Source organism: Peromyscus californicus, unplaced genomic scaffold (assembly GCF_007827085.1).
Source record: "Peromyscus californicus insignis strain IS unplaced genomic scaffold, ASM782708v3 Scaffold_20__1_contigs__length_68692818, whole genome shotgun sequence".
Classification (NCBI taxonomy): Eukaryota; Metazoa; Chordata; class Mammalia; order Rodentia; family Cricetidae; genus Peromyscus; species Peromyscus californicus.
The window spans coordinates 50,372,323-50,426,330 of NW_026294503.1; the positions used below are offsets into that span (position 1 = coordinate 50,372,323).

General features: G+C 50.8%; 1 long non-coding RNA gene across 1 annotated transcript; it reads left to right on the forward strand.

Moving 5' to 3' along the window:
* Positions 1–21,360: 21,360 nt before the first annotated feature.
* Positions 21,361–28,465, forward strand: LOC128116903 (uncharacterized). Its single transcript, XR_008220621.1, has 2 exons — positions 21,361–21,394; positions 26,741–28,465. It is a non-coding gene; the product is annotated as an uncharacterized LOC128116903 (long non-coding RNA).
* Positions 28,466–54,008: the final 25,543 nt, after the last annotated feature.

Consider the following 54,008-nt stretch of genomic DNA (forward strand, 5'->3'; position numbering starts at 1 on the left):
TTTGCTTTGTATGTGAATATATGTGTGTAGGTGTGTGCAGAGGTCATATCTCCTGAAGCTGGAGTTCGAGTTAGCCCGTGAGTTGCCAGACAGACATAGGTGTTGGGAAGCAGACTTGGGTTCCCCGGAGGAGCGTCTAACCTCTGACCCATCTCTCCATCCCCGGCTTTTTTTTTTTTTTTTTTTTTTTTTTTTTTGGTTTTTCGAGACAGGGTTTCTCTGTGTAGCTTTGCGCCTCTCCTGGATCTCGCACTGTAGCCCAGGCTGGCCTCGAACTCACAGAGATCCGCCTGCCTCTGCCTCCCGAGTGCTGGGATTAAAGGCGTGCGCCACCACCGCCCGGCCATCCCCGGCTTTTTACACGGGTTCTGGGGATCTGTGTAGGTCCTCGTACTTGTGTGGCAAACACTTAGTTGACTGAACCATTTATTCAACTCCTCAAGTTGTTTCTTACTGGCTTGAGAGATGAGAAAAATAATCAATATAAAGGGTAATTCTCCTGCTTCAGGGACTGACCTAGTAACACATCCTCGAGTTGGTTTCCCTTGAACTCTCGTCCCTGACCGAAAGCCCAAAGGCCAATCTCTGTCTCAAGCTCTGCTTTCAAAGAAAGGTGTCTAAGGTGTGTGCCATCCTAGAAAGAAATGACAGGATATGACCCGGTGAATTTAGAAAACTGTCATCAGTGTTGTGAAGGAATTGTCTGGGCTCTGCCTCTGTGCTCTCCAGTGGGATAGCGATCAGTCAGCCACATAGGCAGACGTAAGTGTGCTGGTGATTTCCATTAATGTGAAATGAGGGTGGAGGGATGGCTCAGCAGGAAAGCCCTCCAAGCCTGATGACCTGAGATCGATCCCCGGAACCCGTGCCAACAGCTGGATGTCGTGGCACACATCTGTAATCCCAGCATTCCTGCGGTAAGCTGGGAAGCAGAGTCAGAGAGCAAACTGGAAGCTCCGGATGGAGCCAACCAGCCTGGAGTGTAGCAGAGCAGTGGAAAGATAAGACTCTGCCTGGGTCAACTCCCGAACATGGTCTTCTGACTTCTACACATGCACTGTGACCCACGAGTACACACATACACCATCACCATTCTCAATCCCTGATCCCTCCCTCTCTCTCTCACACACACAAATAAATTTTAGTTAAAAATTAAATGGAATGAGATGAAAAGGCCAGGCAGTGGTGGCGCACACTTTTAATCCCAGCACTCGGGAGGCAGAGCCAGGCAGATTTCTATGAATTTGAGGCCAACCTGGTCTACAGAGCAAGATCCAGGACAGGCACCAAAACTACACAGAGAAACCCTGTCTCGAAAAACAAAACAAAAAACAAACAAACAAAAAGATTAAAAAAATTAATTTCCCTGGTCACACATTTCATGGGCTAATAATGGCTACTTTGAGGGCAGCAAAAAGAGCATTTGGGTCATCACAGAACACTCTTTTGGACAAGTCGCTCTAGACTGTTTAGAACACTACCTGTTGCTTCATGCTAGATTGCAAGTGCTAGAACCATTCTCTGTCCAGTCTGACTCTCTGTCCCCTGCAAGGGGCACAGATGCCAGACAGGAAGTACAGATGATAGGAAGAAGAAAGAGACTCGGGAGACTGGCATCTGACTGAGTGTTAGGTGGCTGCTGGCATTTCCTGAGTACCTACTGCATACCTGGTGCCATCCCAGCCCCTCACCCTGTGTTGCCTACTAATTCCTCACTACCCTATGGCTGTTATCTGAGTCTACAGAGGAGTATACCCAAGCTGGGTCAGGGTGGGGGTGAGGCAGCATCCCAGGGCTAAGCACAGCCCTCTAGCTACAGCACTGGTTTCTTAGTCTTTCCTAACAAGGGCAGAAGATTACCTTGAGCACGGCTGTGTGTCCATGCTTCCTGCCCTCTCTCCTGGGTAGGAGAGACTCCAAGGCCTTGCTGCTATTGCCCCTGGGGCAGCTGAGCCAGAGACCCAGGCCTATGGTGCAGCTGCTAAGGGAAGTGTCATGCCACTGACTCCACACAGGCTCTGCCCATGACGTCAACATCGCCACAGCCCAAGTGTCCTGTGAACTGGCCCAGGTGACATAACACCGCTCCTTTGCATGAGATCTGCAGGGTTCCCTCCCCCCTCCCCCCAGGTGCTCACAAGGAGCCAGGATGGAAAGATTGAGTCTCCCGGAGCAGAAGTGTGGGATGGCTTTTCCATTGCTAATTGCTGAGGAATCCGGTGAAGTAGTGGAAAGACCTAGAAGGCGGGAGGCTAGGTTCTCGTGCTGGCCTGTCCTGGCTTCAAACCAACCCACCAGGGCAGTGGCTGCCACTTCTATCTGCTAAAAACCGGAGGTTCCAATGCCGAGGGTCCATCCAGTTCTGCCTTACGAAAACTCAAGGGTGGTGAGACTAAGGCATATTGGGGCAGCTGTCAGTGTGGCAGTGTGGTCTTGGTCCTTTAGTGGCTGACTTAATAATGATTGTCTTTGCTGGCTACAAATTTCATGCCAGCACTTGTGTGGCAGAAGCATGCAGATCTCTGAGTTTAGGGCCAGTCTGGTCTACATAGAGATTCTCAGGCCAGCTGGAGCCAGACAGTGAGACCCTCTGTGGCAGTTTGAATGAGGGTAATCCCAATAGGCACGTATGTTTGAATACTTGTCCCTAATTGGTGAAACTCTTTGGGAAGGATTAGAAGGTGTGGCCTTGTTGGAGGAGGTGTCACTGGGGGTGGGCTTAAGGTTTCAAAAGCCCCTTGCTGTTCCCAGGGTGCTCTATGCCTGCCGATCGATCGTGATTCTGAGATGTGAGCTCTCGGCTGTGCCTGCTGCCAATACCCTCCCTCACCCGTCATCATGGACTCTAGCCCTCAGAAGCCATAAGCCCCAAATAAACTCTTCTATAAGTTACCTTGGTCATGCTGTTTCATCACAGTCATAGAAAAGTAGCCATATATACCCTGGAGAGAGAGAGAGAGAGAGAGAGAGAGAGAGAGAGAGAGAGAGAGAGAGAGAGAGAGACACTAACTAATAGGGTTCTCAGACTGTCTACACAACCCCCTACTCAATACGGGGGGGAAAACTGAGGCCTGTTTAAGAACAGCTGCTAATCTCTTGCTCTTATCCTGGGCCCTGACCATGGCAGAGCAGAGCAAAGGCTCCCCAGCATTCGTAAAGGGACACCAAGACCTCTTTACTCCAAGAGGAGCCTGGTAGCCCAGGGAACCTGCTCTCATACCATGTCTCTGCAAGATAGGTAGGCAGGGCTCACAGACCCTTACCAGACAAGGACACGTAAGTCTCTGAAGGACAAGTGACAGGTCACAGGATGAGCTGAGCTGAGGCTCAGTCTCAAATCAGTGGAACATGCTGGAATCTCTTGACCAGGAATGTGTGCATGAGCATCAGGCGAGGCTTTCTCCAGTTAGTCATGTGACTAGAACAGTCTGCCTGGAAACTGTTGTAGTGCTTATAGGGGACTCTGACACAGCCTCCCAGTGCAGCTCTACTGAAGTCTGTTCTCCTTGCAGCCACCTTAAGGGCTAGGGGGTTACCAAACTGTCACTTCTGTGATGGGGGCCCCACCTCCCATCCCACTCCATGTAGGGCACAGCCCAACGGAACTTTAACCTGGCCTTCAAAACTAAGATTGTGAGTGCAAAGAGGAGGCCCTAAGGAGAAAATACAGACAGAACCCAAGCAAGAGCTCTCTGCCTGAGATGGGTAGCAGTCTTTACTTTTCACATTTATTAAGTGTGTGCCCACATGTGTTCATGGTGTGTGAAGGTCAGAAAACAACTTTCAGGAGTTCACCCTGTGGGTCCCGGGGACCGAACTCAAGTCCCCAGGTTTGGAGGCCAATGCCTTAAACAGCTGAGCCATCTCTCTGGTCTCAATCTTTATCTTCTTATTGATCATTGGAGAATTTAAAATATCATTCTTATTAAAGGAAAACGGGCAGAGCAGGAGCGGGACCTGGTCTCAAACTTTGGGATTTGCTCATGATCCCGCGCAATACGCGCAGGGGAATAAGGCGCGGAGGGCTGAGCGGCCAACTGGTTGGAGAGTGGGCTTCAGTCCCGGCCCTGTGCCCACGCAGCCGGCCACGCATACGCGGGCACAGCGCGGGTCGGCATCGACATTCCCCGCAGCACTGCCCGATCCGTTCCCAGCCCGCGGCGCCGCGCGGGGACAGCGGCGCATTGTTCCCCGGGACACCCCGGGAGGCGCAGCGCCCTCGGGGCTTGGCGCGGCCCCGCCGCGATTTGCATGCGCTCCAGTCACAAAGGTTCAAGGTCAGGAGCGCGGGGCGGCCAAGCCCCGCCTGGCCCAGGCGCTATTCTTCGCCCCGGCGGCGGGAACCCCTCGCCCGGCCGCCCCAGCGCGTGAATGGCCGAGCGCCGCCGCCGTCTGAGGCGCTTTGTGTCTCGGCCCGGCCAGCTGGGCCCGCGCGGGACGTGCCAGCTCGGCCGGCGGCGCCCCCGCGCCAGCGCCCCTCGCCCATGCTAATCAGCCTGGCAGCGCGTCTGGGCGGGCGGCCCGCCGCTGGGAGCCCCTTGCGTCTCCTGCCAGGCCCCCTCCCCCAGGATCCCCCTGCTGCCAGGAGCCCCCGCACCCTAGCTGCCAGATGCCCTCCACCGCACTCCTCCTCCACGCCTTGTGCCAGGAGACCTCTGGGCTGCCAGGAGTGCCCCGGCCCCGTGGGAAAGGCAGGCCCACGACGGGGGGAGCGGCTGGCCAGGAAGCAGAGGGGGCCTGACGTCACTCCCATGGGGCCTGGGACGAACCTCGGCCTCAGTTTCTGTTAAATCCCTGAGGCAGCTTGCTCTCCAGTCTCCAGAGGCACTTCTGGATCTAGTCTGCCTCCCAACAGAGGACCTAGAGCCTGGAGGCCCAGGAACAGGGACACTAAAATCTAGGCCTGCTGTAGGTGGAGCTGTGTTGAGGTCCTGCTGTGTTGAGCAAGAGAGGTCGCAAATCCTTTTGGTCACCACCGTAATCATATCTCCTGCTCCTGCTCTGGTCCCAGGGTGTTGCGACAATCCCCACTGCCCTGGGAATCCTCCCCACTTCCTCCTTGGGGGAGGAACTTTTGTTTCCCTGGGGCTCGACAGAACTCAGGACAGAATTACTGATTTCATTTTTGGATGGGTGGATGCCAGACGGCGCTGGTCATGCTGGATGGTAGCAGATGGGGACAGGCCCTGACATTAGGTGTTTCTGATACTTGGAAAGAGACTGAGCCTTTCTGGGGGCAAGAGTGGGCCTCTTCCGGGAGGGTGCCTTTGGGTTCCCTTTTGCCCTGAAGAAGATGCCCACCCCCTGAGCCTCTGGAGGTGCCGGGAAGCAGAAGCTCTCAGTGGATGGGTGGGTGGTACCCATCTGATGCTAGTGATCCCAGGTGTCTGCAGCACCTGTCTGCATCCACGTGAAGCCAGTGGTTCCCCCCGGGCAGCACCACAGGCACTGAGATGATGTCCACAGACTTGCTGCTACAGCCAGGACCAGGGCCAGGCTCTGGAGGAAGGGTCAATGTGGACTAGCGAGAAGGGGCATCACAGAGATGCCACCCAGGCAAAGACCTTCAGGTGGCAGAGAGTCTTGCCTAGAGTCAGATCTAGGATCAAGTTCTTTCCCAGCCCCCCCCCCCCCCCCCCCCCCCCCCCCCCGCATGCCTCTCTATGTGACTTGAGTATGGGGTCTCCCCTTCCTGGAGCCTTGTCCATAAAGTGTACACTCTGGAGCTTGGACATTGTACTCATTTTTTAAATGTCCCTACGTCATTCATGGTCCCTGCTAATGGAGTGCCCTGGTATTACCTACTTTTCTGTTGCTGTGATAAAACACCACAAACAAAAACAACACGTAAGAAGAATTTATTTGGGCCTAAGGTTCTAGAAACGTTAAGAGTCTGTTCTGGCGGGGACGCATGGCATGGTGGGAGGCAAGGGCAGGAAGCAGACGGTTCACATCTCAGTGGTGAACAGGAAGCGCATGTTCCACACACACACACACACACACACACACACACACACACACACACACACACACGTACGCGCACACGCGGGACTGGAAGTACTTCAAGGCTTTTAATCTCAAATCACTCTCCCAGTGACATGGATCCTCCAGCTAGGTTGTAGGTCCTAAACCTCCTCTAAACAGCGCTACTAACCAGGGGCCGAGCATTCAAACGCCTGACACCGTGGAGGAGACTTTTCTCATTCAAACTAGCACTGCCCTCTAGACTGGCTCCCTCCTGCCTACCCACCCCTTGCCAAGGGCTCGGATGCTAGCTCTTTGAAGGTAGCAGCTCCCATCCTGTCCTCCCTCCTCCTAGACTATGGCTCTGCAGCCACGCTAAGGAATTTGACTCTAAACTCAAGGACAACAGGGAGCCACTACAGACTCTAGACAGAAGTAGTGACTCCTCGGTGTGTTTGTGACAAGTGCTCCTCAGAGAGTGGGTCCTTCCGGGGTCTCTTCCTAGCTGGTGCACTGGCTTCCAGGTCCCCAGGAGAACAAATGAATCTCCTGACTGTCCCCATGCTCTACTGTGCCCTCCACCATGGACATTCTCAGAGAATGACCCAGGTGGGAAGGCAGCAGAGGACGGTGACCTGTAAGAAAGTATGTATGAGAACAAGAGGGTCAAAGTCTGGATTCGTGTGTGACCTGGCTGTCTGTACCAGATGTGAAGAGTGCGTGTGTGTGCATGCCTCTGTGTGTGTGTGTGTGTGTGTGTGTGTGTGTGTGTGTGTGTGTATCCCACATGCTCATCATGAGCATGAAGCTCTCCTATCACAAGCTGGTGGTCTTTGATGGTTGGAAATAAGTATTCTCAAGGAAACACGTAAAGAAAAAGTAACAGGACAAGGCACAACCCAAACCAGGCTGACAAACACAACCTCAGAGGGTTAGGTGATAACTCAAAACGCTTGCCTTGGAAGCACAAATACATGAAACACAGAGCCGGGTGTTAGCTGAGGTGCACGTGCTTTTCATCCTCCCAGCACTCAGGCAGAGATGGGTGGATCTCTCAGAGTTTGAGAACAGCTTGGTCTACATAGCAAGCTCCAGGCAAGACAGGGCTACATAATGAGTGAGACCTTGTCTCAAACAAACAAAAACCCTGGGTGTGGGAGTGTCCACTGTCATCTTAGTGTTGAGGAATTGGAGACTAAGCAAATCCCTGGGGCCTGCTGGCCTGCCAGCCTAACGTAGTTGGTGAGTTTCAGGTCAGTGAGAGACCCTGCTCCTCCGCCAAAAAAAGGCGTGTGTAGGGGAATCCTGCTTGAAGACAGTTGACATATATGTGCATAACACTCTCCATGGCATCCCAAATTTCAAGTTGTTCCTAAATGACTATGAGTTTGAAATTGGGAGGTCAGAACTAGTTTGTGAGCCATATTGCTTTACCTGTCTATATTCAGTCACTTGCTTATGCAGACTGGTCCTAGACCACAGCAGGGCACCCACGGTAAGCCCTGTGCTGGGCACTGAGGACAGTCGTTGTTCCAGAAAACTCACAGCCTGGTGGGACCCAATACAAAGACAGGCTGTGGCAAAGGCAGGAAGAGCCAGAGATGTCCCTGTGGCTTCTCATGGCTGAGGGATCCATCTCCATCATCCTGGGAAGCTTCCTGGAGGACGTGGTGGCTGACTGAGCAGCTAGCAAGAACAGCCTGAGTTACCATTGTTCTTCTCAGGAGGAGCTGGGATTCTGATCTCCAGGAACTCACTTGGTAGCCCAGGCTGGCCTCAAACTCACAGAGATCCACCTGGCTCTGCCTCCCGAGTGCTGGGATTAAAGGCGTGCGCCACCACCGCCCGGCCGTGTGCCACCAGGCACATATGAACTGTCTCACAGGACTCCTTGGTGCTGTGATGATGAAGAAAGGTGTCTACTGGCCACACTCACTCTTTTAGGGGTCTTGCTTACCAGCCAAGATAGAGCCAAGACTTGCCGCTGCCACCCTCCAGGTGAGAGTAAGAAGGTGGGCCTGGGGCCGGGCGGTGGTGGCGCACGCCTTTAATCCCAGCACTCGGGAGGCAGAGCCAGGCGGATCTCTGTGAGTTCGAGGCCAGCCTGGACTACCAAGTGAGTTCCAGGAAAGGCGCAAAGCTACACAGAGAAACCCTGTCTCGAAAAACCAAAAAAAAAAAAAAAGAAGGTGGGCCTGGGAGTGTAGGAGAGCATTGCCTAAGCCAGACCTGAGAAGCAGCCCAGCCCTGACTGACAGTAACAGGGACAGGCAGGGACAGGCTCAGTAGCCTTGGGGGCAGTTAGGAGTGGAACCAAGTCCTTTGAAGCTCAGAGCCCCAATTCTCCCTGGCCACCTGCCTTCACGATTGCTCAGCAAAGGTAAAGCTGAAAGGGTCTGCAGTGGACCACAGCCTCAGGCAGGACCATTTCCCAACATGCTGTTCCTGTCCCCAAAGCTGTCCCCACACATTCTCAGCTGACTGGAAGGCCAGCACTGAGGAGGCAGAGGAAGGAGAATCCCCACATATTTGAGGCCAGATTGGTCCCTACAGAGATTTCCAGGTCAACCAAGGCTACACAGCAAGAACTTGTCTCAAAAACAAAATGGGGCTGGGCGGTGGTGGCACACGGCCGGGCGGTGGTGGCGCACGCCTTTAATCCCAGCACTCGGGAGGCAGAGCCAGGTGGATCTCTGTGAGTTTGAGGCCAGCCTGGGCTACCAAGTGAGTTCCAGGAAAGGTGCAAAGCTACACAGAGAAACCCTGTCTCGAAAAATCAAAAAAAAAAACAAAAACAAAAACAAAAACAAAATGGGACTGGGCAGTGGTGGCGCATGCCTTTAATACCAGCACTCGGGAGGCAGAGCCAGGCGGATCTCTGTGAGTTCGAGGCCAGACTGGTCTACAGAGCAAGATCCAGGAAAGGCGCCAAAGCTACACAGAGAAACTCTGTCTCGAAAAACCAAAACCAAACAAACAAAAAAACAAAATGGGCTGGAGAGATGACTCAGTGGTTAAGAGCACTGGCTGCTCTTCTAGAGGACCTGGGTTCAATTCCCAGCACCCACATGGCCGCTCACAACTATATGTAACTCCAGTTCCAGGGGATCCAATACTCTCTTCTGACCTCCACGGGGCACCAGGCACACATGCGGCACATGGACATACACACACCTATCACATACATTTAATTTAAAAACGAAACAGAGTCTACTGTCACATGCTATGCTACTAAACTAATTTTTGTCCTTCCTGGGCACCAATTAGTGATGCACTGGAGAGTTTTGAAAGGGCTGATTCTCTGAGAGGTTACAACTCCTGTAGGGGCACCTTACAGGAAGCACTGGAGAAGCTCACTGCAGCCTGAGCGTCAATCACTCACACAGCCCAGAGTGAAGGTATGGAAGGTACAGAAGGGACATCCAAACAGTGGACGGCACCAAGAAATTAGAATGTGAGACTTTTCATTGTCTGTTTGTGGAGATAAAGACAATACAACATGACACATGGTCAGAGAGGCTTAAGTGTGTGTCATGAGTAGATGTCTTGATAATGGTGGCTTCTCTGACTTGAGGCTCTGTTTGTTACTTTCTCATTTCCATGTTTGCAAAATTGTCAACAATGAACATGGATAGTGTTAACAGAAGAAATATGTGTGTGTGTTGTGTGCTTGTGTGTTGTGTATACACTGGCATGTGTGTGTTTGTGTGTGTGTGTGTGTGTGTGTGTGTGTGTGTGTGTGTGTGTGTGTGTGTTGGTGGGTCAGACAGAAAAGACTGATAAAGATCACCCATGATTTAGCGCTTTTCCCAAGCAGGCTTCTCTTTCCTGCTTGGAAATTATTACAGAGAAGGCTGAATGAATCCATCCCCAGCCATCTGGAGGGGCACCCCAATGAGCCTGATTCATGTACAGGGATTTGCATCCTAGAAAGAGACCCTATTCCTCCTCCCCCAGGTTTGGAGAGATGGTTTAACATGTAATCCTAGCACTGTAGAGGCAGAGGCAGGAGGATTCTTGGGAGTCCAAAGTTGAGCTCCAGGTTTAATGAGAGGCCCTGTCTGAAAAAAAACAAGCTGGGAAAAATAAGGCAGAGAATAATTGACGAACGCACCTGAAGTCTACCTCTGGCCTCCACATGTACATAAACATGTACACACACAATATCTTTAGGAGTGTTAAAATATTTGTAACAAGCCGGGCGGTGGTGGCACAGCCTTTAATCCCAGCACTCGGGAGGCAGAGCCAGGAGGATCTCTGTGAGTTGGAGGGCCAGCCTGGTCTACAGAGCGAGATCCAGGACAGGCACCAAAGCTACACAAAGAAACCCTGTCTCGAAAACCAAAACCAAAACCAAAACCAAAAAATTTTGTCACAGTATTATTAGAGGCTGGCTAAATGGCTCACCAGGTAAAGGGGTCAAGGGGCTTGCCACACAAGCCTGACCACCTGAACCCACATACAAAGCCTGATGTGGTGGTGTGTGTCTGTTCTCAGTACTCCTACTGTGAGAGGAGGATCAGAAACAGGAGAATCAGCTGGAAGTGCATGGGCCAGCTTGCCTGGAGTATACCGTGCTGCAGAAACGAGAGGCCCTACCCCAACAAGGTGAAAGGAGGGACTCCCGGAAGTTGCTCTCTGACTTCCTCATGAATATTAATAAGCTTTTTTAAAAAATGTACTGTTTCCACAGCATTAGGAACACTCACGTTACCTGCAGCCATCATCCTCTATGCCCACACCTTCTCATTACCCCAAGCTGAAACTCGGACCTGTTCAATAAGAACCCCCACACCTCCTCCAGCCCCCAGAGCCAGATACCTCCCCGGTAACCCAGTCTCCTGTCTGTGGACTTTCCTGTTGTAGCAGCTCATGACTGGATACTTTGTATTTGGCTTTCTTCACCTAGCATGTTTCCAGAGTTGAATCCTGTGGTAGCTGATTGGAGAACTTCACTCCTTTCTAAGCCTGGTCATGCTCCTTTGCGTGTGCTTACCACAGCAAGCTTTACCCACACACCCATCCATGACTTTGGGGGGACGTTTCTATTTCTCCCTTTCATCTTCTCTGAGCAGAAGCCACCGTCAGTCTGTCTGTCAATATTTCTGCTGTTGCATATATACTGACGGGTGCGCGGGGGGGGGGGGGGGGGGGGGGGAGGGGGGGTATGAGGGGGGCGGGGCTGAGTCACGTGGTCGCTCTGCCATAAGGTTTCCCGTGGTACCTATGTCATTTTCAACTCCTACTAGCAGCGTGAGAAGGTTGCTGGCTCTCCACATACTTGCCAACACTTCTTAAAATTTTCCACTTTTTCAAATTGTGTTCCATACATTTATATAATGAATTTTAGTCATTTTCACCTCAACATTTATTTTTAATGTCTGTACTTGGAAACCTTAGCGTGAGGCGTTACTTTGTGAATTTGTTGTTGTCCCGTTCCCCCCCCCCCCCCCGTTAATTGGCCACAATGAGCATTTTGTTGACTGTGTGGGTCTTAGACAGCTATGTAGTCTTTGGAAAAATTCAAGTCCTTTGCCCATAATTAAATTAGGTATTTCGTTGTTTTAGTCTTTTATATAACCTGGACGCGAGGTATCTATTTTGGGATACAAGTGACTTATCACTTGTTGAAACATTTGTTACCTTCTAAATTTAAAAGGATGGAAACAAGAAGGCCTAGTATTTGTGTCTTTGATAAGTGCCATTCCACTTCTAGGCGTGTCACAGATGTGAGGGGAGAAAGAGATGAAATTGGCAAAGCCAAGGCCCAATAATGAGATGTGGGTTAAATAACATGGGGGTCGCCATCTGGGGCTGGGTGTAGCCACGAACAGGGTGCCCTCGGACCTTCACAGCAGCACCAGCGGCAAAACGACAAAGGCAAGACAGCACTTAAAATGCGTCCCCATTTTTGTTCTAAATATACATAGAACTAGCCAGGCGGTGGTGGCGCACGCCTTTAATCCCAGCACTCGGGAGGCAGAGCCAGGCGGATCTCTGTGAATTCGAGGTCAGCCTGGGCTACAGAGTGAGTTCCATGAAAAGTGCAAAAGCTACACAGAGAAACCCTGTCTCGAAAAACATATGAAACATGTCAAAATGTTAACACTGGTGATCTTAAATGGTCAGGCTTTTGTTTTGCTTGTTTGTTTCAGTTTTTCGTGATAGGGTTTCGAGACACTCCTGGCTGTCCTGGAACCAACTGTAGACCAGGCTGGCCTCGAACTCAAGAGATCCACCTGCCTCTGCCTCCCGAGTAATGGGATCAAAGGCATGAGCCACCGCTCCCTACTGATCAGGTTTTGTTTTGTTTTTGTTCTTTTGTTTTTGTTTTTGTTTTTTTTTAAAATATTCTCTTCAAGTTCCTAAAAAATTATCAAGTTTTTAAATTTGTGTTTGTTACCAGGATGCAACCCAAGGTCTCACATATGCCCGGAGAACACTCTGCCAACTGAACTACATCCCCACACCAAGAACTAGGTATTTTTAAGGTACCCACAAGTGTTATCCCAGTCACGCAAGAATCTCTATACCGTGTACACAGCCTTGAAAAATCTCCCGAGGTGCCTGGCGTGGGGAGCTCAGAGTGGTTTCCCCTTTTCTTTACCAATGTTTACATACTCCAACTAACCGGTGGTTTGGTCTGGTTTCAGGGAGGATGGGTAGGAAAGCTTTCAGAAGAGAAAAGTCTAACTTAAATGAAAATCTGATTTAAGTGAAATCCAGCCCTACGGTCAACAGTGCACAGCGCCACGCGGGACCAGCCAGGATCCGGTCTTCTGCTCCTGAGGAAGGAGCTGGGCCTGGAGACGAAGTAAACTCATTCAGGGTGCGCCCCGAGGCCCCGCCTCCCGCCCCGCCCGCCCTTTGATACCCCTGTACGCTCCACCAAGTCCCGCCCACACGCCTAGGCCCCGCCCCACCCACGCAGACCTCGCCCCCAGCCGCTGCCTTGCCCAGCCCGTGCTTCGCATTTAGAGGAGGCCGACCCAGGGCCCGCCCACTCTATGCCCCATTCCGCCCGCAACGCCCGCGACCCCCGGAAATCGGAGACGGTGGCCCAATGGCTCCACCTCCAGCTGTGCAAAGGCCCCGCCCCCAGACAGGGCCCCGCCCCTCCGTCGAGAGCCGCAGCTGCGAGGCCTGCCGCACCCCGGACTTCATTTCCGGCGCAGGCCTCTTAGAAGTCACGCCCCAAGGCTCCAGAGGCCCCGCCCTACGCCTCTCGCGAGTCTGCTTCCGGGGTGGGGCGAGAGGCTAACACGTTATGCCTAAGGGCTGTCCCCACTGTGGGCGATCTTCATCCTTTTCCGTTCCCTCTGTGCCGTCATGCCCCCCCACCCCCCTGTCCCCCGCCCAGGTGTGAGCGCGTTGCCTTCTAGGCCCCTAGGGAAGGCAAGCCAGAGCACTGTGATGCCACGGAGTTGTGCCACCCGGAGCCCGAGGCCCCTCCTAGTTTGCGCTGTAGCCTCCTTTTACAAGGAGCGAGGTGGTCCTGCTGGGCTCTCAGCCCAAGTCTGAGAAATGCAGAGCCGAGGCTAGCCCCGCAGTGTGGCCACCTCTTTTGGAGGTCTGCAGGCCCAGGGATGAGAGCAGCTGTTTGTTGACAGCCACTGGCCAGGCAGGCCCGCACGTGAGTGATGTGCTGTAACAGTGCTCCTCCTAGCAACTGTGGCCCGCACTGTCCCTCCACAGAGAGCTGGAGCCCTGCTTGGGTGTGAGGCACACCCTGGTTTTGAATCTCTGGTTTTAACCCGTTTATGCTCCACTGGAGCCTGCAAACGTAATTCCCTTCCTTGGTCACCGCTGGTCGCCACCTCTGCCCTGTTCATCGCTGTTTCATCGGTAGCTGGAAGAAGACCTCCCTGAAGCACCCTGGAGGCGCCTGATGTCCCCACCCACCTGTTCACCAAGATCATCAAATATAGATGCTCCTTAACGATGGCTCATACCGACAACTCATTGTGGCTTGAGGACATCGTCGGGTGCTCCTAATCTACTAAAGGTCCTGGCTTATCAACGCAGCACACAGGAGCATGTGGTTTCCCCTGGTGATGGCTGGCGTTGAGAAAGGGTGTTTCTATCGCATTATCAACAGCAAGAGAAAGATCAAATTCAAAATCCCAAGTCCTGTTTCTGCTAACTCCTTTCCCATCTGCACCACTGCAAGATCAACCCCGAAATGAACCATTGCAGGTCGTGCGTCATCTGCACACTGTCTCTCTTTGTACAGGATGGGAGCGGGTGGGTTGGGGAAGATGGTCTCTATGAAGCCTTTGAAGAGAGGACATGGAAAAGTAGGTGATTTCCAAGCATCCAGTTTGTCGGATCAAGCTTGCCAAGGCTCTCTCACCGACAAAATGTGTGTGAGAGATCACTCCTGTGTTCTCATTAGTGTTGAAGAAACCAGCCTTAGTGCATTGAGGCTGCTTCTCCCATCTGTACCTACTGATCTCCCTGGGATGTCCTGAGGTATCTTAAGGTCCCATGATGTCTTTCCAGCTCAGCTCTTATGTACTGAGTGTTGGCAGCAGCAGGTACCCAGGATGCCTGGCCATGGGCTTGAGGTTTAGTATTTAAAAAAAAAAAAACAAAGCTTGGGAACTGGCTGGGCGGTAGTGGCGCATGTCTTTGATCCCAGCACTCAGGAGGCAGAGCTAGGTGCATCTCTGTGAGTTCGAGGCCAGCCTGGTCTACAGAGCAAGATCCAGAACAGGCACCAAAACTACACAGAGAAACCCTGTCTCAACCTCCCCCCCCCAAAAAATAAAGGGGGCTTAGCAGCTTAGCAGTTAAGAGCACTTGCTGTTCTTCCAGAGGACTTGAATTCAGTTCCCAGCATCCAAATCCAGCTGCTTACCACTGCCTGTAACTCCAGCTCCGGAGAATCTAACACCCTCTTCTGACCTCCACAGGTACCTGAATGCACATACACATATACAGTCACATACACATATACATAATAGATAATAAAACCAATAGTTAAAAATAAAGGTACAGAGAAGCTCTCTCAGACCTGAAAGTAAGCTAATTAATTCAGGAGAAAAACCCAAACTTGGTCCCAGTTTTAATGTTGAGTTCTTTTTATGCTGTCAGGAATTTTCGGAGGAACCCAGGAGCCTCTAGAGTCTAGACACACCTGGAATTCTAGTGACCACCTCTTTGTCCCCATCCTTGGCTGGGCTCTGCTAGCCGCACATTAGCTGTGATAATCTCTTTAGAAACAGACACCTCAGTGACTCATCATCCTTCAGGAAATCCCCAGAAGCCTCATCTGTTTCCTCATGGGTGGACTGGATTTTGGGGGAGCCATTGAACATTTCTGGGCTGGGTCTACTGAATAGTTTTGCAGCAGCCAAGTCCAGGCCTCCTGTTCAGTGCCAGGCTGTGCCAAAACTGTAAAACCAGGACTCCTCCTGGCTCCTGGCTCTAAGGACGGACAGTGTGGCCTAGAAGTCTAAACTGTTCACCAGTGATGTTGGTTAGTGTCTAATTGTTCACCCAAAATGCCAAGCTTGGTGGAGGAATCAAGCTGAAGCAGCCTGGTTAACACGAGGCTGCCTTTGTGGACTGTACAGCTTGATGATGTTCATAGGATTTTGTCCTTGGAGGAAAATTTTGGAGCATTTCTGACCAGCATCTGAGAGGAGGCATCTGTCTGTCCTACAGATGGTTGGATTTTGAGATTCTGAAGCTGGTTTCCTCCCAGCCCATCTTGACTCACTCCAAGGCTCTGGTTCAGCCATGCATCTCTCCAGCTCTCAGTTTCCCCATCTCTGATGCTCCAGGGAGGAAAGGCACAGGCTGAGCCCACACTTGTGGGTGACACAGCTCATTTATAAGCTTAAAAAATAGTCACAAAGTTCTGTTCACAGCAGCTAAAACAAACATCATTAGAAACAACCCAGTGGTCGTCAGTAGACAGATAAGCTTTGGTCAGCATGCCATGGAATATTACAGACTCAAGAAAAGCAACAGGCTGTGGTAGACAGAGCAAAAAAAAAAAAAAAAAAAAAAAAAAAAAGAGGTGAGTGCAAGTGTGCCAGGCAAGAGTTCATACTCTGTGGCTCCTTTATATTAAGTCGGGCGAAGGTAAAAACACTATGCAGTGACAGGCTTCAGAGATGTGACTGTGGGGCCTGGGAGTTGTCACCTCCCTACGAGAGGCTCCAGGGAACATTAAGTATGTGAATACAGATATTTTCTTGGTGCAGGTGGTGGTGATACAGCGCTACACCAGAACTCCCAAGTATGCAACGCTGACTGTACTTGTTATTTATTGAGACAGGGTCTCGTGTAGTCCATGCTGGCCTCCAGCTTGCTTTGTAGCTGGTGATAACTTTGAACTCTGAGTCCTCATGCCTGCACCCTCGAGGTGCTGGGAAAGCAGACTTGGGTGTTCCTGCTGTGTGTGGTACTGGGTGTTGAACCCAGGGCCTGGTGCCTGTTTAGCAAGTATTCCACTAACCTAGCCACACCCCCAGCCTAATAATGCCAATTTTAGAAGTTACTTACCTTTTATTTTCACATACTACAGAGAATAACATTCAGTGTCATAAAATTCTACGACATACTGAACAAGAGTTTAAAATAATCTATCCTGTGATCTAACTACATGTAGGCATGTGTGACTTACCGTGTAATCTAGTTTTATGCACACACACACATATGTATGCTTACATGCACACACATGTACTGTTTGAAATATCCCAGGACTTTGAACAAAATGTACCCAGTAATTACCTTGTGAGTAATTTCTGTTTTCTTTTTTATGCTTTTCTGTATTTCCAGATGTTCCTTAATGAACACTTTTATATTTATAAACAAATTAAATAAAGCCAAGCATATCTCCTATCTTTTTTTTCCCCAACTACAGCAGGTCAGGGAGGGGGAACTAGACTCAGAGAGCACCCCAGTTCCAACAAAGGGCATTGCCCAGTGAGGTGGCTGCAGGGATGGCTTTGGTCTGGAACACCCAACCATCTGCCCTTGGCTCGGTTTCTGGGCTGGTCACTCTGAAGAGCTGTGTGCCCGCTTAGCTCCCCCAAGCTCCGTGGGCAAGGGGAGCCAGGAGAACCCTGTCCCTGGCAGGCTTTTCTGATTGGAGGGCTGGCCTGGGGCCGTTTGCATCTCTGTGGGAACAGCTGCCTTCTGTGTTACCCTGCCCAGCGTAGGGTCTGGGGTTCGGATCCCTTTGCACCCTTGTTGGTCACCCTGCTTCCTCAAGGCCTAGTGGGAGTAGCACTAACATTGGTGGGCAGAGCCTGGGTCAGTCACTGAATGTAAACTCATCCACTGGTAACCCTGAAATCTTAGGGCTATTGTTTGGGGGCAACCAAAGCTTTAGATGAGAAGTAACTTGCCCAGAGAACCTTGGCCAGTAGTTGGTTGAACTTAACCCCTTGCCTGGGCTTCCAGTTCTTATACTTTCAGTTCCCATGAGTCTCTGGACTCAGTAGCTGATTAAGGTGGTGTGGGTTTAGGGCCTGGATTCTTTCTAGTTCTGTGGCTAGGCTTTGAAGTTGACTGTGATCTTCTCTGGGAACAGGATTCTGCTTTCATCAGAAGCTGCCAGGGGCCCAGTGTTCACTACCTCTCTCTCCTGCCTGCTGGTCTCACAAGGGTGCTAAGGGAGACACTCTGGTTCCTTTTCTCTCCCTGATTGATGGAGCAGATTCTGCAGCAGCCTGTGGGTATAAATAAGAGCCCGAGACTGTTAAAAATAATGTTTTAACCAAATCTCAAATGGGAACGCGGAGGCACAGAAGGTTAAGGACGCGGTGTGACGCAGAGCTTGTCAGCAGCAGCAAATGTCAGTGTCTAGTCCTGGAGAACAGCCCGCCACAGAGGCCAGGTTTATGGCTGGTGTGAAGGCAGCCCACGGTGTGGTCGGCTGGCTGTCCCTGCAAGGAGCAGGGAGGTCATTGACTCTGCTCAGAGTCTTCAGTGAGGTACCACTGTGCTTGCGTGCTCTCTCTCTGTGTCTCTGTCTCTGTGTGTGTGTGTATGTCTGTCTGTCTGTCTGTCTGTCTGTCTCACTCCTTCCCTCTCATACTCCCTCTCTCCCCTCCTCTGTGTGTACTCGCTGGCCCATAAACTTCCCAGGATTCTCTGCCTCCTGTCTCCCCACAGGAGCAATGGGATTCCAAACACTTTTATCCTGACAGGTTTTTATGTTGGGTCTGGGGATTTGAATTCAGGTCCTCATGCTCATATGGCAAACAAACCCACCGAGTTAGTCTCTCATTGGTGTGTGTCTAAGTTAATTAATTCACTCATTTATCATAAGGATGTGTATGTGTATAGGCACATTCATGTCACACCATTTGTGTGGAGATCAGACAACAATCTACAGTCAAACTCGCTGGTTCCTAAGAATACCTGCAGGCCGGGAAGCTCCCCACACCCCCACCTCCACCCCATCCCTGGTCTGAAGGAAGCAAAGCATCCACACAGGAAAGCCAGAAATGAGCCGGATGCCTTCGGACCCCATAATCTCATTATAGTCACACGGTTTCTCCCTCTCTGAGACACACATAATAGGTCGCCACTGAAATGTTTTTTTTTTCCTCACCTATCCAGGATTTGAAATTATTTCTGTGGGCAGAATTCAGTAATAGACTCACCAATGATAAGACACTTGCCTTTCAGCATTGTTAACCTACGGCCACAGTCAGGATTGGCTACTCGGTTCTCAGATCTCAGAACAAGATGAAAACACAGCTCTGGGCTCAAAAATGACTCAGACGCTCAGGCAGGTAACGGCGGACAAGCATGGGCTCCTTGTGTGCGCGTGGCCCTGTGGGACCGAGCATGCCACACACCTACGAAGCCAGTCCTAGGTAAATACTGTGATTTTACTTCCATCTTTGTGGTCTCTCCCAGCCCTACATTTTGTTTTGTTTTGATGGGATTATCGGTGTGGACCGCCACTCTGGTGTATGCAGTGCTGGGGATCAAACCCAGGGCTCCACGAATGCTGAACGAACACTTTACTAACTGAGTACATTCACAGCCCTCTTCATTATTTCTTCTTTCCCCCACTTCCATGTTCCTCCCTTGTTCGTTTGTTAAAGAAGTTTTTTTTTTATTTTTATTTTTTATGTGTATAGGTGTTTTGCCTGCATGTATGCCTGTGTACTGTGTGTGTACAATGCCCAAGGAGGCCAGAAGAGGGTGTTGGATCCCCTGGAACTGGAGTTACAGATGTTTGTGAGTCCCCATGTGTGTGCCAGGATTAAAGGTATGGGACATCGTGCCCAACTCTCAAGATTTATTTTTAAGTGTGTGTGTGTGTGTGTGTGTGTGTGCGAGTGCACACTCACAAGTGTGCAGGTGTGTGATGAGGCCGGAAAAGAATGTCAGGTTCCCTGGAGCTGGAGTTACAGGCAGTTGTGAGCAGCCTGATGTGATTGCTGGGAACCAAATATGGGTCCTCTCAAAGCGGTACATGCTTTTTTACCCATGTATTTCCAGCCCCCTTTGGTTTTGACAAAGTTTCTCACTATGCAGCCTAGACTGCCTCAAATTCACAATTTCTCTACTTTTGATTCTGAGTGCTGGAATTACAGGTGTGAACCCCACACCCAGCCCTTTGGGACAAACTGAGCTCTGAAGACAAAGAAAGCAGATGCAAAGGAGGCCCTGTTCCAGGAAGATAACGTTTTGGACTCAATGAAAATACAAAGTGGGCTTTGCAGACACCGCTGTCCCTGTCACCACTTGCTGAAGCCATGGTCAGTCCCACATGGCACCTGATGGTGGGCCTTGGGCTGGTCTTCTTCAAGCTATTCGCCGTCAAAGTTCCAAAGGCAGCAGAAAACTTTGATGATCCGAGCGCTGGAGAGAAAGGATTTGATTATGAGTTCCCCCTTCTGTAGAATTATTCCAGGATTCAGGTGGCAGGGGAGCTGCTTCATACTCTACAACACCCCATAATGGCACTGGCAGCCGGTCCATCTACAGGGAGAAATTTGAGGATGAGAACTTCATCCTGAAGCATTCAGGTCCCGGCCTCTTGTCCAAGGCAAACACAAATAGTTCCCAGTTCTTCATCCGCCCTGCCAGGACTGAGTGGCTGGATGGCAAATGTGGGCTTTGGAAAGGTGAAGGAAGGCATGGGCCTTGTGGAAGCCATGGAGTGTTTTGGACCCAGGAACAGCGAGACCAGCACGAAGATCGCCATTTCCGACTGTGGACAGCTCTAATTTCTTCTGATGGGCGGGCATCTTCCTCACCAGACCATTCCTTCTATAGCTCAGGAGAGCGACTCTACCCCATCTGCCAGAAATACTGGGTTCCACATTTTCCTCATTCCCCTCCAAGTCTAGCTAGATTGAATAAAAATAAGAAAGAAAAAAAAAAAAAAAGGAAAGAAAACACCAAGCGGAGTTCCTGGTAAGGGCCACAGTGGAGAAAGCAGTCAGGTTCCCCGCCCCCCTTGAAAATGAGTGTGTTTTAGACTGAATTCTCTTGAAGGGACCACCCTGCCTTGATGGAATTCCCACTGCTCAGCAGTGGAGTGGTTGAGATTGACTGTCACAGGGCTTGTGGATTTGCTGGTTACTTTGAAAACGCAGTGGGAAGTATCATCCCACACTCTTAAGACAGGGTCTCCAATTTCCCTGGTAGGCAAATCCGCCCCCCTCCCCACCACCACCACGAAGCCCGTGGGGGATGCTGGGAACACCTTGGCAACCTCTGGAGGCCAAGAGTCTGTGGCTCTCAGAATGGGTGCCATGGCTTTCTTAGCTAGCTCCTGGCTCCACCCCTCTGTGTCCCTAGCCATGTCATAGAAGTTTCCAGGAAGGTGGACAGTGTCATCACGTGCTCCAACGGCTGAGTTCTTCTCCGAGCCCCGTGTGGACCGACTCTAGACAGAACTGAAATGAAGATACTCACTCAGCAGAGAGGTGCCGATCTGTCGCCACCACCCACTTTTGTGGAAGAAAAGAACACATCCCTCCTACCCCATCCTCACCTACTTCCAGACTGGAGTCTGGGCTCTTCTTGTTTCCCTACTAGGAAAAAGACAAAACAAGTTCTAGGGCTTTCTAAGCTGCCCCTCTCAATCTCAATGTTACGGTCTGTTTTTTTTTTTTTTTTTCCTCCTGTCTCCCCGCCGGCCTGCTTTCTGTCTTTGTTGCCAAGCTCAGACGTCGCTCCTGAAACCCAGCCCAGCCTCTGTGAAGTCCGGAAACTTCGAGTTCAGCGGCTGTGCACGAAGTTGGGGTGGCGAGGCCAGAGAGATGGGCAGTGGCACCCGGAGCTGCCTGAGGACGTGACTCCGGGCTATGGCAGAGTCTGCTCCTTAGGGACCTCGGACAGTCCCGGCGGTGGCCGTGAACTTGACTCCGTGATTCTTCCCGGCCCCCCCCCCCCCCCCCCCCCCCCCCCCCCCCCCGCACCGCCCAGGGCTCCGGTTGACCTGGTAAGTGCTCCGCCCTCTGCTCGGCCCAGGCCGGGTCTGAGGTGGTGGTAGCTGCTGAAGCTGGAGGGAACGTCAGGGGCACGCGTCGGGGGCCGCCCTGGGGTGCAGTCTGAGCCCCAGCCGGGCAGCCCAGCCTCGCACAAAGGAAGGCTGCAGAGTTAGGCCGGGAATGCTCCGCTGAGACGGTTTCCTTCCTCAGCCAGAACTGCAGCAGGGGGTCTTAAAGGGGGGGAAAAAGAGTGTTTCTTGTTGTACATGGCCGGCCCCTTTGGGGATGCGGGACGAGAAGCATGTGTTAGCCTTCCTAGTCTGGGCTGCCCAGAGGCAGCACACTCAGCCAGGGCTTTACCCTGCTGCAGGAGTGGGGGTGGACAGTGTTGCCTGAGGTCAGCCAGGCTGTAAGTGGGCATGGCCAGTGCCAGAGACACAAGGCAGCTGTGGACAGAGGGTCTGGGGAGGAGACAGAGTAGGGCCCTGGAAGTGCTAGTTTCTGGGTTCAGACCCTAAGACCACTTGTGTAGGCCACTTCTCAGCACCATTTCCCTTTACCTGAAATGAGGACTGGCTTAGAGAATAGCGTGTGTGTGTGTGTGTGTGTGTGTGTGTGTGTGTGTGTGTGTGTGTGTAATCCCCATGAGGTTGAACTCCCCTTCCCAATCCACAGGCAATGGCAACCTCCCAGAGTTCTGCCCTGAGTCAACAAGACTATAACCAGGTACCCCAGCCATTGCAGGGACCACAGGAACCACTGGCTAGCTCCAACTACCAATGTTGGCCAGGTCTCCAGCTGTCTAGAGACCAGCCCTAACCTATATCTCTGTCCCTTGGGAAACCCAGGTATGAGCTAGAGGTCTGGGCCCCTGGATCCCAGCAGGCTACCTGCCCTCAGTACCCCAAACCCCAGCAGGTTTTCAAACAAGGGTCTGGAGAGAAGAATGCCAGACTTCCATAAAATTGAAAGTATTATGGGCCAAGGAAACAGGCCCCAGGCTCTTGCAAACTCCCAAGGTTGTGAGCCTCTTGTACATGTGAAGGGAATGGGCTCATGTTCAAAGGCAGGCTTCCTAGTGCCTTGGGGACTCAGCTAGAGCCTTGAGGAGGAAGCCACCTGGATTGGAAGACAGATTTCTGCTTTCACTATACCTCATGGAGAAGGTAAGTGGCCTTTTAAAGCCATATTTGACTGTGTGAGATGATTCCAAAGTTAAAAATTTCCCCCAAATCAAGATTCCCAGCACTGGAGGGATGGGTCAACAGTTTAGAATGTTTGCTGGGTGGGCATGGTGACACATGCCTTTAATCTTAGGGTTCAGGAGGCAGAGGCAGGTGAATCTCTGTGAGTTCAAGGCCAGCCTGATCTATAGTGAGTTCCAGGACAGCCAGGGCTGTATAGAGAGACCCTGCCTCAAAACACCAAAACAGTCTGGCGGTGGCGGCGGTGGCGGTGGTGGCACATGCCTTTTATCCCAAGCAGAGCCAGGTGGATCTCTGTGAGTTCGAGGCCAGCCTGGTCTACGGAGTGAGATCCAGGACAGGCACCAAAACTACACAGAGAAACTGTCTCAAAAAACAAAAACAAAAAACAAACAAACAACAAACAAACAAAAAACACCAAAATAAACAAACAAAAAGAGGGCTTGCTGCTCTTCCAGAGGAAGAATGCCAGCTTTTGGTCCCTAGCATCCGCTTCTGGTGGCTCGTAACCACCTATAATTCCAGCTCCAGGGAATCTGATGACTTCTTCTGGCCTCCACAGGCACATACCCACTTAAACATATACATGATTGCGTGTGTGTGCGCGCGCGCGCGCGTGCATGCGTGCATGCGCACATGTGCGCAAGCGCACACACAAATACTCATAATTTAAAATTTAAAATAACTATTTTTTTTTAGTAAAGACTCCAGATCTGTCTTGGCCCCAGAGCTCTGCTCAGTCAGTTCCCATGACGGTCAGATGCCGCAAGGGAGACAGGATGCAGGAAGCAGGTCTGAACTTGAACTCCAGTCATGTCCCAGGTAGTCAGAGGCAGGATGCTGAACGCTGGGACATTTGTGTCCTCCTCAGGCAGGGTCAGCTCTGGGCACACAGAGCCTGCCTCTGCATCCTGACACGACCCCATCCTAGTGGAATGGTGTCCCTTGCTTGAACCTTCGTGTCCTCACTGGTTACAGAGCATAACAAGAGTTCTGACTCGGGCATCTCTCTGGGCTGGTCGAGAAGATATTTGCAGCATCTCATCAGCTCTTCAGTGAGTTCCCTGCTAGCTCACAGCTAAGAAAGCCCTTTCCGACATCAAATGCCTTTCCCCTCGCTTTTGGTGTTTCTTTTCACTGAGCCCCTCCTCATGGGGATCGAGAGGCAGGGAGAAGCTGCCCTGGGCAATGCCAGTGTCAAGATTAGGTTCTCTAAACCCACATCCCAAGCAGAGGCTCTGTTTCCTGCACAGTGCCCAGGCCACTTGTCCTATAATCTCTTGAATGCCTGTAGAGAAGGCAGCTGTCTGCTTCTCTGTGGGTGCTGTTGCAGTTGCTGAAGCCTTCTGAGTACCCTTCACAGTTACTTGAGGGAGACCAAAGGGGCAGGTAACAGCTCTGTGCCCGAGGCATCTGGTTTTACTAGGGAGAGCACTCCTAAGAAGGTCCTGAGAACATAGACTCCTTTCCATCTCTAGAAAAAAAAAATCATCAGGGAATGGTTTTTGTTGTTGTAATTGTTTACAAACCTGAGCCCAATTCTCGTGGGTTTTTTTGTTTGTTTGTTTGTTTTTCCAGCATTCTATTTACTAATGCCAGGTCTGTGTTGGTGACCTCCACCTACTCCCTAACAAATATGTCTCTTGCCCTGGGGATAGCTAGCATTTATATACTTTAGTTTTCTGGGGTTAGATTCCCAATTTTGGAAAATCTGGATGAAACGTAAGACGAAAAGGAGTTACTGAGTGGCAGACCAGCAAATCTGGTAGCTGTCTGTAGAGGCGGGACGTTGAGGTCCAGCTCTGTGGAGCCCTGTGGGATTTGTCTCTGTCTCTGTAGGCCGTGCTGGCCTTGGGATGGAAATGTGTGGCCTTCCTAGTTTAAGAGTGAATGACGCATTTCACGATGGTGACAGTGGAGGATTTAACAGAATGTAGGGCCCTTCTGAACTCAGGTGCTTGCTGAACACTGGGCCTGTGTGGCAGCAGGAGTCCCAAGCCGCTGAGCCAGGGCTGTCCCTTGTACCTGTTCATGCTGAGGCTTCGGAAGGCCGTCGGCAGCCACATTGAAGGCTCACCATTCTTCTTCCTCAATGTGTGTGTGTGTGTGTGTGTGTGTGTGTGTGTGTGTGTGTGTGTGTGTGTGTGTGATGTGTGTGCGTGTGCGTGTGTGTGATGTGTGTGCGTGTGCATGTGTGTGTGTGTGTGTGTGTGTGTGTGTGTGTGTGTGTGTGTGTGTTAAGGGTATTCTGTGGTAAGCTTAGCTCTTTTGGATCCTCCCAAAAGAAGAAAACCATCTTTTAGTTACCTTTGAATTCACACTGAGTGCACCCACTGGGAACAGCTCACCCACCTTCCATGAGAACAAAACACATTCATGTCTTTGTGTGTCACACAGTATCTCATGAGTATCTCACTAAGAAGCTGATCACAGCTCTTTGCCTGTGTCAAATGACATAGGGCTACAAAGTGATTGTCATGGCTAGCGAAGAGGAGATCCTTGGGTGGACTTCCTCAACCAGTCCCTCATCACTGGACGTGAAGATTCTTCCCAAACTCCTTTGCTGTTAACCATAGCACAGAGTGCACACTTGTGCATATCCTGCTTCCCAAGGCTGTGAGTCCATTCAAGAGCCCTGGTCAATCTGCTAAGGGAGAGCTTTTGGTTTGGGGAGCTTCTTAAGGCTATCTGAAATTTCACCTGGCCCAAGTGTCTCAGCCATCAGACTTTTGTGGGTGACACACGGATGCCATAGCCCTGGCATCTACAGTGGTCCTTTTATCCAAGTGTCATGGGAATCCCATGCTGGCCACAGACTATCCTGTTGCTCTTATGGACGGACACAGGAATAATCACAGAGCTGACATTGGCCCCCGTATCACTAAACTGTGGCGGGGACATGGGAGACCCATGTAGCAAAGTAGACTGCCTGGACCCCTGTAGAATGAAATAGCATGATGGCCGCTCATGGACAATGCTCAGTCAATGGCCAAGAGGAAGAGGAGGGATAAAGGAGGAGGAAAGAAGCAGGAATGAGAAGGTAGAAGAGGAAGCAAGGGAGGAGGTGGGGAGCAACAATCTCATCTCTGGCAGGGGAGGGCCACGGGGGAGAGAAGGCTTTGCCAGGCATCAACCCACCTAACCAAAGGCTCCTAAGAACCTGAGCTACACCGACTGCTAGGGGTCGCCAAGCCCGGCCCCACAGCACCGCTGCAAATGAGCCCCGACTGTGGAATGGCTGCCCTGTCTATCTGGGTCTTTGCAATGTTCTGCACCCTCAGGGCCACTGATACTGTAGCCAGAACAAAGCAGATTCATTTTCTTTCTGGACAGAAGGTTAGAAATCCGGTGGAGATCTCACTGGGCCAAAAGCAAGGTATTAGGGGTGGTTGTTCTGCAGGAGAGAGACATTTCTCGACAGGGGTTGGAGGAACATTTTTGGGGTGACTACTGTGTGTCAGGTCCTTCATGACCCCAACCCCTGAGGGATGGAAAGAGTGGCCCCCCTGAGTGAAGTCAGGGCTCTCCCTGGTTTTTCTTCTTCTTCTTCTTCTTCTTCTTCTTCTTCTTCTTCTTCTTCTTCTTCTTCTTCTTCTTCTTCTTCTTTTCAACCTCTGGTGGCTGCCTGCATTTTTTTTTGCTTCTTGTCCTTCCTCTGTCTTCAATGGCAGCGATTCTCTCTGCCTAAAAGGCTTGTGGGTAGTCCAGGCCAGCTTTCTGTTCCAGGTTCTTAACGTCATCGTACCTTCAGTCTACATTGTCTTGAAAGGTGACGACACACCTATAGTTTCTACGGACTGGGATCTGAGCATCTCAGGGCCATTATCCCGCCCAGCAAGGGTGGTGTCAGGAATAACCTGAAGTTTCCTGGAGCGCTAAGTAATGTCCCTCTCCTCCTCTTCCTCTTCTTCCCCTCCCCTTCCTCCCGCTGGTCCTTCTCTTTTTCCTTGCTTTGAGTGTGCACTTATATATGGTCAGGGAAGCCAGGGACATAGAAACCTGTCCTAGTGCAGACACCCTCCTGCCTACTCTGGATGGCCCGCCTGCAGGAACACCAGCTTCAAGGCTTCCCCTGCACCTTCAGGAGGGATCTGGGGCAGGGGGTGTGTATGAAGTTACGAATGTGAATCAGGTTCCCCTTCATCCCTCCAGCCCCTGCGGGAGTTGAAGATGGCCCCCTCAACACCCCGACGAGGAATACAGGCTCTCAGAAAGCAGCAGCTTGTCCGTAGAGGAGCCTCATCTCCTGGAGAGGCCCCCGATGTGGCTGGGCTTGTCCCATGAGCAGGAGGGTGAGGGTCACTGAATCCCGGCTGAGCCTGTCTTCTCTCGGATGGCTAAAAAGAAGCCAGAATCACTTCTCATGGTAACACTCAAGAAACAGGCTCAGAGAGGTGGATTGATTTCCCCAAAGACTGCTCTTCCGCCCAGACCTTCATTTTCCCTCCCCTCCCTACAGACACCCGGCCCATGTGCAGTCTCTAGCTGTATAAGCCCTGAGGGGTACTAATAGGGGCTGGGTGGTCCCTCTTTGAAGATGCTTTGCTGCCTGTCTTTGAAGGATGCTTCTCTAACATGAATACCTTCTGGACAGGCGCCAGCCCACTGTACGGATTGGTGATTACAAGCCAGGGTGTGGGGTTGGACTGCACTGAGTTCAAATCTAGTGTCCTTATTTTGAGGTGATTGATCTTTCTATACTTAATTAACCTAACTGCAAATAGGGGTGGTAATAATGCGATAGACCCCAAAGGGACCCCCCAGGAGGATCTTGCTCAAGGACGATCTGTACATACTTAAGGGCAGTGGAATCCCATGGCCACAGGATTCAGGTTGACTTCTCAGCAAACTGACTGCCGTGTTGGGCTCACCAGACTTGTTCCTGCTGGAGGCTTCTCTGGCTCCACCATTACTCATCACAAAAACAAATGACCCAAGACCTCAAGCAGGCTACCTGCTCAGCCAGGAGCTGTACTATCACCCCTCAACCCCACAGGGGCGGATATGAGTGATAGAACCCTTCCCCTTTTACAGATGGGCAGACTGAGGCCAAGGAAGGCCAGACAACTTACTGCTAACGAGGTCAGGGCTGATTCTTAATGATGGCTGGGTCCCAAAGCCAGGGCTGTGGGCTTCAGGAATACATAGTCCTTCCCTCTCTCACTCAGCCAGCAGTCCTAGACTTTTCCAGAAGGGCCACAGGCCTCCTGTACCATTGACAGAACAGGGTGCCTGCTCTCATGGCCAGGCTTATGGAGCAGCTTCTGAATTCAGGAGGGACTTGTATGTGTTGGGGGGGTATGGACCTCAGAGCACCATTGTAGCTTGCATGTGAAGGTGGAGATCTATATGAGGAAGGCTTTCTCAGCCTGAAGTGTCCCATTGGGTGCCTTGGGCACAGCACATTTTTGTGTGAGCCATGTTGGAACATAAAAGAACCTTTCTGGGCAGCATCTGGGGTCAGGTGGCCCTGGACACAGGAAGGTGGCCAGTGTGGGCACCATCAGGGTCTCCTCAAACCATCTGCAGCAGTGCCCCCCCCCAGGGCCTGGCATGGGAGGAGTTAAGCCGCAGTGGGCACCTTGGCACGTAGCGCTGGCCAGAATGTCCGGCTCCCCACCCCCACCGCTTTTCTTCCTTTTTGCCTTTTTCCTTCTTAATTAATCATACGCTGCTGCCCAATTTAAATATGGAAATACCCAGGCTGAGGCTCTGCAATTATTCATGAAGCCAGGCCTGCTGTCCAGGCTCTCGGGCTGCGGGGAGCATCGTGGCTTCGCCTCCTTTCTGTGAAATTATGTGCACAAAGGCGGCTTCTTATCTGGGTGTGTGAACTAAATAAATAAATAAGGGCTTTTGTTTGTTTGCGGGCTCCTGCACATGACTGTTTTGACTAAAACCACTCGTGTTGTCTGAGCCTTTATGGGACCCAGGAGACAGGGGGTGGGATGGGGGGTGGCCAGGGCTGGAGGGGGGGTGGTGGCCGCCGGGCACCTGGGGCTCGCTCCCTCCCCTGGCACCAGCTTCACTCCAGCAACCCCCTACACACACTCCACTGGAAAGTTCGCCCTGCCCGGGCTGGGCTCCCAGGCAGCCTGGCACAGTGCCAGGCTCGCCGCAGAGCGCGGGCAGCAGGGTGGGGCGAGCGGCAGAGGCGCGGAGGACGTGGCTGGGCGCCCTGGGCACGAGCAGGACCCGAGGCCGGGGGCCAGGGGCCCAGAAGGTGAGGGCACTCCGGGTGGGAGTAGGGTGAGCCTCGGGGGTGGGCAGGCAGTGCAGCCTGGCCGGGGAGCAGGCCTCGTGGGAAGAGGCTGGCTGGCGGAAGAACCAGGCACAAAGCGTGGCAGTACCAGGCCGCCAGCATGCACCGTGGCCTGTTCGCCCAAGCCGGGGGGCTGCAGCCTGGGATCCGGGGTCGGGCGGGGGGGCGGGGGTGGGATGCGTGTGCATGAGGCCTCCGTAGGAGCAGCAGCCAAGGAGCTGAGCCTCCGCTGCAGGGCCAGCCCATGCAGCCCAGCGGAGGAAGGCCAAGCTAGGCAGGCGGGGCCCAGGGCTGTCAAGGAGAAAAACATCCCAAGCCCTGCAAATTGCTGCTCTCAGCTTTTCCCCCCTCCTCCTGCTGGGGGTGAAAAAAAAAAAGCAGTGCTTCCTCTGGAGGCGGATGCAAACGGATGCAGAATTTTAACCATCTCCTGCATCAACCAGGCCTTCCCCTGCAAAGTTTTCTCGGGCTAGGCAGTGGCACCATAGGAAAGGGGATGTCAGGAGCCCACTTGCCTTTTCTGTGAGATACTGGGAAGTCAAGGCTTCCTCAGCACCCCTTCCAGAACCGGGACCTGAAGCAGCTGCTGAGGGTGCCAGCTTGGGGCCATAGTGCCTGGTTCTTGCACAGTCCTGGTGCATCATGGGTGGTGGCAGGGTGCCAGTTATTGGTTCTGTTATTGCTGAGCCTGGTCTTTGCTCTTGGGGTTGAAGATGTTGACCAGGCCCTTTTGAGAACCCAGTGGAAACTTCATTGGAATCGGGGGTCTCTGTTCCTGCTGACTTGAGCCCTCAGTGGGATCCTGAATTTTTCTCCTAGCTGATTTTCATGTTTTAAAAATCTTCTGGAATGCTTTCTGGTGACTGGTGGGGGCCTCTCCCACTGTCTGGCTAGGGAGAAAGGGAATAAATTCTAGAGGACAGTGGTTAGAGGAAAATGGTAGGTATAGTCCCAGAAGGGGAGTCTATGTCTGGCTGACAAGCTGTAAGGTCTCCAGCTGTAGGTATGGGAGCTTCCAGAATGGCTTGGTTCCCTGTGATGGAGAGCTGCCCCACCAAAGGCCCACAACATGTTTTAATTTCGACTCCTTCTATAATTAGAAGAAAAAAATGAGTATGAAATAATGAACATGTAATATTGAACCCAGCCGGTGTTATATACATCTCTGGTATGTCCATAACATAGAATTCTCAATATTTATGGAGGAGAGGCCTGGAAAGGCAACAGTGATTGGATCAGGAAAAACCGAGCTGTCCTGGGCTGATCTGTTTTTCCCAGGTCTGAGGTTCTGATGTCTGGCTCTGGGGGTGCCTTGGGAGCCATCTGGGCTTCTGTGAATCTGGCTTCTCTGATGGTTGGCAGGACAGGGTGACTCTGTTTGTCATGGAGAAGAGCCATGGCCTGTTGGCTGTGTGTGCATGCGTATGTGTGTGTGTGTGTGTGTGTGTGTGTGTGTGTGTGTGTGTGTGTGCAGGCACGCTCCTGTTTACCCATGTGTGTTCCACAAAGGGTTCCCCAACACCTAAAGGTAATAATCACAATCCTTAATACAGGACAATACCAAGCTGAGGCAAGGGACAGTGTGGCCATCTGTGCCTGGTTTTCTTGGATCCTAAGTGAGAAGTCATTCTGAGCTGGAGAGCCCTTGTCTGTCTCCCTAAGAGAAAGTAGTCTTCAAGGCCTCCTTCTGGACCCCAGGCCCTCTTCTGGCCCAGTCCTATCTAGTAGAAACATAGTGTGAGCCCCAGTCACAGGCCTATCATCAATCCTCACAGGTCCTCACAGCCACAGTTTGAAAAGGCAAAAACAGAAGCAAGAGAAGCCACTTTGACGATAAAAATCCATTTGCTCTAACATAGATCCCCAATAGTAATCTCAACAAGGCAGACAGAATTAGTAATGTGAGACACCTTACATTTCCCCCCCAACACAAAGTCCTCAACACTCTAAACATATTTTATGCAAGGGCTCAAACTTGGATTCTCCGCATCTCAAGAGCTTGGAGGCTAAGAGCATCGGCAGCCTGCTGTGCTGGGCGAGGCAGGTTGAACTGGTTTCTGTGTCCAACCTCAGAGCTGGGAGCTTTCTCTTGCCGGTGTCCCTTCCTGGCTAGGGTAGGGGACTCCTCTACTGGATTGTCAGGCCCCCAGCAACCCTGAGAATGGATAACGGGAGACTTGGGCTGCAGGTTTCCAGGGCAAAGGCGAGCTGCTGGAAAGGTCTCTTCCACTCTGCTCCCAGACACCAGGGGACCACACAAAAGGCTGGCTTCAAGCTTACAATGGTGGGGCGGTTAGTCACTGTGCCAGGGCAGCAGGCAGGCAGACAGAACCCCCTGTGTCTGTGCCTGTCAGGCTGGGCCCTACAGCCCCTGATCCCCTGCCTGCGTTCCACCCTATCCCTGCCTGCATGCTTTGTTGGCACCCCACCCTGCTCCCCAAGTTAACCCTCTGCTATCCACCGCCTACCTGGCAGCCTCTGATAGCACATCCTTGCCAGGCTGTGGTTGCCATCGGCTACCTTGGCCAAATTACACTCCTTCTGAATCCGGGTTCAGACCTGTAAGATTTCATTGGCCTCTCTGGGGAATGTCACTGTGCACACACTATCACTGGATTTTCACGTTAGAGGACACCATGTGCAGGGCTCCCAACTTAAAAAAAAAAATCCCAGCTGAGTTGGAAAGTAGGTATGGTCCAAGGATAAGGAAGGAGGAACGCCAGGACTGTGAAAGACGAGGGAGTCACCCTGGAGTGGTTGGGTGTGTGTTTCAAAGTGAGCAGACTGATGTGAATATTTTAATCCCGTGTGTAGATAAATGGATAAGATAAAATAAGTTCATTATGACCCCGCCCTGTCTGGAGACTCCCTAAAGCACTTTTGTTGTTAGCCTCGGCATTGGCTAGTTGGCAGTTACAAGTGAAATCTCCCCTAGGCCTTGGTCCCCAAGCCTCGGATGGAATTGGCATTTTTCTGTGATCTGATAGTTAAATTATTGATGATTGCATAAGGTAATCCTCCCCAACAGGTATAAAGCACACTAATAGCCCCTTCCTGCCTTTTAATTTAAAAATCTTCTCAGTAGAGATTTTTGAATCCTGGCTTTTGTTTGCTAAATTAAAATGGCATGTGTTTTTGTTTTAGAAAGCAGGGTGTTTTTTGTTTTTTTTTTAATTTTTTTTTTTTATGCCCAGTGTGAGGAGAGGAAGTAAAATAAGTCTTTTGAAAGTGTGCCCATCCATTCATGGCTTAAAGACTCCAAGTACCAGCTACCCTCCCACCACCACGTGGAGGAAATAGATGTGATTTGTGCAACTCACCTGTTGATTGTATTTTTGTAGTTATTTATCTTATAATCTAATCGCCACCGAGCACCAAGACTGCCTTTGGCATATAGCAAGGCCAGGGCTACCTGGTCTGTATGAGGTTGGTGCCCCATAGGTCCTGGCCCGGGTCTGGGTCATCGGCTCCTGGGTCAGGACATGTCCGTGTGCTGCTGCTCAAACTGCCTTCAGACAGCCAGTGATAGAAGACATATGCTCTGCACACAGCATTTTGTTCTGATTTATTTTAGGCCAGTTAAGATGCTTTTAGCACGAAGAGTGGCGGATCTCACTCACATTCTGAGAACCATTGGAGTTTTCAAGCTCAAGTACTTTTTTTTTCAATCCAAATTTAGGAATTGCCTTTTAGAGTAGCAAACAGCACACGGGCACGCCTTTTAACCCACTTTTAAAGAAAGATATTTCAACCATCCTCATTGGATCTGGAGACCCATCCCTTCAGCCGGAGTCTAGAAACAGCCCACTGTTAATAACAAGTAAAAAACAAAGTCGATCACAGAGGCTAGGGGTCCCAGGGTGGGAGCATCCTCAGACATGTACTGAGCCCTGGTCCCGTGCACAGTTCTTCCTGCTAAAGCTGTAATGTTATCACGTGGGAGAATCCCCACCCAGCCGAGACACTGTCACGCTCCACAGGGCCACTCGCCAGCGTGACCCACAAGCTGGAGCATGCCCCTCAAGTGATGAAGGGACCCGTGCAAATACCATTACATTAAGGCGAACCTAGACGGGTCTTTGTTCATTGTGGTTCTGCCCTAGCTTCAGGCACTACTTCTGACAATGGGAAAACAGCAGACAGACAAACAGAAGGGACCCGGGAACACGAGGAAATACATCGGCTCTCCAAGGAAAATGCCCTGGAAGCTGCTACAGGGACGTGGGAGAGGAAAGGCTTCCTGAAGCCTTGGGGGCTCTTCACTTCTGGTGTGAGCTGGAGCCTGCTCCCTGTGAGGGCTGCTGCAGGGCAGTAACACCAGCAGTAGCCCGCATTGGCAGATCCTTACTTTCAGTTTCTGTTTGAGAAGGTATCTCTACAGGGTCAAATACTGGAGATAAGTGAATCCCTCTCTGAAAACTAACATTTTTCAGGCAATGTGTGTTAATCGAGGTTCACATTAAACTCATACATAGGAGCAATCACACATTCCACTCTTCATGTGAATTACATCTTTTTGATATAACATAGATGACAGACCCCCTGAATGCATCATAGGCACGTTGCAGACAATTTAGAAGATAGAGAAATGAAGGTGAGGGGGGATGTCTTGTGCTTTCCATGAGGAGACACGCTCTGCTCACATCTCCCCAGGCTTCCTTCTTGTTGACTCTCACAGTATCTGTTTTCGGATAATGTCACGCTCCCTTTCTGCTCTGTTTTCCTGGTTTCTTGGCCCTTCTATTCCAGAGGCAGTTATTTTCTCCCAGGTGAACCGAGCTGTCTCCTCCAAGGGGCCCACTCAGGCCCTAGGTGTTCAGGGACAAGGCTGTGGGCTCCCTGGCACCAGCTTTCTCCCCGTCGCGGTTTTGGGAGCCCAGCTCTGACAGCTGGACCACAGTCGGTACAGTTGCATACAGCCGCACCACAAAGCCAAGGATTTAGGCAAGCTCTGGGTGCATGTGCGCCGAGGGGCCCAGAACCCCGGCACGAAGGTGGGGAAGAGCGGGTGAGGCTTTCCCTGGGGTGGGGGTGGGCAGGGAACGTGGCTGTCAGCGCAGGGACCTGCAACGGCAGACAGCGGTATTGGTGTTTGGATCCTGGGCAAAGGAAGACGCTTGGGCCAAATGAAACAGGCCTCTTGTTAGATAGGCAGTGTTCATCAGAGCTGTCGGGTTGGTGTTTCCAAGGTGTCCACTTTATGGCCTTGACCTAAATTCACCAAGTGGTGGATGGTGGCTAAGGGTGTCAAGGGGCTTGCGGAGTAGGGACATACCAGAACCGTTAGTGTAAGGATACAATCTCCAAATGCCACGTCACAACCCGGCATGCACCTCAGCTGGTCCTACAAATAAGAAAATAGTTCCACTGAACCAGGCCTCTAGAAGGGGAACCAACGGACCAGATACACTGGGATTCAAAAGAAATTTCAGAATTGCTAGTTGTTAAGTTCCTTGGGGAGGACTAGAGATGGCTTGCTTTCTTTTTTAATTTTGTAAAAAATATTTGTTTTATTGTTTTATGTATATGAATGTGCACCACCTGTATTCCTAGTGTTCTTGGGGGGTCAGAAGAAGGCATCAGATCTAGAACTGAAGTTAAGACAATTGTGAGCCACCAGGTGGGTGTGGGACTCAAACCTGAGTCCTCTGCATGGGCAACTCATGCTCTGAACCACCGAACCGCCACCTCTCCAGCCCTATAGAGATTTCTTAGTAGCTCACACTGCCCACAAACTTTACAGTAAGGATCATGGATTGCAGTATTAATTACAGGGGGAAAATAGCAAAAAGATAAAATTTGCAATATAAAGGACACAGCAGTAAATTATCGCAGGACAAAATAGTGACATAGCGTATCACCCTTAAAATGGTGTCAACAGAGTTTGTGGTAGCTTGGGGAAGTACAAAATGTGATAGTTCCCTAACAGTAAGTACATATGTAAATTATGTAATTTTGTGCATATGCTCACTGAACACTAGTGGAGGAGGAAGTACCCGGAATATTAGGACCTATACCCAGATTTTCTTTTTCTCTATATTTTGTATTTAACTCTGCACATATTCTTTTTTTTATATACTTTCTACTTAAATTGCCTATATCTTAACATGTTTATATTTTATTCTGGTTGTTTAGACTTTAAACTTTTCCCTGCATTCCTTAAACACGTGGTATTTTCATAATCAGGATGATTATTTTTAAAGGCTTAGGAACAGAAATACAGACAATTGACATGTTTTCCTTTAGTTGTTGGGAGTAGATGGCAAGCAGCAGAAATATTCGTTAGGCCAACATATACCCTACGGTGAGTAAATATTATTTGTTCTTCCATAAAAGATGCTTACATTGATAGGTTATCAATCAAATACTTCATGGGGTCCCTAGTCAAACACAAGTGCTTACTTAACCAGAGTGTAAAAATCTCAATTAAAATTTTATGTGGACTTAAAGAGAAGTGATTGGTGTCCCCTAAAGTTTAGCACGTAGAAGAAAGGGACATTCCTTCTTGAGTTCTTGGATAGCGCTTCACTTCGGCTCTGTTTTGTGTTTAAAGTCAATTTAAAGGTGCAGACATTTCAGGGCAGTGGAAAAGTAAATAAATCTTGGATTCATGATGTCAAATGATAAACGGTGGTCTTTGGGTAGTTTATAATCATCATCATCGCCTTTAAAAACATATTTTAAGCTTATGTTTACAAGAACTTATATATCTCAAAAATTTTTCTTTCGCACGTAAGCCCGCTTTGATTCACATCTGGAGCACACAAGACAAGAGGCCTAAATTTGTTTGGTTTGGTTTGTCAGTAATGTTGCAGAGCTGATTTTGTGATATGGAGGAAATTTGCCCATGTTTCTAACTAAGGAATTTCTTAGCCTTCAGGCAGGGTCTTCCTTAAAAAAAAAAAAGCCGAGGTCCTGCAGGATGGAAAAACGGCAGAATTCTGTCTGTCACATGCCAAGCCAGGGAAGTATCAGTGTTCCTTATGCGTGAAAGGTTTGGTGAGGCTCCCTGGCTCCCTGGAGTGACCCCTGAGCAGGAGGGGACACCAGGGCTGCGGGCTCGCGACTCTGAGCTCCGAGGGTGCAGCCCCAGCCTCAGTTTACCCGGCTGCGCACAGCGAGCGAGCGAGCTGCGGCCGGGAAAAGGCTGTTGCCCCTGGGAGGTCCAGGCCGCGGGTCTGCGCCCCCGCCAGGGCGCGACCCTCTAATCCGCTTTAGTCAATATAGTGTGCGCTCTGCTCGGCCGAGCAAACACGGGAACAAAGCAGCGGCCGGCGGCCCGCGACTCCTGACCCCGGGGTCGCGCCCTTTGTTCACCCTCAATGGGGCCGCCCGCCGCCTGGCCCGCGGCTAATTGGGGCGCGTGCAGCCTTCGCCGCCCGTGCCCGTACTCGGCTGGCCTGGACCTGGACACCGACGGAGACCCCAACCTGGACATCCACCCTAGGCACAGACAGGCACCCAGCTCCAAGCACCCACGCAGACCCTGGAGCCCGTGCAAAGCGAAGATCAGACCAGGACCGTGGACACTGGACCCTGGGCTCAGACGGGGACCCAGCTCCAGACACTCCTGGGCACTGACGGGGACCCCGACCTGGGCCCTGGACCGTATCCGGTGCGAAGATCAGATTTTGGACATTGACACAGACCCAGTCGGGACTGCGGACTCCATCCCCAACACCCACACCAACACTGGATTCAGACCCAGACCCAGACCAGGGCCACAGACTTGGACCTGGTTCCTGCGGGACAGACGCAAGCCAGTCCGCTCCTCTGATACGTAGTCCCAGCATCCAAGCAGTCTCCAGTCTGACCGTAGGTTGCACACGCTGCTACCTCGGGATTCAATGCCACACCTTGAGCCCAGGATCTAGGACCTGGTGCCTTGCGGGCTGGGCTCATGACTCTGCGAGCCCCGGGGCTGCCTGCAGGAGGCGCGCCAGGCCAAATCCTCTCCACCCAAATGGGTGGGTGCTCCTGCATTCATTCAGCTTAAGGGTCCCAAGCAGTTCTGTGATCCGGTAGGACACTGGTCCTTTTAAGTTTGTCACTTGCCCAGGTCCTTAAGGATCTCAGATGGTTGGGTGCAGAGTCTTTTGTTTAGCTCTTTTCTGCTGCTTGGACGTCTGTTCATGCTGCAGGAAAAGACAGAATCCAGAAAGGTGGACTCCTCAGACCCTTCTGCACAACCTTTCTTTCCCCTCCAAATGACATCTCGAGGGGAGGGTAATGCCAGGTACACAGTAGGCACTGAATTCAGCCCAATCACTCCATACTCTGTCGCCTTTGTTCTTGCCCCCATATTGGACGAGGTTATAATTTTTATCCCAAGAAGCTTTTAAAACTTAACTCCTCCTGTTTTGAAAATGGGCTTTATCTGTTTTTATAAAAGGCACTTTCTTGTAATTAGGTGCAGAAAGGAAGCAAGCAAGGGCCTCTTAGAAGCCTTTGCCTTTGAAGATGCCAGAGAGGCCCTTCAGCCCCTGGCCCTTCTGGGCAAGGTTCTCTGGCCTGATTCTCAGCTATTTCATTTTGTCCCTAGCTTTAACCATTGCCAGGCTTCGCCAGGAAGACTTTCAAGATGTGGGATTTGTTTCTGAACGCGTTGCTTGCGGGGTAGAAACTGCCTCCAGGAAGGCCTGGCACTTCGTAAGGATGGCTTTGGGACAGGGTCCTGCCGTGACCAGGAGTGGAGGAGGTAGCTCTGTCTGTGTGCAATGCACTGCGCTTGGAAGCACCGTCGTGTGGAGATGGCTCTTGTATCTGGGTCTCCGTCAGTTGACTTGGCAAATTATTCTTTTTCTTTAGGTCTTCCCTCAGGCTTTAATTCCACCGGTGACTGCGACATCAACCCAGTCTTTCTCTTTTCTGAGACAGTTAGCGATCTGTAGTAGATGGTTGCCTTGGCAGGATGCTGAGGATCCTGAATAGCTTCCCAGGAAGGAGGGGACCTTAGGAACGAGTAATCTGTGACCTTGTTGGTCCGAGGAGACCTTCATATTTTCCCAGGCATTTTCATCAACTGCTCCACTTTTGATACTGAGACCACGGGGCAGGTGGCTGCTGGGGTCCCAGAATGCCTGTAAGCAGGCATGGGCTTGAGAACCACTATGGCTGCCGGGTGAAGGAGGCTACAGTTTCAGGGTGCTGGCCCTCGGAAAATGAGGGCAGAGCCCTGGAGATACGAACCTTCAGTTCAGGCTAGGTGGCTTTCTTATGAGGATTCTCACAGGCACAGTGGGGAGCATGTGTCTGGGACTTTATACCTCAATCTAGTTCTGAAGTGGTGCTTGGGGCACACCTTTCAGGGACACAGTGCGAACCTCACATGACCAAAGATGACTTCAGAGATCAGAATGAGGAGGTTGCCCAAGCTGAACCAGCTTAAGGAAGTTCTGGCCTGAGATTGACAAGGAGCTCGGGTTTTGTTTGTTTTTTGTTTTTGTTTTTCCTGGAGATTGCTTTTACCTGTGAAGTAAGCCTCTCTGGGAAGAAATGAATGGTGATATTTTCCTTTTTAAAAAAAAAGGGGGAAAAAAGTGTCCGTGTGTGTGTGTGTGTGTGTGTGTGTGTGTGTGTGTGTGTGTGTGTGTGTGTACAGGGGCTGGGGGCCTGGGTCTGTGTGATATCGAGCCAAGTCACTATTCTCTGCCTGCTGGGCCTTAGTCCTTCAAGAGGTATGATCATTTTCGTTGTTCCTCTCAGACTGGGAGGGTCACATGAGATGAGGTAGAAGCAAGCTGTGTAAGTTGCGAGGCGCTTGCTGTATACATATGCGATGTCTCACATCTGCCCTCCCCAAACCCTCTACAGTGAGGCAGTCATTTATGATTAAAATGCTTAAGCAGCTCCTAAAGTGCTTGGTGCCTAAGGGATATCAGTGCTGTTGTTGACTTGAACCATAGCAAACCCCTCTGCGTTGGCCCTAATAAAGATGTGGACTGAATGTGGGGCAGATCGAGTCTCAACCTCTTCCTTGAAACACGATAACAAGATGGCCCCGATTTGGGAGACTGGAGTTGGTGGGCCTCTGGGTACCAGCTAGCCTATTTGTTTGTCTGGTCTGGCAGAGGGTGTTGTCTTCAACCTGAGCCTCAGCCTAGTCTACACCCTTTGGCTCTACCAATGTGGCCTTGGGGCTCTTAAAGCTGTCAGAGTGGCTGGGCCAGAAGCCCTTCTCCCATTCACAAAGCACGGCTTTTATTTTGAGGCTAGCTCTACTGCATCAGAGATCTTTCTGTTATCCAGGTCACATTTTTCTGGCTTTTGGGGTGTTGGCACAGGTGTAATGAGGAAGGGTATATAGTTCAGGAGGCTTCAGATAGGGCCTACCCTGCATCTTGCTGAGGACCCTCCCGATGGACTTCAGATTGGCCCATGGGCCACAGAGGAAACAGAACTGGTATTGCTGTACACGTACATGCATATGTACTTGTGCACACTCCCCCCCCACACACAGTCACACTCACATACACACCCAAGACGTTACCTTTATAAATCTAACACTTCATGTTCTCAGTATTAAAGTTTGAGGCACCAACAGGCTGTCTTAAAAATCTCTCTGAGCCTGTCTGCCTTGGAGCAGTTTTATTTATACTTCTTCTTGTCACATCAAAGAACTCCGTGTTTCTTGCAGACTGTTTTTCGGGGCTGCGTGTTTTGGTTTTTGGCCACAGCCAGTTAATTTTTCTGAATCTGTGGCCCCAGGTGTACACCCACAGGCTTTTCCCAGCTCACGAAGTTTCCTTGTGAACCTTGGAGTCCTGCCGTAAATTCAATGCTCAACACAGGACAGATTTCCAAGTTGGAAATGTTGAGAGGGAGAGAAGGAGCGGGCAGTACCTGTGTCCACTGCCTCCCCGAGACAGAAAATATTCTAGGCAGAGTGCACTGGGAGGCTGAACCTTGTTGCCGAATTTAGAATACCAAGTTGAAAAACTGGTTCATGGGTGAGGCATTCACAAAGGTGAAAATTCTTTTAATGCGAACTTCAGTCCTTGTCTCTACACAACAAGTGTAGCCGTGAAATGCTTGCTCGTGTTTCTGGTTATTTCAAAATACATTTTCAAAATCTGCATTTGCCATTAAAAATTATGTATATGTATAACACACACACACACACACACACACACACACACACACACACACACACACACACACACGGTCAGTACCTCTTCTTGTCCAGTGGCCTACATGACCACTTTTGGTTAAAGAAAACAAACTTCATATTCTTTTGAAAACAGGAATCTCGTCAAAAGTTGCTCTGTGAATAGGCAGGAGCAAAATGAAAGCACCGTTTTGGTTTATTTTTTCCTCCTTAGGAATCTTTCTTTCGAAGCAGTTAAATATTCTCATCCCTTGAGGCAGGACTTAGTTAAGGTATTTTCTCACTTCTTGCATGAAGGACATGTGTGAAGAATTGGATTTTTAACTCTGAAGTTAACATTGGATATAATGAGGAAAATGAAGCTATAGAGTAAACTTCACTCTGTGAAATCATATTTGACTTTTAAAATAATAACTATATTTCAATAAATAAGGCCAGTGGTCAAAAATCCAAGCACCTTGTAATTAACTCCCTCCCTCAAAATTTCCATGATCAGCGTGTGCATGATCTGCAGACAGCTAAGACCTGTCCCAACCCTTTAAAAAACAAAACAAACCCCTGTGAAGTCTTGAGTTTTAAAACAGTTCCTGCAATCACTTGCAATTTAACAATGAGTCGTTTGAGTTCTACATCAGCTTCAACCCCTTTTACTTTAAAATCTTCACCCTAGAGGGCTTCTAACCTGCCTCAACACAGAAGTGTTACTGAGGTCCTTTCAGCTGTGAGGAAGACAAATTTTCAACTGACTTTATTATCGTGTGAGCATTATTTTAAAATATGGAGTACAGACATCAACGCTTGGTAGTTTCTGAAGTTTAGACTCACACAGCTGAGTTCTGCTTACATGTGCTGCAGAGAGAATGTGTGGTCAGCAGAGCAGTGGCGTTTGAAGACCCCCGTAAAGGATGACCAAGGTGCAAAGTGCTCCCGAGAAACTGAGCTGTCTCGGTGAAGAAGGAAGGCAGCCCTTTGGCCTTCGGTGGGAGGGAAATACTTTCCAACTTTTGAATGCATTTTCATGTTTTTGGAAATTTGTACCACCTACCAGAATCTGTAAAATTACCAATTCTAATACATCTTAAATTGCTGATAAAATGCTATGAGGAACACAGTAAATTCTTTAGAAGAATGTTAGCCTCCTAGTTTATGATGGCTCCATTTTAGAAATTGCAGAATTGAGCAACTAAAATTAACTCAACACCCACTTCCCTTTGAAAGGTAATTTTTATTAAAAAATTTTTTTTAACTTGAGCTATGCCTCTTCTTATTCCACATATTAAAGCCAAGAACCTAGCCATGGCATTGATCATCAGGGATAATGCCTCTTTATCCTAATTCATACTTTTTAATTTTTGTTGTTACTACTTTGGGTTGAAAAAATATCAATTAGAATTCATCATCTGAACCAAGGCAAAATCTTCATCCTAAGATGCATATATTACAGATAAAAACACATATATTTATGATCAAACACATTTCCCACAGATTCCCAGTTGTTATCCCCCCCTTCTATTTGAGAGATCATAACCACTTAAGGATGTTTTTGGGGTGGCTACACTCTTTGATGACAGCACACGGTAACTGGAAAAAGAGAATGGATGAGCTTCCAAAGTGCATTAAAGATACTACGTCGTAGCTCCAAGAGGCTCTCTAAGCACAACCGATTGCGTGGATAGAGAGTTAAGCACCCACCAGCCATGGGAGCAGAGGGCCTCCTCACCGTCAGCTGCAGGCTCACTTCAGAGTGGTCTTTATATTCAAAAGAAAGAGGGTTGGAAAGGGGATGCCGTGAGGGGATCAGCATGCTGCCCTGGTGGAGGTGGTGGTGGTGCTTGTCCTGCAGTGTTCTGTATCTGCTTTTGTCCTCAAACTGGCTTATGCTGCAGCCAGCATTTCATTCCTGTTGGTAAGAAACGAATGCCAAGTTTGACATAAAACGGAGGGAACGAAAGCAAAAGATTCTGAAAATGGCTTCATTATGTCTGGAAGGAGAGAATCCTTTCTATGGTTGCTTGCTTGCATTTGGTCTAACAGCTCGGAATTTTCTTTCACTGTTTTATCTGTATGCGAATCAGAGAGCTTCTTTCTCAGTTGCCTTCATAATCAATACATACACATATCAATATATCAATATATAAATATACACTCAAGGGACACAGGTGCTGATAGGTTTTGTGCATAAATAACCGAGTAAGAAGCGCCTTCCCAATATAGAAGCCTAAGTTCGTATGATACAGGCGTAGTAAAATGGGCTCTCAAACCTGCACTCTACTTCAAGACAAAGACGAAAGAAAAAGAGAAAGAAATCCTAAGCCTGGTTTGCCTTTTCACAGAATACTCAAAGCTGGCTCGCAGCTCCTCTGAAGGGCACATTGTCAGCAATGATTGAAGTGGCATCTTACCCAGGAGCGGCTGCAGACTCACACTGCCAGGGCTCCCGGGCCAGCTTTTCAAAACACCATTATTCTCGGACATGCGAGTTGTACGATCAGAACCCGAGTGAAAATCTGATTTCCCCTCACACTCGTCTTGTTTTAACTAGATTAAGTGCATCTGTTTATGAAGTCCTCGTAGTGCCCTGGGTACTGAAATTTTAACACCATGAAACACGTCTTTGTGGAGAGAAGGGGACCGAAAGTGGAGCCCCACGGCTTTCTGAGACTGGACTGTCGGCCAGGGGCCGAGCAGAGAAAGCCAGGGCTTAAGAAAGGGCATGGCAGGAAGTTGCTGGCTGAATTCCCATCAAGCAGATCTTGGGAGAAATCAGGAAAAAATAACTATATAAGGCCAATATTATAAACATCCTGGTCCGGGGACAGGCTTCCTAAGACTTATTTTCAAACAGCTGACCCCAGGCATGGCCATGGCCCAGAGGGGCAGCCAAGGCTTTCTTACCACAAACTTGTCTAGCAAATGCTCATCAACAATTTAAAATTTTCAGGTTCCCTTTTTGATCATTTGAGCATAGTTTAATTTTTTTTACTTTGAATAATATAATTTGATAGCAAGTAGACAAAAAAATTAAAAACAAAACACACACAACTCAACAAAAAAACAACAACAACAAAAACAAAGCTAGCCAAACTGAATAATGCCCAATAGAATTACCTAAAGGCCATTATTTCCCCTAAATTAGGCAGAATTTGATTTCTGAATATGCAACCAAATTACATATAAATCCTTGCCAAGTACAGGGAGAATTGTAAAAAGTATGTGTTCTTGGATATTGCTCTGACTCACCCGATTTCTTGTGTTACCAAATAAAAATTGGGAAGGGGGAGAAGACATTAAATTAATTTATTACAATGTGAAGGTAAGGAAAAAAGTCAGCTAATAAAAAGGTTAGCAACGCCTCGTGATTACACAATGATTTCAGGTGAAAATTACAAAGCTAATATCCTGGCATTTAGTTGCTGTGCTCTATAATGATACACTTGTCAAATCTGTATTTGTTCCAGTGGGACAAAAACTTGTAAGTGGCATAATGGAAGATAATCTCTTTTTCTTTGTGGCTTTTTAAAAATTCAATGTTTTAATCCACCCATTTAATCACAAAACATATATCACATTACTTATAATATTTATAGTGTTTAGGAGTGTGATTAGAAATAGATTACAGTGTTGTGGTTGGATGCAGGTTTTTTTTTTTCTCCCATGAGCATATCTCAAAGGTATGCAGCCATTTTAGAATTTGCACTTGAGAGCAGTTTCATGTGAAAATAAGCCCCATATATTTGCGTTCAGAATCCCAGTCTGGTCGTTCCTGAGCTTGCTCATTATTTTGGAAAAACCAGATTCGGCATTTAGAAGGGCCTGGTGTTTAGGATGCCAGGATCTCTGTGGCCAGCCCAGTCCTAGGGTGGCTGTCCTTCTGGAGCCTCGAAACTTGCTAGAGCACAAAATGTCTTTAGTGTTTTCTGAACCATACAGCAAGAAGAGACGAGGTTGTCCTCCTTGTCCAACCATGGCTGCAGTAGGAGGGTCTTCCTAGGGATCTATGTGGTGTGTTAGGGGACTGCTGAGCACAGGGTCACCCTGCCCCACACTTCCTGATCGAGGCTGGGGACTTTGATAGGAAGGAGAATTATAAAGGACCATGCAGTGCCAGAAAAGATAGGTTTCACTTGCCCTGTGGCTGGGACCCAGTATAGCCACACGGGTTTAAAGCAGTAGGCCCCTGCCATTCTGGTCCTGGGAACCTATCCCTGAGAGCTGGGGCCACAATGCCCCTTCCCCAGGAAGAGTGAAACTCACTGTTTGTGGTTGTCTATCTTCAGTTACTGGCAGTTGTAGAAAATGAAAGTTGATCAGGACAGGCCGTGTCCTGGATTTTTTTTTTTTTCCTTTTCCCTAAACTGTATGTTATGGGTTTGCCTGCACTGATGTGTTGTGGCCTTAGTAGTAGCCTAGGCCAGGGTCACGGTGGTCTACAGAACTTATAAAGCAAGTCACCGGTAGTTAAAGGCCCTGGCAGAACTGGCCAACTCAGGCTAGCTTTACCCAGTGTGTCCAGGACCGCCCTCGTGGCAGTCCAGTACAACGTGGAATGAAGTTCCCTGGGAAGCGGGACACACAAGGAACTTTTGAATTTACCAATGGCATAAAAAAATTATATTTTTTATTACAACGGGCAAGTTTCAATTGGTTGACAGAAATGGCGAGATATGACGTCAAAGGACACTGGTTAGAATGCCAAGGCCAATGGGAAGGGGGAGGAGGGAGACAGGCACAGAGACTGTGGGATGGGCCCTGGAGGCCTTGTTCTCCCTGGCCCTGGTCGTCAACGGGCTATCATGCACCTCCAGAACCAGGCAGGTCCAAGTGGCTGTGATCCAGAGCATGTCTGGACAGGAGGAGGGAATCCAATCTAGGGACCCTGTGTTCACATGTGTCTCTGAGAGCCTGAGGCCCAGGCCGGCCTCTGTTTGGAAAACGCTTGGGCGCGCCAGTGAAGCGATCTGGAAGACGCTGCGGCCTCCTTGGCATTCTAACCAGTAACCAGGCCCTGGAGCCCAGCCGTCCCATTCCCCCTTTTAGGGGCCCGGTGTGGCCTAGAGCCAGCAGTGTCGCCGTCGGGCTGAGAGCAAAGCCATGGCCTTGAACTACCCCCGCAGCTCCTGTGCCCTAGTCCTAGTAGCAGGAAGTTGTTTCCAGCGGGAAAGGGGCGAGCTCAGAGCTGGGCACCGGCTCTGGGCACCATGCCTACGCGAATCCCATGCCTCCCCAGGCACCTTGCGCGCCCCCTTTGCATGCTCAGTTCTGTGCATTACGCCCCATACCCACTCGCGAGGTTCAGTGTGCCCTCCCTGCCTCTCCCCGCTGGGCACCGCGCCCCTTGCTTCGTTGGATTGACGGGGTCGGCCGTGCGCGCGCCCCTTCCTTCGGGAAGCCACAGTCACTGTCCGGCCCACCACGCTGTCTCAGTACCCAATCTAGATCTCGGCGACCCTGGCGGCTGTCCTTAGCTTGCACTGGACTGCGGGCGGGCAGAGGGGACCGCTGTCCGCCGAGGGTCCCAGTCGGCCCCGAGCGCGCGCGTGCGCGCGCGTCCCGGTGCTGCCCGCAATCATGGCAGCCGGCGCCTTGGAGCGCAGCCGCGGAGCGCGCCCCGGCAGCCTCCTCCGTGCCAAGGCGGCGCGGGCAGGGGACGCGCTCCTGTTCAGCCCTCCCCGCTGCGTTGGCCTCGGGGCTCTACGGGTGGGTCTCCGCCGAGCGATGCCCAGTAGGATGGGTGCGCGAGGGCGACGGGCGGGGCCGCGGGGCGGGCGCGCGCAGGCGGGGAGCGCCCGGGGCGGCGTGCCCGCGGGGGCGCGCACGCGGAGCTGCGGGGCCAGCAGCAGGGCCGGGGCGGCGAATCCGCAGCTCCCGCCGTCCGCCCAGCCCGAGCGCGCCCGTCCGGGTGGGGGCTGCCCGGGAGGGGCGGCGCCCAGACGCACCGGCCCGCAGCGGGCACGGCGGCCTCGTTGGTATTCCGGGCGCGTTCGCAGCTCTGACCTCCGCGCGGAGCAGGGGTGCCCGGGTGCTCGGGCACGACCGCCGCCGCCGCCCCCGGGCGGTCTCCCCAGGACGCAGGGCGCGCGGGCGCCTCGCTACCCTCGTCCCCTCCTCCCCGGTCCCCCGTGCCCCCTCCCCCGCCCCGATCCGGCGGCGAAGGGGTGGGCAGGGAAACGCGCTCTCTGGGACAGGTGCCAACTCCGAGACAAAAGACATAAAATAGGCGGCAACGGGGGAAGCGCGGCCAGCGCGCTCGGGCGGGGACCGCGGCGCCGCGGGGGCCGCATCCACGGTGCGGGCCGGGGAAAGTTTGGGAAGTCGGTGCGGCCGCTCTGCAGCGGCGGGGGACGCGCGGCCCAGGCTGCCCTCCGTGCCGCGCTCGTCCTCTCCGCGCCGCTGCTGAATAATTCATAGCGCGCCCGCCGGCCATTAGCATGCACCGGGCGCGCGGTGCGTCTGTGCCAAGCCACCGCTGCATTCGGAGCCGGGGCAGCGCTAGACCAGTGGCCCGCACTGTCCCGATGCCCTCCGGCCTGCCCCTGTGGCCCGCACAGTGGCCTCGCGCGCACCCCGGACTGCTGGGTCCCGAGCCCGCCCGACGGCCAGGCTCTCTCTGAGCGTCCGGGCCCGCTGCGCCCGCCTGACCGCTCCGGGATGCACGTGAACTTGGAGAAAGTCACGGGGCACGCCGGCCGGGTCCTCCGCGGCAGGGCGTGGGCGCACGCGGGTCGGCACGCTTTCGCTTGCGTCCCGGACAAAGGTCTCCAGTGGCGCTAGTCGTGGGCGCGTGACTCGGTCCCGCTGGCCACTGTTTTGCGTGGTGGTCGTTGGATGCAGGACTGCAGAAGCCGGGGGAGCAGGAGCGGTGGGTCCAGGGCTCGGGGCCTCGCCGTGCGCTCGCCGGCGGCCGTTCCACCCTGCGAAGAGTTGCGGGAGCTGCTCCGCGCTGCCTTCGGCTGTTCCTGAGCGACCAGGAGCTCGACGCAAGTCACCCCGGACTCCAGCCAGCGGCCGCGGGCACGCCAGCGCAGCGCTAGCCGCGGCCAAGAGGTGGTCTGGCAGGGCGGCGGACCTGTGTGCCACGGGCATGATCAAGGTTGGAGAGGTAAGAGCCTTTTTCACTTTAGCTTCTTGGCATTTAAATATTTAATGGACAGATTTCTAAGAGGGGTCCTTCTGCAGGGACTGCATTTCACAACCAGGGACGTATCCGAGGTAGGTTGCTTTTGAACCCGAAGCCAGCCAGCTTGCAAAGAACACCAAGATGTCCTCTATCCAGAACTTGGGATTTGTGAAACACAACTCCTGATCTCAGGTGTTGGGGGTCGCTAGCCACGTAGAAATTTTATCGAGCATAAAAAATATTGTAGCAGGCATCTTAAACAACAGAACAGAGAAAATATCTGTTAGGGGGTGTTTGGAAATGTTATTTGGAAGCTAAAGTCCGTTATTGAAAATTTGTACTGTTTTATTACTAAACCCTTACTACTTTAAAAATATTATTTAATGCTGGATGGACATTTTCAGGGAGCTGGTTTAAGTGTAGCAGCCAAGATCCAGGGTGCAGTGGAAGGTCCGAGTGTGAAAGTTCTTGCTTATGGGGCAGCTAAATAAAGCAAAACAGAACAGAACAAACAAACAAAAAACTCAGTTCATAACCTCTTGTAATAAGTGGATCTATAGGTGGCTTACACAGCCCAGCTAGCAGGCCTGAGGAGGTTTTTGGGAATCAAAAAAGGGGGTGAAAGAATTTTCCTTTGACATAATTACAGGGTTTTTTGGTAACATTGAAATTACTTTCTTCAAAGTTGGATTTCAAAAGCCTAGGTGGTCTCTCCAAGGCCAGCAGGAGCTTCATTTTACTTGAGCACGTAGGTTCTGGCTATCTGGGAAATAAAACTGTGTCTCTGTATGCATGTACCTAGCCTGGGTTAACACTAAACTACCGCCGTGGGGATTAAGCCTGCTCTCATATCGTTGTGCCGCAGGTGTGAATACACCGATCCTCTCTCCACGTTTTAGATGTGGTTTGGATAGCCATGTTGGGGCCATTCACCTCAAATCACACACAGTGGGGGCCACCTATCTCCATAGCACCCCAGAGCCATGAGCTGGCGCTTGAGGCCCTGTTTCCAGGAATGTGGATGAGGCCAGAGGAGTCCAGGCCTGCTTTATGCCTACCTTCCTCGGCTACCTGCTGTGGTTGATCCAGGGTAAGAGCCTCTAAGAGTAGGGAGTCCCTTTTAGCAGAGTCTGAACCAAACACTAACCTTGACCATTTTTCATTTATTTGTTTTTTTTTTTTTTTGTTTTCTGCTTTACGCTGCTCACCCCCCCCCCCCCTTTGAGTTTTTGTTTATTACTTAATCAGAGGCATTTAGCAAACAGAAAACCCTGGGTGAGACATTTGGGAGCCATCTCAGCTGTAGAAGTGTGTCTGTGGAAGGTATGCCGCCCAGAGCTGCTTGGCTTAGCGCTGGCCAGGATGAGGTCCTTAGCAGAAGCTCACTCTCCTTGCTGAAAAAATGCTGGCAGTGTTTTTCCTTGTCCACAGAAGATCTATGGCACAGGGTTGGAAGGGTGGAGACTATGTGGTGGTTACTTGAGGGTCTTTGTCATGCTTGGGACCACAGCAGACCCCCCCAAACAAGTGTATATCCTACTACTTCCCAGGCCATCGTGTGGAACCCAAGGCAAGCAAGAAAGACCAGAGCATCAGAGGAGGTGGTTCCAGGGCTGTGAACCAAGGGCACTATTTTGACAAGCATCAGGGTCCTGTGTATTACCAGAGCATACCCTGGTCCCTGGGAAATAACAGGATTAAGCGTGTTTGTTTCCAGGGAGGCTGTCCAGGACATCTTCCCATGCTCAAAAGGCTTGTTTTGGCAACATTTTTTTTTTGGGGGGGGGCGGGGGTGGGATACATATACACAAAAGAGGAAACACATACTTGGCTATTTTGCTCCCTGTTGGATTTAATATAAGGAGCAGGTAAGTGGGCTCTGGTGAATGGACGGCTGTGTGGACTCCCTGGGGGCATGAGGCTCTGTTTCTGCTATTAAATTAGGGCCGAGCCCAGGGTGGCCACAGTAGAGCCTCACCATTCCTCACAATGTCCTAGGCACAAGTGATGTGTGGTAACAAGGCCCACCGTACCTTCTTCAATGGCAGCATGCTCCAGGCTTTGTAGCAGTGTGGCTAGCATCTGGCTGCGACCTCTGTGTAAACCTGTCTTTCTGCTTCTATCTAGTCCCCAGCAGGACACATAGCCTGCCCTGGCTCATCATAGACAAGGTCCTATTGGAAGGCAGGAGGAGAGGGCTGTGGAGGACTTTGCCCATCTATGATGGGCACCCTGCCGGGTGAATACTCCTTTCTGATCCAGGAGAACCTCTATGGGCCTTGAAAGAGGAGCATTGCTCAAGGAAAGGCCAGGCCTTCTGGGCCAGGCAAGCGACATCTTACAGCTTCCACGCTTCGTTTTTATTTGCTTCGGTTGGATTTTCAGGGTTGTATTTGCATGTGTGGAGTGAAGGGAGAATACTGACACGGAACTCAGGAGGCTGGAATGCCCAAGCTCACATTAGGGCGTGGAGTTGGAGCATTCCAGGTTCTAATTTGTCCTTGTCTGCTACTCACTCTGTGACCCAGGCAAGTCCTGTTGCCTCCCCAGGCCTGTACCGTGAGCATTCCAAAGAGGAATAGAGATGCCAATCTCAGAGGATGAGGGCAACAAGCAACATTGTTATTATTATTTTCATAAGATATTATTGCTGGCATGTTGTCAGGGAGCATCCAGTGGCTGTTCTATAGTCATTATTGTAAATGAAATCGCTATAGTTATTTATATATTTATCATTTAATACCTTGTGCACTAAATGATGTGTTATATTCAGGTAACAGATCCCACTTCTGGTTTATTCAGAAAGGACCAAGAAGTTGACTCCCCAGCACCTTAGGGTTGGCTGGCGGGAACTTGCAAAGCCAGAACTTTCCACGTTCCAGGGGATTTTGTGTGAATGTGACTACTATATGCATTGTGGATTTTGTATTAGGTACGGGAGATGAGACAGAGGTTCCCTTGGGGACTCAAAATGTGCTACCCCTTCACAAGGCAAAATGAGGTCTTCCTGGAAAATGACTTCAGGGTGCTGGTCCGGCTCTGAACTTTGTTCCTGATGGTGGTCCAGAATGGCCATGGCAACTTCCAGCATCCTTACTAGAGATGCGAACAGGGATTTGATAGGAGAGTTTTGCCACTCTGACAAGTGACGGGAAAATTTACCAAATAGCGGGTTTTGAAGAAATTTTCTCCTGGCTCTTTGTTCCGAAAGACGCAGCAAGATTACCTTTTTTTTTTTTTCCCCTCTCAAAGCACCTTGTTGGAACAAAAAGAAACCTTAAGGGCACTAGCCAGACTTTCTGATGTTACAGGGATGATACATGAGAAAAAGCAACAATTGTCTCCAAGCAAAGACAATGGATCTTTTATATGGGCTATTTATTTTGAGGGCTGACCAATGTTCCACTGGCTGGGACAGTCATTAGAGTTCAAGCATTCGAGTATTGTGGGCCCTGGCCCCATAGTCAAGGGCAGAGGTTTACAGGGGAAAATGAAAGTCCCCTGAGCTGTGGTTCTGGGAAAGTTCCAACGCGTGTGCCCATCTTTCTTTGTGGGGTGCAGTTTAAACTTTGACTCATTCAGTTTTCTCCTCCTGTGATTTCTTTTCAAAGGCCACAGGGGGTTCGTCTGCAGTCCTTGGAAAGGTGTCCAGGTTTTGGATTATGGGCCTGCTGAGGTTTCCCTTAGGCCAAGTCTGGTCAGCCTAGCTGGGTTTCAGAATGGAAGTGAATAAAATGGACCCGAAGAGGCAGAATCACTTCCCTGGGGCTTCATCAGACAGTGTGGGCCCATATTTGTGGTTTTCCAATGTCATCTCCCCCTCCTCCTCCTCCTCCTCCTCCTCCTCACATCCTGTTCTCAGATGAACTTGGGAGTGGCCTGTAGGTTGTGGGAGTCTAACTGGAGTGGAGAAGCCCACACTGGCCATTCTTTTATAATCTAGACTATCGAAAGTATTTTGTGACTTGTGATAAACAAACCCAGTGTGTGGAACCATGAAGACTGTCTTCTGAATTGTAGCCCCGAGGCCTCTACACCAAGGAGAGTATTCCCAGCCTACCCTCCGAAGACTGATCTGGCCCAAGCTATGACTGGGGATGGGCCACCTCAAAAGCGAGGCCAGTAGCTGAGGCTCACCTTAGGGATTCAGAGTGGCCTTGCTGTGGCTAGAGATTATATAGAGAGTGCTAGCATTACCTAATTTTGGGGATTCCAAGGGGGACCCTTAGTCAGAGGACACCTGTTACTTCAAGTGACCCTTAGTCAAGACGCTTCTGCCAAAGCCAGTGCAGGAAGACAGACAAGGGACAGGCCCTGGCAGGGAACACCTACTCATTACTCAAAAGAATTTTTTTTTTTTTTGGTAAACGATAATATTTGTCTTCTGAGTAAGGTTTTTTATTTTTAAAAATTGCTTTTGTTGGTTTTGTTTATTTTGAATGCTGGAAGTTCATAGCACCCCACTTTTTATATTAGTCTGTGCCTCCAGATGCCAAGCCAAGAAACTTTTAGGGATGTCCACACGTCCTTTAAGGCTGAAATGATGGAAAAGAATGAAATCGTGTGTCCTGGGCAGAAAAAAACAAAAACAAAACAAAAAGAACCCCTCTAAAAACATGGGTTCTATTCACTTGCTGGAGGAAGCAGGCACAAAATGCAATGTAGTCTTGCCATTGGATTTTGGCATCTTCTAGTTGGGAGTCTGGAAATCTCCTTATGATGCAGATGTGTGTGCACAGGTATCTGGAATTGACTGTTCAGGCAATGGTGGGGAGGGTTGTGAGCTGTGATGCCCATCAGGCTTGGGTAGGGTTGAGGGTTAGGACTTGTCATTGTGGTGGTAAAATGTACACACGAGGCAGACAGCCTCATGGGATATATTTTGAGGCGGGGTAAGTTTCCCCTTCAGGTTAAAGAGGAATGCTGTCTAGGTGCTCTGGCTGTCTGATACCGGGCTGGCTTTTTCCGTGAACTGCTCTTCTTTACTACTGGGATTTCTGGCCAGAGTAGCACTCAGCAGAAATATCTTAAATTTAGAATTTCCTTTGATATATTTAAAAAAGGTATTTACATCCAAATCGAGCTTTTATAATTACATCTTAAATTATTATAAATCATGCCAGCCCTGCAACCTCCTTTCCCCATACCTTTGGGCAATAAGAAAAACCGTGGCCAATCCAACCCTGGATTACACAGCATTCGGACCTAACAGGACTGGTTCTGACCTGGAGGGACTCATGAGCATGCCACAGTCCATGCATGCCAACTGCTGAGCCTTCCCACCTAGAGAAATGCTTGTTGATGGGGCCTATGGCATGCGGCTGCATCCGATAAGGACCCACTGACCTCCATGATGCTCTAGTGTCTCAAAGTCTCAATGGCCTGCTGTAGTTGTGGTGAGGCTTCTGTTTCCTGGATGGCGAGCTGAGCACAGCAGTAGTCATTTCTGATTGTGGTGACACTGGGTGTCTGGGGAGGGGGGTACCGCCTCCTATGGCCATGCGATCCAGCTTCTGCCTCTTTTCCCTTGTCTCAGCAGGACCCCCAAATAGCTACCGGTTAGGGCTTCAGTGGCTTCTCTGCCTTGTAGACTGGCAGAACATTTCACACAGCATAGGGACCCTTCTCCTCCCAGGGCCAGGCTCTTGGCAGCCATGCCAAGCCATTGCTGGCATGGATTCCCGGCGTTCTTGGTCGAGCGCATGGCATCGGAATGCTACCTGCTTTGTTTCTGGCGTCAGCTGGCAAGCAGTCACGTGGCCGTATGCGTGAGGCCAGAGCTAAAGACCAAAGACTCCTTCCCGGCAGCTTCCTCTTAGCTCACTCTGCCTTTTCTCTTCTTGGCCTTCAGCATGACTGTCTGAGCAGCCAGAAAGCAGTACAAAACAAGCAGGCAGCCCAGGGAAGGCCAGATCTACATGGTGTGCCTGACCACCCGTTACTTGAATCACCATGGACAGAAAGGCCCTTAACATGTCCCACATGGTGAGAAGTTTGGCCCATGGGCAGTGGCCCCTCTACCATCCTCAGTGGCCGAGCTGGCTCTCTGGTACCTAGGTGTCTGAGGAGGGGTGCCAGATCCCGCTCCTGAGTCCTTTCCATACTCCAGACTTACTGCGTTTCTGCGTGAGTACCTCTGATGTCATATAAAGGACCCGAAGTGACATGGGGCTGAGAGAATGGCCAAGCAGATCTAGCAGGGGCAGACACCTGTAGCAGGGGGTGGCGGGATCTGATAAATTTCAGCAAAGTCCACCGCTATCAGGCCCTTAGCCCTTCGGGCTGTTTCAGAGGGCTGCATCATAGGATCGTGTCCCCAAGGCAGTGACAAGGAGTAGCTTTAGTTCCACTGAGGGATCTGAGAGGACACCCTGGCACCACCCTGGCACTACCCTGGCACCCCTTCTCCTCGTTCTTGGCCGCTTGGTCCCTCTGGGATCCTCCTGGCTCTCCCAGGCATTGGGTACTGAGCACAGTGCTCAGCACCAGGTATGCTTTATGCATCCCATCAGCTAGGTTCTCCCTTGTTAACATAGGTGAGAAAAATGGAGACTGGGAACAATTTTGTGGACGCTTAGCCAAGTTCAAACCCACAGTCCAGACTCCTGACTGAGGCAGCTCTAGGCTCCATGATTAGGATGGGTCACTCTAAGAACCCTGGTCAGGGGGGTAGCTGGAATGGGAGCCCTGGCTCTCCCAAAGGAGAACAGCCGAGTGCCGGCCACCTCCTGCTACTCTGTAGAACCCAGCATAGGAACAATGCGGCCTCTATCTGGAGCAGTTCGGGCAGCCTGGACTCCAGGCCCCTCCGAACGGCTTGGCTTGCCAGGCAGTCGCAACATGGCGCCAGGGCCACCCTGCCCATCTACAGGGCTGGCTGTCGCCTGGGCAGGGGCTGGGCTGGTGTTCCAGGCGTCCTCAGGCTAGCTGCTGA